This window comes from Gossypium hirsutum, chromosome A12, assembly GCF_007990345.1.
Source record: "Gossypium hirsutum isolate 1008001.06 chromosome A12, Gossypium_hirsutum_v2.1, whole genome shotgun sequence".
Taxonomy (NCBI): Eukaryota; Viridiplantae; Streptophyta; class Magnoliopsida; order Malvales; family Malvaceae; genus Gossypium; species Gossypium hirsutum.
In genome coordinates, this window is record NC_053435.1 from 2,899,425 (window position 1) to 2,971,513 (window position 72,089).

The 72,089-nt window shown below is 32.6% G+C and overlaps 4 protein-coding genes across 4 annotated transcripts in view; 2 read left to right on the top strand and 2 right to left on the bottom strand.

Moving 5' to 3' along the window:
• Positions 1-25,351: 25,351 nt before the first annotated feature.
• Positions 25,352-30,124, top strand: LOC107938299 (uncharacterized). Its single transcript, XM_016871400.2, has 2 exons — positions 25,352-26,721; positions 29,771-30,124. The coding sequence occupies exon 1, from the start codon at positions 25,352-25,354 to the stop codon at positions 25,988-25,990; it is 639 nt and encodes a 212-aa protein (XP_016726889.2). The 3' UTR covers positions 25,991-26,721; positions 29,771-30,124.
• A 5,921-nt stretch (positions 30,125-36,045) lies between these two features.
• Positions 36,046-39,989, bottom strand: LOC107938291 (methylthioribose kinase). The gene is made up of 6 exons (XM_016871387.2): positions 39,492-39,989; positions 39,094-39,403; positions 38,091-38,265; positions 37,806-38,007; positions 37,018-37,232; positions 36,046-36,492 (listed from the first exon to the last, which is right to left on the bottom strand). Exons 1-6 carry the CDS (start codon positions 39,675-39,677, stop codon positions 36,327-36,329), a joined length of 1,254 nt encoding a protein of 417 aa, XP_016726876.2. The 5' UTR covers positions 39,678-39,989; the 3' UTR covers positions 36,046-36,326.
• Positions 39,990-43,704: 3,715 nt separating this feature from the next.
• LOC107938279 (methylthioribose kinase 2-like) lies at positions 43,705-45,070 on the bottom strand. The gene is made up of 2 exons (XM_041082489.1): positions 44,685-45,070; positions 43,705-44,153 (listed from the first exon to the last, which is right to left on the bottom strand). The coding sequence occupies exons 1-2, from the start codon at positions 45,053-45,055 to the stop codon at positions 43,982-43,984; spliced, it is 543 nt and encodes a 180-aa protein (XP_040938423.1). The 5' UTR covers positions 45,056-45,070; the 3' UTR covers positions 43,705-43,981.
• A 25,227-nt stretch (positions 45,071-70,297) lies between these two features.
• The window catches only part of LOC107938270 (triacylglycerol lipase 1), a 3,996-nt gene continuing 2,204 nt past the window's right edge, over positions 70,298-72,089 (top strand). The window contains exons 1-3 of the mRNA XM_016871369.2: positions 70,298-70,700; positions 71,138-71,248; positions 71,652-71,792. Of these exons, the coding sequence (XP_016726858.1) occupies positions 70,527-70,700; positions 71,138-71,248; positions 71,652-71,792 (426 nt within the window). The 5' untranslated portion in view covers positions 70,298-70,526. The remainder of the gene's footprint in view (positions 70,701-71,137; positions 71,249-71,651; positions 71,793-72,089) is intronic.

Sequence of the window (72,089 nt, forward strand, 5' to 3'; positions counted from 1 at the left end):
TCAATAAGCAACTCATTAACAAATTTTTGTCAATGTTTACCACATAATCATAATTTCACTGCAAGCTGTCTTCCTGAGCAACAATCACTAAATCATTTATAACTGGAGCTACGAAACTCCAAATCAAGTGTCGTTAATTTTCCCTGAAAATAGACTCATATATCTTATATCCATAAAATTTTCAGAATTTTTGGTTTGGCCAATCAATACCAGATTTTTTCTTAAGGTTTCCCATGTTTCACTATTTGACTAATCTGACCACTCTTCATTATGAATCAAATTTCTCATTGTAAAGAATTCAAAATATGTTCTCGTTTATTTCATTTGAAACTAGACTCATTAATATTTAATTACATAATTTATTCACCTTCTAACTCATCTCACAATTTATGGTGATTTTCCAAAGTCACATTACTGCTGCTGTCCCAAGCAGATTTACCAAATCACTCTTTCACACATAACTTGCATGCATGTTATTTAAACATGTATATCACCAATCAATCATCACATATCTATGATTTTACTTAAGTATAATCTTCATTTCATCATTTTAAAGCACAACATGTTAGCTGATTTTTCCCTTTAACATCTAAGGCACATGCATGCTCATTTGTTTGGCTCAACTTCACCTATCTTCCATTTTTCATCAAAAGAACATGAAACAACAACCATTTCCTTCATTTTAATTCATGACTAAATGCTCACAACACAACTAAAAACCAAAATATGCTTTAAGAGTTAAGGTAGAATCAAGAAGAACTCATGAACATCAAGATAGAAGCAAACTACCATGAACTTACCTTCAATTTTCTTCCCCAAGTGACCGAACATTCAAGAGCTTTCTCCTCTCCTTTCTCTTCTCTAACTTTAGGCTATGATGAACAAAGATGGACAAAACTTTGTTCTTTTCACCCCTTTTTCTTTTAATAAAATTTCATATTTCATCCATTTAATTCTTTAATACAAAAGACATGAAATGCCCATCATGGAACATTTACCTAAACCATTATCATGGAACATTTACCTAACCCATTATCATGGAATATTTACCTAATCCATTATCATGGAACATTTACCTAACCCATTATCATGGAATATTTACCTAATCCATTATCATGGAACATTTACCTAACCCATTATGAATTTGTACCATGAATTATGGATATCAAGTGCTCATATTGTCTACAACAACATGATGGCTAGCCACTTCATGTAAAATGGGAGGTTTGTCATGCAAATCCTCCTATTTTGCACTCCTATTTATTTGGCCATTTCAATTTAGCCTATAGCATTTTCAAACATTTTCACATAGGTCCTATTTCATAATTTCACTCACAAATGACAAAATCAAAGCATGAAATTTTGCCAACATTCACAGAATTCCCGAAAATTGGGGCGTTACATACTCAGAATCACATATATTACATACAATGCCATATTCCAGATATGGTACCTTACATGTTATCACATATCAATGCCTCTATCCCAGAAAGGGTCTTACACATAATCTCATATCGATACCAATGTCCCAAACATGGTCTTACATGAAATCACACCTCGGAAGTCCTAATGTCATGACATTAATATCCTATACTATTCCTAAGGTTCATACGAGGCTTTCAACTTTGTAACTCAATCAATTCATGCTCGAAACAAGTCCTCCAATGCTCAATTCAATTCAGAAACATATACAAATATATATTTAAATTTAAAAACATTTATTTGCATATGAACTTACCTCGTACAGAAACGAACATATCAAAACAACTATTCAACAACTTTCGACTTCCCCGATCCAAATCCGATTTCTTTCTTTCTTGATCTAAATAAATTCAAATTTAACTTATTTAATCACATATTCATTCAATTTCACCCAAAAACATATAAATGGGCATTTTTCACTTTAGCCCCTAACATTTCACATTTTCACAATTTAGTCCCTATTTCAAAACAACACAAAATACAAAAAATTTCATCAAACCCAAGCATGGCTGAATCTTTCCTAGGTCTTTAGCAGCCCATTAATTCTATTTATTTCATATTTTAACCCCTCAACTTACAAATTTTACAATTTAATCCTTAATAAGCATTTTTATAAAAAAATCACTTAATAAACTATGAAAATCTAACAACAAATATTTATTCTTCATCATCAAACAACAAAAAGCTTGAATATTCATCAATGGAATTTGAAAAATTCATCATCAAATCCAAAAATTAAAGCATGGGCTAGCTAATATATAAATCAACGATCTCAAAAAAGTAAAAATTATCAAAAACCGAGCAAATAACATACCTAAATCAAGCTTCCTAGGCGCCGAACTTAAAAACTTCAACAATGGTTTCTTTTCTTCTCACATTCGGCCTTTAAAGATGAGCATGTGTGATATTTTATGTTTTGTTTTATTTATTACATATTAATATTCAATTTACCATTTTAACCTTTATAATTAAATAAGAAAACCATATAACATAAACCCATAACCGTCCACTCCATTTTTAAAAGGCCAAATAACCACATAAGGACTTCACCTTTAATTAATTAAAGCAATTAAGCACTTTAGCATATAACATGCTACTTTTATATTTTATGCGATTTAGTCCTTTTATCAAATTAAACAACCAATCGATAAAATTATTTCACGAAACTTTCAAACATATTAATTCACATGCTGTAAACACATAAAATAATATAAAATTAATTTTATAACCACAGATTTGTAGTTCCGAAACCACTGTTCTGATTTGGCTAAAACTGGGCTGTTACATAGATTTTGATGATCGCCGATCAACAACGGGCTATTGTCTGTATTTTGGACATAAACTCGTCTCCTGGTGTTTTAAGAAACAACAAGTCATTTCTCTCTCTACGGCTGAGGCTTAGTATCGGAGTCTAGCTGCAGCTATCGGTGATGTTACTTGGTTAGTGTCTCTACTAAAGGAATTACGAATTCCTTCTACAGATACACCTACTATTTGGTGTGAAAATTACAGTATTGTGGCGGTCGCTGCTAATCCTATCTTACATTCTAAGTTCAAGCATGTTGAGCTTGACCTGTTCTTTGTTCACAAAAAGGTCGCTAATGGATCTCTCGTTGTTGGCAAGGTGTCAGCTTGTGATTAGGTTGCTGACATCCTCACAAAACCACTATCAATATATACTTTTGCCTAATTTCGTAGTCTTCTTCAATTCTTACCTCTTGGGAAGATGGGTGAATGTTAGACTGTAGGAAAGACTCTGTTAGTCTGTTAATATGAGTTTGTTATACAGGCTGGTATGTTGTTAGTGAAGTTGTTAGCAACAGTTAATCATGCACAATTCTATAAATACTATTGATGTACTTATTCAACTCGAGATAATAATACTAGTTAATTCTCAGTGTGTTCATTTTATTTCTCTCTATTAAACAGTTTGTTACAAATATTAACAGTACATCATATCAAATCTTCAATCGTTCTTTATAGTCACCAAAGACGAAGATAATAATACAAGGAAGAAAGGATTGAAAATAATATCTTTAAAAAAGGGTCTCTCTTTTTTTCTAAACAAAGCATGTAAAGGCTAAAGGGCAGTTTTGGAATCTAATTACCATTGAGCTGAAGAGTTTCCGATGCAATGCCGCCCCACGCCATGGCACAAAGGCGACCATTTCCGATGAGAATTGCGTCGGTCCAGTGCTTGGCAGGCCTACTGAAACTAACTTTCAACGGCTTGTAAGTGTCGACAAGGTCTATGGAGGTAGGGTTCTAAAGTCCTTCTCAGCGGACTTCTGCACCAAAACCTTGAAGTGAATTGGGTTAGTGTAAAAAAAAGAAAAAAAAAACCAAAACACTTTCAAAATTTTTTTTAATTGAAAACGAAAAAGAGTGATGGAACCAAAATCGGTTCGACCAGACCGATTTCAGGTCTGTAATTTCAGATTAATTTTATAACATTATATAAATAAAAATCTAATCATTCAATCTTATATTATAAATTATTATATAAAAACATTGCATGCAATGTTTCAAAAATGCAAAATAATCAAACTTAGAATACATGTCAAATTATGCTATTAGACTGTGTACTTTATCTAAGTTATGAATTTAGTACATGTAATTTAATTTGGTCATTTTCAGTCCCCGTACTTTTAGAATTTGAAAACTTTAGTCCTAACCGAATGATAACTATTAAATTCATTAAGTTAAGTTATTTTCAAAATTTGATGTGTCAAACATATTATCGCATGTGTAATGCTATGTTTTTTTGTTATTTCCACATATTGCTAAAAAAAATAAGTTAATAGATTTAACGACTATTATTTCCATTAAGACTAAAATTTTAAAATTCAAAAAATATGGCCACTAAGAATGATCCAATTGGTGAACGTGACTAAATCTATAAGTTTACACATAATACATGACTAACAACATAATTTAACCAAACAAATTTAACTGCTATCCTTGGGTTAGGACTAAAATTTCAAAATTCAAAAAGTACATGATTAAAATTGATCAAATTAAAATATAAGTACTAAATTCAAAATTTACACAAATTACAAGGTCTAATAACAAAATTTAATAAAAAAATAATATTACAAAATGTACTAGTTTGGTCCTAGATCCTAAAATATGTATGAGATTGAGAATATTTTAATATACAATTCACAAATTTCTACTATAATTTTTTGTTAAGATTCCGTTTATAACCAATATGGGTCTAACATGGAGCTGGAGTTTTATTGTGTTATTACACCATCTTTTCGGAGACTATTTTGGTGTGTTGAGAAGTTTCACACTTATGTGCGATGCAATTTTATGCTTCCTTGAGTCTTTATGTCTAAGTTCATTTTACCAAGATTACACTATACGAAAAGCTTTAAATGAATAACAAATTGATTAACAAAAATGAATATGAATAGGTTGAAAACATTGCTATGATAAACACCAAGTAATGTGATTTAAATGATGGTAAATATATATGTTATGTAAGTTATATAATATGGATTATGACATTTGAAATTAATTATATTAAAATTTATTCTCTATTTAACTTCTTTTATTTAAGACCGTTTAATGGTCTTAATTACTTTAAATTCTTTTTAATGTTACTATTTCTCTTATTTATTAGTTACTTATATTTCACCATTTTATTTTATTATGAAGATTTGTGCATTTTATTTAAGATATTTATTAAATTTTATACTAATTTATTTTAAAAATGAATAAATAAAATTTAATCTCAAACTAAAGTTTTCTTGTTATTTTATATTTATATATTAATTATATTACTAATTTTTAATTATATTATTAATTTTAATTAATCATGCTTTAATTATGAATTGAATTGTTTGTATTTATATCAAATTAAATTTTTTTAATTTTTTTCGTTACTTTGGTGCTTTAAATTTGTTGGAAGGTTGCCATATATATATATACACATACACACACTTCTTATCTAACAAAAGAAAATTTTTTCCCAACTAAAAAAAATATGATTTTTTCCCAAGAAACCTAACATTTTGTAGAAAAAATAAAATTGAGGCTAGTCAATTTAAATATAATTTCTAAACGCTTTGTGTGGGTGGAATTTTCCCAAAACAGTCCACACTTTTCTGAAGCCGTCAATAATATCCATAAAAAACAAACGTCATTCTTGAGACTCGAAAAATGAAGCAACAGACATGAAAGGGAAAAATAGTATGCATCGTTCTACTTCCATGAAAAACAAACACCATTCTTGAAAATTGAAAAATGCAGAAATAGACATGAAAGGGAAAAACGGTATGCATCGTTCTACTTCACTTTGAATCAATTTTCTTGAGAATAATTTCTTACCTTGCACTTTGTTTTCCATGTTTGAAAATTGAATTGAGAGTAATACAAATTTCAATATGATCTTGATGACTATGATAATAATTCTAATACGAGAATTCTTTATATATTGGATGAAGGAAAACGTCATTTTTACTAACACCTTTGTAAATAGATATGTAATTGTTGATAAGTGAATTCACTTAACTTTGCACTCAATTACTTGACACACACAGCTTAAAATATATTGATGGTATATTTGACTATTATGAAGACTGTGCCCACAAAGCAGTTTTCCATGTTGTTGACCATCTTGGACCCTCCCCTTATGTTTCAGGCTACATATTGGTTCAGGCTACATATTGGTTCTAACTTCTGCAACAGTCATCAAGGTTCTCAATATCATAAATTTTGGAGAAAAGTCTTGGGTCGATTTCAGAGTTCCAATTAATATCATTGATATACAAATCTGGTGCATTACTTGGCAACTTGTTCTCGCAAGGAAAACCATGATAAATTTCTCAAAATCTTTGTTTGGCTTCTTGAAAAGTTGTTAAACCAGCCTAATCATCCCACTCAAACACTTTGTTATGTTTATACAAATTCTCCTTTGCTTCAACAAATCTTTCCCAAGGCATTGGACCCACTTTGATGCAGAATTTTTTCTCCCATGGAGGCAAATTTGGGATGAGTGATCCTTTGCCTATAGTAACCTGATTGACGATTATTCCCTCTTTGATGATATGACATTCCCTTTGACGATATGATATTTTTCTGTTAAAAAAATAAAATTAAAATAAAACAAATGAAAATAATGTTAGTAAAATATGATTACCTTTGAAACGTGTATAATACTTTCCTTAAAGCTTTAATATGCCTCCAAGTGGCCTTCAAGATGTAACAAATTTCAAGTAGAATTATGGAAATGACAATAGAAAAATCCTTTATATAAATAATAAATAGATGTATCTTTCTGTAAAATATAATGTAACTTTTTATGAGATACCCTTTCATAAGTTTGTGTTGTTTTATGAATTAACTTTCTTTGTATGATAATCTTACCTACAAAGTTACGTCTATATAATATTATTATTCATTAATTAATAATTATAATATATTTTATTTTTCTAGATAATAAAAAACATTTCAAATTATTTCACATTATAAATTTTTGAAAATTTCTTTTCTTTTCATCATATTTGCATTTTTAGATGTCATATTATATAATCATTTTGGTCCTCACCCTTAGTCATTATATTCAAATTTGAAGTTTAATTTTTCTTTAATTTAACATAATTAATTATTTTTTCATACGTATTAAAATTTAAGCACAGAGATACAATAATAATGCATTGGTTATAGATGCGGACAAAATATGTTTAACATGCATTAAAATAGGATTAGTTTTCCGAATTCAAAATTTAAAAATAACATCATTCAAATTTTAAAGACGTCATCATATTCTATTCGACTTTGCAATCAATAAATTTTATTAGTCATATATACCTTTTATTTTTCAAATAATTTTCCTCTAATTTTTTTCTCGAAATTTATCACTACTTACCCTAAAAGGTTTTATATTTTCTTTTTCATTAAACCATTTTTTACGTTGTACGTTTTCTTTTTCAATGATCAAATGTTGTACACAATTATTTTCTTATAATCTTAATTTACACGATGATTGCATTTCATTTTATAATAGTAATTTAATACACAAAGTAATTTATCTTACCTTCTTACTATTCATATCAAACTAGGGTCTATTTGTCTATTTGTAATATGAGTGCATGAGAAAATGGAACAAAAAACTGTTTAAAAGAATTGATAGCCAATATTTGTAATGAATACGGAGAAGATAATTGAAATATGTTTGGAAGCATGAGTTTGATTCAATGAGGAAATATTCAGTACATGAAAGACATAGTTTTGGTACTTGATCTCATTTTCTAATGGCTACCCCCAAGAATGGTGTAAAAAGCTGTTGGCAATTTACACCATGACCTCTCCCCAAATATCTTACCCAAATAATCTTATTTTTCTTTTAATTAGAACCTTGAATTCATTCTGAAGCCCTTCATTGTCGCCTTCCTGTTGAGGTCTTATCATGAAGAAATTTCATTATATGGTTTTAGTCCTTTTTCATTCGAAAATTGAGGCCAGTCAATCGAAACATAATTTTCAATCGCTTCATGAGTATGGAATTTTGCCAAAACCGTCCACACTTTTCCCAAACCATCAATAAGATCCATGAAAAAAAAAAGGCCCTTCTTGAAACTCAAAAAATTCACTAACATACATGAAAGAAAAGAAAAATACGCATCGTTCCACTTCACTTTGAATTAATTTCCTTGAGAATAATCTCCTACCTTGCATTTGGTTTTCCATGTCTGCAAATTGAATTGAGAGCAATACAATAATGATTCTAATACGAGTTTGTATGATTTTTGATGATTGTGATAATGATTCTAATACAAAAATTCTTTATATATAATTGATGAAGGAAGACATCATTTTCACTAACACCTTTATAAATAGGTATGTTATTATTCGTGAGTGAATTAACTTTACACTTAGTTAGTGAACACACATTGCTTTTCATGCGGTGAGCATGCTCATTATTATGAAGATACCCTCACAAAGCAGTTTTCCATGTTGTTGACCATCCTGGACTCTCCTCCCTTGTTTCGGACTACATAAAGCATAAGCATACTACTTAAAATATATTAACGGTATAGTTAAAAGCAATATAAATATTTATTCGATCACTGGTTTTAACTTCAGCAACAGCCATCAAGTTTCTCATTATATGAATATTACATTTTGCATAAACTAGTGGTTCTAGAATCCATTAATCCATGGTTATTGAATTTTGAAGAGAACGTACTTAACACAAACGTAATGTAGGAAACTAGATAACAAGCGCTTTTCATACCAATACATGAAGCAGATTTGTACCACTTATACGATCTAGCACATTACAATAGATAGGAAGAAATTGCAACAAGCAGAAAAAAGAAATTTAATGAAACTACTATAAGGGAAAGAAGCAAGAATTTATGTTTAAGAGAGGTGGTGAAAACATGCTCTCATGCTGGCTCAATATACCTTGCAGAATTGACACCTGACTTCCGGGTTGTGAAGAAGAAATAAGCAAATACCCTGCAGGAAGGATCTTCGTCTTTTTGAAAAGATTTCACTCGCTCAACAGTTGAAACTGCACCATTGTTGCTTTTACTGAAATGTTATTTTTTTTGTAGAAGATTTAACTTCCTTCATCTCCAAAGAGCCATCTCCTAAATTGCTCTTCGAACTTTTTGAAAGCTGTAAAGAGACACGATGGAAAAGATTCTGATAGTCATCCAAGTGGTCGGCATAAAGATCAGCCCAATCCGAACCTTCAACCTTCAACTTCTTGTCATCTATATTATGTATAACACATCCTTGACTAACTTGTCAATCCAGAACTGCAGGAAACTGAATTCTCTTCAGATTCTCATTTAAACTCACTTTTGGTTGGACTCTTTTACCAGGACAACTTCCCTGCATTATAATCTGATTTTGCCTGTGAATGGTGGTGTAACTTGTTGTCTAAAATTCAAAATGTCATCTAGATATATGGTTTCCAAATGGGAATAACATGTAAAAATCCAAACCCCTTTGTATTTGCAATTTTGCATACATGATTAAAAGAATAACTACGCAAGGGATGAAAGAGAAAACATACATCAGAGGGATGATCTGACAACTCGACCACTGCTTTTGTAGCCTCAGCATAATCACCATTGTCAACAAGTTTCCTAACCTCCGCTAGGGCGGCTGGAGCCTCCAGATTCGTGTAATCCCCTGGAACCCCAATCCATAATGTGTCCTCTACACAGCAATTCAAACAACTTTGGCTGATTCAATTTGCTTTTATATACATTACGAGACAGCATATGAAAAGTCATTTTCACTACATGCATTTGGATTGCAATGATAGACACCGTGTAATGTGATTTAAATGATGGTAAATATGGATTATGACATTTGACTTCTCTATTTAACTTATTTTATTTAAGACAGTATAATAAATTCTTTTTAACTTACTATTTCTCTTATTTATTAGTACAATTTTGTGTTATACAAATGGCCACTTATAATATTTCTCCATTTTATTTTATTGGATATTTTATTCTGAATCTTTGTACATTTTATTTAAGATATTTATTAAATTTTATACTAATTTATTTTAAAAATGAACTCAAACTAAAAAAAGCATTAAAGTTTTGTTGTTACTTTACACATATATATGACCTTGATATATATATTAATTTTAATTAATCATGCTTTAAATTTTTCTTTAATATCAAATTAAATGTTTTTATTTTTTTTTTCGTTTTGGTGCTTTAAATTTGTTGGAAGGTTGCCATATATATATATACACTCACACACTTCTTATCTAACAAAAGAAAATTTTGAAACTTCTTTGTAAAACCCAATTTTTGCCCGGTCCAAATACCTAATTATAGCCCATACACACATAAAAGCAAAAATAATTAAAACAAAAAAAAAACCAATCCCAAATTTAAACAAGCCCAAATTGTAGTGGCCCAACTCCCTAGCTGGCCCAAATGGCCTAAGCCAATAACATAAAATTCCAGCCACACTAAGAGTTTTGAAAGCAGTTGGTGCTGTAGCCCCCATGATCAGCTTCCCACGCACGTCGGCACGCCCACACACGATCTCTATCTCGCGCATCCATGCCCCACGATTGTGCACTCCTCCACGACATCACAACACCTACAATTATAGCAAAGAAATAGGAAGAAAATGTATGGTTTTTGGCTATAAAAGCCTTCAATTTTTCATTGTAAAGGGGGGGTTCCCTTTCTACGAATACAATAGTGGAAATATATATGAAATCAAATACAAGCAGAGACCAAAAGCAATAATAATTGTTAAAGGTGATTTTTTAGTTTCTTTCCCTTTCTGATTTTGTTATTATTCTTTCATTTTCTTCTTGCGTGAGAGAAACATTAGGAGAGAGAGGGAGACTCACCGGAGCCACGTTGTGCTCGCGTCGACGAAGGGAGACTCACCGGAGTCACGGCGGCGGTTGGGTGAACCATTGGTGGCCTCTTCGGCTAGAAGACAAAAGGGATAGTAAGGGAGAATAAGAAATTTCATAAAACATTTTTGGGTTTCTTTATTTAAAAAATAAAGGTTAAAACGTTTTTTGACAAAAAAAAGGGTTTTAATGGTTAATAAAAGGAAATGGCATTGGGGGAAGGAACAGACAGGTTTTTTGACTTGGTTCATGCACATGATTTCTCTAAATGGATAATTTGCGCGTTTAGTCCCCCTCCCTTGCACTACTGTCTAATTAAGCCATGTTTGGTTTTTTTATTTCTTTTAAATTATCCCTGGGACTTGCGCATATTTTTATTTTAATTCGCGCTGAAACGACACGTTTGGGGGTCTAGTTTATTTTCAGTTTTAGTCTCAAGCGTTTATACGCGTTTTGTTTTGGTTCACGATTCTATTTCAATGGTTTACTTTATTTATAAAATATCCATTTTATTTTAATTTTATTTTAATTGAGTTTTTCCATAATTCACTTTTTCTTAAAAAGGTTCATTTAATATTTTTTTTATTTTCTTTATTTATTTGTATATATGTATTTTAAATAATTTTGACAATTCCACTTCTTCTTTTGAAAACATTATTGTTTTATTTTTTATTTTTTTTTGTATGTTATTACATTGAAATGTTCTCATATCTATGTTATTAGGCATATAATTTATGATTAACTCTATTCTATGTACATTGTTGCTTTCATATTATTTTATGTAAATATTTTCTAAATTTATTGTATATATTTTCTTTAAATTATTCATATATAGCTTGGCTTTCTTTTGAGGATCTTGTTTTTTATTGCATATTTTATTTATGTTAATTACTTTGGTCTTTGTATATACGTTATTTTCATTTATTATTTTCATATAAATATATCATTCGTTTAGTCAATTTGTTTCATTTGAATTATGTTACATATTATTCGTTTCAATATATTTTTTTAAAATAATCACTAATATATTATCCGTTTTTTTATACATATAAACTATTTTGAATTCTAATATATGTTATTCCTTTGTATATTGTTCGTATGGTTTTTAAATTGTTTTGTGTTATATTGGTTTCATGTAGTTCTGTGTATCACGTGTTATTTCTTTCGTTTTCAATTCGAATCCACTTATTATCGTTTCATGCTTAGAATTATGATTTAGATTCTTATTATTGCATCATGTTTTTTACAAAATTCGCATTTTCGCTCAATATCGATTGTTTTATTACCCTTAAAGTAAACCAAGCAAATATTTTTTGAGCCGGTTTCATAATTACTTATTCGAAAACTCTTCAAAATAAGGCAATGTTTCGTGTTTGGAAATTCGAAAAATCGTGCCCTAACGTGTTGTTCCGTTTTTCCAAATAACGGAGTACTCTTTTAAGAGTTCGTTGCGTGTTTTGGAAATTATGAGGTGATCTTAGTCTTTGGAGGCTTAAAGTATCGTGTCCTAACGTACTGGATGTGGTATTTTATTTCTTTGGAGCAAGTGAACCTTAAAATCCAATTCGAATTGTTCATACATTTTTAAAGGAATCGTATTTTAAATTTTTTCTAAATTTTCAACGATAGGACATTCAATAATCAATTGGTACCAATTTTGGGCATTACGGGGGTCTAACCCTTCCTCGTGCGTAACCGACTCCCGAACCCTTTTTCTCAATTTTCGTAGACCTAAATTTATTATTTCAATAAATCAAATATTTTATTAAAATGATCAACATCAAGGTGATCCGATTACACCTCAAAAAAGTCGGTGGCGACTCCCAAATTTTCGTTTTCAAAAGTCGATCCCCATTTTCTAAAATAAACATGGTTTCGACAGCTTGACGACTCCACTGGGGACTAATAAGAGAGTCAAGCCGTAAAATTGATTATTTTTTGTTCGTTTGTTGAAAATTTAAAATTTAAATTTTAATATACGATCCTTTTATTGCATTTCATAGGTTTTATGGTTTTTGGTCATTTTATTCGTGTTTTACATTTTGAGTTTTATTTTATTTTATTTATGTATCCTTTCGCATCATCATGCATGACCGTTGTGGTCGCACCTTTTTAAGTGGGAGTGAGAAACTATGCCTCCGTGAGGTTTTCACCTCCGTATGGGCTAGTGGACTGCTTCCGGGATACATCTGTACCTATGTCTTCGTGAGGTTTTCACCTCCGTATGGCCATAGGGAAATGTATTCCCCTGAATCGAACTCAATCCACATGACCCTATAATGGGTGAGGGTTGAGGAATCTGCTGGTTCAGGTACCCTGTCTTTAGAACTCAACCTCATATAGCGAGCCTTAAGAGCCCACCCTAGGAAGAGCCACTCCAAGCCCTAGTGGTTACCCAAGTAGGTGCTCTATTTGCTACTTATTTCTTCTGTACTAACGTATTTTGTCTGTTTTGTTTATGACTGCATTGCATTACATCATCATAGAAAGGAGGTGTTGATTCATATTTGATTGCTAAATAGAATAGTTTGTCATAAGAAAACGAATTTCTTGATAAAGTGAATTATAATACGGTTGTCTGAATATGGTCCAAGTAAACACAATGGAAGAAGGCTGATAGTTCGCGGAGAAAACAAGACTTTACATGAGGATTCAAGTCAATAAAGATTATCCGAAAGACGTCACGTCTCAACTTTCTTAAAGGATCTAACGAACATTGCGGGGTTAAGTAAGAATTCAGTCACGGCCCGAATCAAGTGAAATGAGCTAGTGGGGGCAACTATTGGAAGTTTGCAAAATTTGGCTTTTACAAAGAAAAGAAATCGGTGTCTTCGCCTGGAACATGAGGGCAAGGCCGCATATGTAATCCGTTTTATGTAAAGAAATTTGTTTTCTAGAAAAGTTGTTCTAATGGAATTTAATTCATAATCAACGCCTCTCTTTCTTTTTGCATTCATCTCATGCATTTGCATTGCATTTCATCACATGCACTAGATTTTCATAAAAAAAGACCCTAATTAGGTAAAATTATTTCAATTAACTTGGGAACCGACAAAAGTCAAACGACTAGGCATCTTTACATTACACGACAATGAGCAAAGAGTTGCAATGCCTTGAACAAGTCAAAAGCCTGAAAGGAATATCGGAAAATCTGAATGATATATCCGAAGAGGAAACTGAGGAATAAAAGTCTCCAAACTTTTGCATACTTGGAAGCGTTTTGAACAATGGGACTATGGAAGAGATCCCCATATTTTTAGAGCTAATCTAGAGTAATATTCAAAACACGCTTATTGTTTTAAGCCTAGAAGCAATAAGAATCCTTTTGTGAAATAGGCTCGTGTTCAAAATCTTTATTTCAATCAAAATGCATCTTTTTTGAGTAAATGCTCTTTCATTCTTGATATATTCTTTTGTTCTTTGGACTGTCTTTTAAATATGCTTCATTCATGATTACAAATAATCATCCTTAGAATCATTTATTCTTTGGAAGTATGCCTTTGTACTTACAATAGGTCCTCAAATATCAACGACAGGAGCAACGCTGTAACTGACTCCCTTTTGGAGTGAGATTTGTGTTTAAGTGGATCTCAGGATTTTGAAAGATGACAGAGATTGTAGTCTATCTCCTGATTTGTTAAGGATGGTAGAACATGATAAAAACAGATTCTACTCTACAAGGGGTTAGTGGACATTATGAGCAAGAGGTAAAGATTAGTGCCTGCATTACCACGAAGACAAAGCGAATCGCCATTGGGTATACTCCATGAATTCAAAGATGTTTTCGCATAATCATGTCAAGATATACCTGGGATACTAAGACCTGAAGATGGAAAATGTCTATACGGTGCCAGATGGACACATGTTAATAGTTTCATGGTAGCCACGCTAATCATGAGGTTTGGGTACTGTTAATCCACCATGGAAGGGGATTGCATAAGCTATTTTAGTGAGACAAGATTCATGTGCCTTATTCATTTCTTCATAGATTTGCTATATGTGGGGCATGGATGTTATCAGGCCATTCTCGTCTAATATGCTTCGATTTATCTTGGTGGTCTTCGATGACTTCATGAAGAGGGTGAGGGTCGCTTCATATGCCAATATTACAAGATTGGTAGTCGTCAAATTTTAAAAAAAGTGCCGACAAGTAATGTCAGAAAAGATCATGTCTAATACAACTGTACAATGTCAAAAGTTTGCAGTTTGTTCAAAGATCAGATGCAATATCCTAATACAGCAAAGGCGGCCAAAAAGAAAAAACAAAAAAGGAAAGACAAAAAACAAAAAAAAATAACAAAAAGAGATTGTAGAAGGTGACTGAGACTTGTAAGGATTGGCATAAAGAAGTTACCATTTACCCTCTATGCTTATTGAATGTTAACCAGGATCTTCACTGGGGCAACATATTGCTCATTGGTTTATGGGATAAAAATGGTTTTGAAAACAAGATTCCTTTTCTCCGAGTCTTGTCAGAATTAAAATGAGATGAGGCAGAATGAATTCGATCTCGATATGTTCAGTCAAATTTAAAAGATGTCCACCATAGTTAGATGATACGGGCTTATGACAAAGAGGTTTATCCTAGAGAATTCCACGAGGGGAACTTGATATTGAAGAAGATCTTTCCTATACAGAAGGATTTCAAAGGAAGAAATATGCCAAATTGAGAGGGACCTTATGTAGTAAAGAAGGCCTGTTCTGGAGGAGTATTGATATTGACCGAAATGGATGGCAATGACCTGCCTAATCCGATGAACTCAGATTCAATCACAGTTAAAAGTTTCAAAAAAAAGATAAAAATAAAAAAAAAGAAAAGAAAAAGAAACTGGAGAGGCCAAGGCGAAAACCCGCAAAGGGCGCCTTGAGACCAAAAGGGATTTGAGCTGAAAACCCGAAAAGGGCGGCTCAAATTTGGATCGAAGTAGGGCATATAGTAGTCTTGCTATGCCTGAATTAACAATGAAGAAATATGCTACGTCCTGAGGCATTAACAAAGTACTCCAGATCCCTTAAGCACAAATTAAGCTCAAAATAGTCCTTAAGAAGTTGGTACAGAGAAGCTCAAGCTGCGATATCTGGGGCACCTAGTTTTTCATTTCATCCATTTTGAATTTGTTATCTTTGATTACCTTATTCTTCTTACGTCCCAATAAGTTTCCTTCTTAATTGCATTTGCTATCCTTGGTTAACTTATTTGCTTCGAGCTATGTTTCTAGTTCGTTGTTATGATTTTTTAAGCATTTTTACATTGAAATAATGTTTAGTGGACTAATAATACTTTCATAAAAGGTGTTTTCACATATTACTCTGGAAGTTTCTAAATAATACAGGAACCTGAAACGGGACTATTGTTTAAAACTTACCAAGCTTAAGGGTTGGAAGTATTTCAACCCAAATTAAAATTATCTCATTAGGTTTCCTATCAAAGACATTGGTTGACCAAAAAGAAAATTACATTGGTGTCGTAATCCCAGCAAAGAACGAGTAATGGGATTTTTCTCAAGAAAAAGAAAATGGTATTCTGTATTCATACAGGTATCAGGCATATACATCTGTTCATTACACCCAGGGAATGGTGTAGTTGATCAAATTGATTGAAGATGATGTGTCCTATACCTCTGAGTTGCAGCAGGATGGAGAAGAAATCAAATGATTATTCCCCTGGAGTTGCACTGGGAGGTACAAACCTTATGTCTCAGAAGGTATAGTGAAAGAGACTTTGAAACTATAGTGAGGCAAGCCAGTTGAGCAAAATGGGTTGTTTCTATGGGTTTTTGTTGGAAATGCTAGTCGAATAGGAAGGCAGCATAATACCACAGTGATAAAACTCTGATAGATAACGAGTGATGACACTTTAATATTTTAAAAAAAAATCATTCTCATGACATTTCTGCATTTATACAATAGCACATCTAGTTAGGAGCATTTGATTTTATTTCGATCATAGCATCCTAATTATTTGACATAAGCATCACATTTAGGTAGGAGCATTTGATTCATTTCAATCATTGCATCCTAATTATTTGGCATAGGCATAGATACATGAAACTGATTTTACAGATCATGTTCCTCAGAAGACAGTGCAGTGGAATCGGTGAATTCACAGATCTTATCTTCCTAAGCAATAGTGGAGCAGATCAAAGATACAAGCCTTAACCCCCTGAGCAGTAGGGTAACAGGCTAAAATTTACAGATCCTAGCTCTCCGAGTTGTGGTGGAGCAGGTCGAAGACCCGCCTTAACCCCCTAAGAAGTAGGGTAATAGGCTAAAATTACAGATCTTATTTCGCTGAGCAAGAGCGGAGCAGATCAAATTTTGGTAAATCTTATCTCCATGTATAGGCAATGGAGCATATTCCAATCATCAGCCTTATCTTTACTGAGCAGGAGTGGAGCAGGCTAAACATACCAGATCTTTTCTTCACTGAGCAGGAGTGAAGCAGATCAAATTTTGGCAAGTCTTATCTTCATGTATCGGCAATGGAGCAGATTTCAACCATCAGTCTTATCTTCACTGAGCAGGAGTGGAGCAGGCTAAATACCAGATCTTATCTTCACTGATCAGGAGTGAAGCAGATCAAACTTTGGAGAATCTTATCTCCACGTACCGGCAATGGAGCAGATTCCAATCATCAGCCTTATCTTCACTGAGCAGGAGTGGAGCAGGCTAAACATACCAGATCTTATCTTCACTGAGCAGGAGTGAAGCAGATCAAATTTTGGCAAGTCTTATCTTCATGTATCGGCAATGGAGCAGATTTCAGCCATCAGCCTTATCTTTACTGAGCACGAGTGGAGCAGGCTAAATACCAGATCTTATCTTCACTGAGCAGGAGTGAAGCAGATCGAACTTTGAAGAATCTTATCTTCACGTACCGACGATGGAGCAGATTCCAATCATCGGCCTTATCTTCACTGAGCAGGAGTGGAGTAGGCTAAATACCAGATCTTATCTCCATGTATCGGCTATGGAGCAGATCAGAAATGGCGAGTCTTATCTCCATGTATCGGCTATGGAGCAGATTTTAGCCACAAGTCTTATCTTCCTAAAGTTGCAGGAAGCAGACTGAAAATTACAGATCTTATCTCCATGTATCGACTATGGAGAAAATCAGAAATGGCGAGTCTTATCTCTATGTATCAGATATGGAGCAGATTTTAGCCACAAGTCTTATCTTCTTGAAGTTGTAGGAAGCAGACTGAAAATTACAGATCATATCTCCATGTATCGACTATGGAGCAGATCAGGAATGGTAGTCTTATCGGCTATGAAGCAGATTTTAGCCACCGACCTTATTTCTTTGAGGTAGCAAGAGAGCAGGTTGAAGATACGAGCCTTAACCCCCTAAGTAGTAGTAGAGCAGATTGAAGATAGCGAATTTTATTTCCCTGAAGTTGCAGTGGAACAGATTGAAGCTAAACGAACAGATCATAGCAAACTTTATCTCCCTGAAGTTGCAGTGGAGCAGGTCGAAGTGATAAGTCTTATCTCTCTGAAGATGCAGCGGAGCAGGCTCAAAATTAAAAATTTTATCTTTCTGAAGTCGCAATGGAGCAGACTAAGGATGTGGAGTGGATTAAAAGCACAATTTAGATACCCTTGAAGATGCAGTGGGTTGGAATGAGGCTACCTGAAGAAGATGGGCATAAAGAGATCGAGATGTGGTAAGACCGGGCAAAATTGGCCTTTTTATGGTCTTTGCTTCATTCTCGTTACATGACAACGAGCAAAGAGGGGCAGCTGTAAAACCCAATTTTTGCCCGGTCCAAATACCTAATTATAGCCCATACACACATAAAAGCAAAAATAATTAAAACAAAAAAGAAACCAATCCCAAATTTAAACAAGCCCAAATTGTAGTGGCCCAACTCCCTAGCTGGCCCAAATGGCCTAAGCCAATAACATAAAATTCCAGCAACACTAAGAGTTCTGAAAGCAGTTGGCGCTGTAGCCCCCATGATCAGTTTCCCACACACGTCGGCACGCCCACACACGACCTCTATCTCGAGCATCCATGCCCCACGATCGTGCACTCCTCCACGACATCACAACACCTGCAATTAGAGCAAAGAAATAGGAAGAAAATGTATGGTTTTTTGGCTATAAAAGCCTTCAATTTTTCATTGTAAAGGGGGGTTCCCTTTCTACGAATACAATAGTGGAAATATATATGAAATCAAATACAAGCAGAGACCAAAAGCAATAATAATTGTTAAAGGTGATTTTTTAGTTTCTTTCCCTTTCTGATTTTGTTATTATTCTTTCATTTTCTTCTTGCGTGAGAGAAACATTAAGAGAGAGAGAGAGACTCACCGGAGCCACGTCGTGCTCGCGTCGACGAAGGGAGACTTACCGGAGTCATGGCGGCGGTTGGGTGAACCATTGGTGGCCTTTTCGGCTGGAAGACAAAAGGGATAGTAATGGAGAATAAGGAATTTCATAAAACATTTTTGGGTTTCTTTTTTTTTAAAAATAAAGGTTAAAACGTTTTTTGACAAAGAAAAGGGGGTTTTAATGGTTAATAAAAGGAAATGGCATTGGGGGAAGGAACAGACAGTTTTTTTGACTTGGTTCATGTGCATGATTTCTCTAAATGGATAATTTGCACGTTTAGTCCCCCTCCCTTGCACTACTGTCTAATTAAGTCATGTTTAGTTTTTTTATTTCTTTTAAATTATCCTTGGGACTTGCGCATATTTTCATTTTAATCCGCGCTGAAACGACACGTTTGGGGGTCTAGTTTATTTTCAGTTTTAGTCTCAAGCGTTTATACGCGTTTTGTTTTGGTCCACGATTCTATTTCAATGGTTTACTTTATTTATAAAATATCCCTTTTATTTTAATTTTATTTTAATTGAGTTTTTCCATAATTCACTTTTTCTTAAAAAAGGTTCATTTAACATTTTTTTATTTTCTTTATTTATTTGTATATATGTATTTTAAATAATTTTGACAATTCCACTTCTTCTTTTGAAAAACATTATTGTTTTATTTTTTTTATTTTTTTGTATGTTATTACATTGAAATGTTCTCATATCTATGTTATTAGGCATATAATTTATGATTAACTCTATTCTATGTACATTGTTGCTTTCATATTATTTTATGTAAATATTTTCTAAATTTATTGTATATATTTTCTTTAAAATTATTCGTATATAGCTTGGCTTTCTTTTGAGGATCTTATTTTTTATTGCATATTTTATTTATGTTAATTACTTTGGTCTTTGTATATACGTTATTTTCATTTATTATTTTCATATAAATATATCATTCGTTTAGTCAATTTATTTCATTTGAAATTATGTTATATATTATTCGTTTCAATATTTTTTTTTAAAATAATCACTAATATATTATCCGTTTTTTTATACATATAAACTATTTTGAATTCTAATATATGTTATACCTTTGTATATTGTTCGTATGGTTTTTAAATTGTTTTGTGTTATATTGGTTTCACGTAGTTCTGTGTATCACGTGTTATTTCTTTCGTTTTCAATTCGAATCCACTTATTATCGTTTCATGCTTAGAATTATGATTTAGTTTCTTATTATTGCATCATGTTTTTTACAAAATCCGCATTTTCGCTCAACATCGATTGTTTTATTACCCTTAAAGTAAACCAAGCGAATATATTTTGAGCCGGTTTCATAATTACTTATTTGAAAACTCTTCAAAATAAGGCAATGTTTCGTGTTTGGAAATTCGAGAAATCGTGCCCTAACGTGTTGGGTTTCGTTTTTCCGTTTTCCAAATAACGGAGTACTCTTTTAAGAGTTCGTTGCGTGTTTTGGAAATTATGAGGTGATCTTAGTCTTTGGAGGCTTAAAGTATCGTGTCCTAACGTACTGGATGTGGTATTTTATTTCTTGGGAGCAAGTGAACCTTAAAATCCAATTCGAATTGTTCATACATTTTTAAAGGAATCGTATTTTAAATTTTTTCTAAATTTTCAACGATAGGACATTCAATAATCAATTGGTACCAATTTTGGGCGTTACGGGGGTCTAACACTTCCTCGTGCGTAACCGACTCCCGAACCCTTTTTCTCAATTTTCGTAGACCTAAATTTATTATTTTAATAAATCAAATATTTTATTAAAATGATCAACCTCAAGGTGATCCGATTACACCTCAAAAAAGTTGGTGGCGACTCCCAACTTTTCGTTTTAAAAAGTCAATCCCCAATTTTCAAAATAAACATGGTTTCGACATTCTTCATGAGCAAATTCCCAATTAAAAACAAATATGATTTTTTTCCTAAGAAACCTAGCATTTTGTAGAAAAAAAGTAAAATCTTATAGAATGGAGATGGGCATGGAGAAAGGTGCTGTGTCGTCTCCAGGTATTTATTTTTTCTATTTTAATTATAACGTCAAATAAATTTTATTATTCAACAATTCTATTTCTTTTATTTCTTTTTAAATCATGATAATTTGTTTTCTCTTTCATTTTTTTTAGCAAACATCACCAATTCAAAGCGAAGTTAATAGAGTAAAATAAATATTTTATTGTGGAATAAATAAATATTTTGACTTTTGTTTATATTTATAGATTATATATACAATTTTCATTTTCCCATTAAGTTTTATTTAACATTAAAATGTGCATTTAAATTTTCCTCTAAGTTAAACCTAAATTTCATATCCAATTATTTTCTTATAATCTTAATTTACATGTTGATTACATTTATTTTTATAACAATGATTTAAGATACAAAATAATTTATTTTAACTTTTTACTAATTACTAACATTTAATATAAAATTAGGGTACGTTCATAATATGAGTTAAAAAGTATTGGTAACCAATATTTGTAATGAATAAAAGAGAGAAGATAATTAATATATATTTAGAACCACGAGTTTTATTCAATATGAAGAAATATTCGGTACATAAAAGTCATAGTTTTGGTACCTACTTTTATTTTTTAATGGCTCCCCCCAACAATGCATAAAAAGCTTTTGACAATTTACATCATGACCTTTCCCCAAATGTTCTATCCGAATAATCTTATTTTCCTTTTAATCAGAACCTTAAATTCATTCTGAGCCTCTCTATTGTCGCCTTCCTGTTAAGGTCTTGCCCTAAAAGTGATTTCATCATTTGCTTTTAGTCCTTTCTCATTTGAAAATTGCAGCCAATTAATTGAAATATAATTTTCAAACACTTTGTTGGTGTGAAATTTTCCGTAAGCCGTCCGCAATTTCCCCAAGTTATCCATAACATCCATAAAAAACAAATACCCTTCTTGGCACTCGAAAAATGTAGTAATAGACATGAAAGGGAAAAATCGTATGCATTGTTTCACTTCACTTTGTATCAATCTCCTTGAGAATAATTTTCTTCCTTACATTTGATTTTTCATATTTGCAAATTGAATTATTGCATTTGTATTACCCTTAATTCAATTTGCAGACATGGACAACCAAGTGTAAGGTAGGAAACTATTCTCAGGGAGATTGATTTAAAGCAAAGTGGAATGATGCATACTATTTTTCCCTTTCATGTCTGTTGATGCATTTTTAGAGTGCCAAGAAGGGCGTTTGTTTTTCATCGATGTTATTGATGGCTTGGGGAAAGTGTGGACGATTTTGGGAAAATTTCACACAAATGAAGTGTTTGAAAATTATGTTTCAATTGATAGGCCTCAGTTTTCAAATGAGAACAGACTAAAATCATATGATGAAATCACTTTCATGGAAAGATCTTAACAAGAATGCGACAATAGAAAGGCTCAGAATGAATTCAAATTCTAATTAAAAGGAAAATAAGATTGTTCATACAGAATATTTGGGGAGAGGTCATGATGTAAATTGTCAAAAGTTTTTTATGCTACTGTTTGGGGGGGGAGCCATTAGAAAATAAGAATAGGTATTAAAGCTATGTCTTTCATGTATCGAATATTTCATCATATTGAATATAATTCTTTATTCCAAATATATATTAATTATCTTCTCCCTTTTACTCATTACAAATATTGGCTACAATATGATGAAATCACTCCCATGGTAAGACCTCAACAGGAAGGCAGCAATGGAGGGCCTCAAAATGAATTCAAGGTTTTCATTAAAAGGAAAATAAGATTGTTTGGGCAAGACATTGTGGAGAGAGGTCATTGTGTAAATTACCAAAAGCTTTTTACGTCATTGTTGAGGGGAGCCACTAGAAAGTAAGAACAGGTACTAAAGCTATGTCTTCTATATACCAAATGTTTTTTCATATTGAATAAAACTCGTGGTTCCAGATATATATTAATTATTTTCTCCTTTTTATTCATTACAAATATTGGCTACGATATGATGAAATCACTCTCATGACAAGACCTCAACAAGAAGGCGGCAATGAAGGGCCTCAGAAAGAATTCAAGGAAAATAATATTGTTTGGGCAAGACATTTGGGGAAAGGTCATGGTGTAAATTACAAAAAGAAACTTTTTACGCCATTATTGGTGGTAGGCGCTAGAAAATAAGAACAAATATTAAAGCTATGTCTTTCATGTACCAAATGTGAAATATAAAGGGCCTAATAGAAAATTTTCTATTTTAGGGGGTGCGGGACCCTGCCGCCCCCTAGTACCACCACTGGTAAGTAGTGTTAAGTTCCAAGAAAAAACTAGAGGAAAATTATGTGAAATATAAAAGGTATACATGATTGATAAAATTTGTTGGTTGGGAAGCCAACCCTCAAGAGATCGTTGAGCCTTGTTCTTTTCTCCAAATTCTCATTTCTCCCTCAGTTCAATTTTCAAATAATCAACAAATGCCTAGATATCTTAACTAAACAATCTGGTTTTTCCTTTGTACCTCAAATCTGAACGGAGTGAAGCCCTTTAGAATTAACTTCAAAATATATTATTATTTCGTAGCAAAACCATATGATATTCATCATCACTGATCATCTGTTGCTAAATGGAGCATGGGAATTTCCAAGCATTATTACCAATTACATTCATGTAAAACCAAAGCACTTCCATGATATTCTCGACGTCGCTTTTTGTTAGCATCTTTCACATCATTTTCGTGTTGCAACCCTATTGTAGGGTTAACTAGAGTCGAAGATACAATTGTTTTCTTATAATATTAATTTGCTCAATGATTACCTTTCTTTTTATAACAGTTCTTAAAATACAAAGTAATTTATAAGAATTTCTTACTATTGACAAACAACTCATATCAAACAAGGCATAGTATGAGTGCATGAAAAAATGGAAAAAAAACTATTTAAAAGAATTGATAGTCAATATTTGTAATGAATAAAAGGGAGGGAATACTTAATATATATTTGAAACTACATGTTTTATTCAATATGAGGAAACATTTGGTACATGAAAGGCATAGTATGAATACCTGTTCTTATTTTTTAGTGGCTCCTCTTAACAATGGAGGCAAAAGTTTTGTCATTTGACACCATGACCTCTCCCCAAATGTTTTGCCTAAAAAATCTTATTTTTCTTTTAGTTAGAATTTTGAATTCATTCTGAGGCCTTCCATTGCTGTCTTCCTTTTGAGGTATTGTCGTGAAAGTAATTTCATTATATGGTTTTAGGCTTTTCTTATTCGAAAATTGAGGTCAATCAATTTAAACATAATTTCCAAACGTTTTATGTGTGTGAAATTTTTCCAAAACCGCCCATACTTTTTCCTAGCCATTAATAACATTCATAAAAAAACAAACACCATTCTTGTAAGTGTATCATGTCGAGAGAGTTGTGAATTAAGCGAGATTTATCAAATTCAACATTGAATGATGGCGCTGGAAGTGGAACCGAAGGAACAGGCTGTGGATCATGAGGAACTGTGGCAGATTCTTCAGAATTGGCCATAGAAAGCAGCGGAGAATGGTGCCTAGGACTAAGGCGAATGATACAATGAAAAGATTTGAGGCGAATGATACCATGAAAAGATTTGAGGTAAGGAAACAAAAGATAAAGAAGATATTAAGCAAACTGAAATTCATTCTTGGTTTGAACTTTGTGGATGAACTTACATTTATACACTTGATTTCTTAACGGCTTAACTACAAAGTTGATACTATCAGAATTGCTAGAGTAGCTATACCATAACTGCTTAACTATTTGTAAACTCTAATACCCTGGAACCCCATGTGTCCTCTACACAGCAATTCAAACAACACTGGCTGATTAAATTTTCTTTTATATGCACTACGAGACATCAACTGATTCACAGTGTAGAAAGTATTATAAGCTGGTAGAATAGTTTGTTTTTCTATTTTGGATTAGTTAAGTATTGAGATACTATAAATATTTAATTGTATTCTTATGAAGTAAGATAGAAGCATTTTTTTAAAAAAAATATTTTAACATGGTATCATGTGAGCCAATTTTTCTCTGGGCAGTTGGGCCACATTTTTTTTTCTTCTTGGGCTCGTTCCTGTTCTCTTTGTTCTTAATTGTTTAGGGCACAAATTCTAAATTTTTTTCCTTTCTCTTTCGATTCATTATCGTTTCTTTGTCTTCGTGATTCTCTACTGTTTTTTTTACTCATGGCGGATATTAATTTTCATCATCCTTTGTTCCTTCATCCGTCGGATACACCGGGCACCATTCTTATTTCTCATCGTTTGACCGGTGTTGAGAACTATTCTGTTTGGAGTCATTCGCTTCGAATTGCCTTGCTCGCAAAGAACAAGCTCGGGTTCGTTGATGGTGATTGCCGCCGTTCGACGTATCCGGACTCTCTTCGTGCTCAATGGGATCGCTGCAATGCTTTTTTCCTTTCTTGGATTCTAAACACAGTGAGTCCAGATTTATCTGCGGGGCTTGTATTTGCTTTTGATTCTACTGTGGTTTGGATGGATCTCAAGGATCGCTTTAGCAAGGTGGACGGTTCCCGTATTTTCTTTCTTCATCAATCTATTGCACATCTCACTCAAGGTGATGCTACTGTTTCTTATTATTTCACGCAATTGAAATTGCTTTGGGATGAATATACTGCTCTCGTCCCTTTTTTCAATTGTGATTGCGAGGTCGCCCAACAAAATTCGAGCCATCTTCATCAACAACGATTGTTTCAGTTCTTGATGGGTCTCAATGAGACCTATGCTGCCGTTCGTAGTCAGATCCTCTTGATGCAACCTTTACCTTCGGTAAATAAAGCTTATTCCATGATCGTCCAAGAATAAGCTCAACGGAGTCTTTCCTCTGTTCTACCTCATGCTTCCGAACCTATCGCTTTGCTTTCTACCGCTTCTGGCAACCGTAAAAAATTCAATGGTACCTCTGATTTTTGTAAAGTGAAAGGGAATAAGAAGGAATCTTGTTACCATTTAATCGGGTTCCCACCTGACTTCAAGTTCAACCGTAAGAAGGCTTCTCCGGCTGCTTTTGCAGTCTCATCCGAAGATTCCCTGCTCAATTCTCAGAGTGCCCCTATCTTTACTCCTCAACAGTATTCTGAGCTCTTGGAGTTGTTGAATAAAAGCCGAACTGTGCCTGCACCTGCTGTCAATTGTGCAGGTATCCCTTCTCGTACTCCTTTTTCAGCTAATAATAATTTTTCTTGGATTTTGGACACTGGTGCAACTAATCATATATGTTTTGATTCTACGTTTCTGAATTTTCCTGTTGCTTACCCTCCTAATTCCCATTTTGTTCAGCTTCCGAATGGTAAACACTCTACTATAACTCATTCTGGTTCTTTGTCACTATCTCCTGATATCACCTTTACCAATGTTCTTTGTGTACCACACTTTAATCATAATTTGATTTTTGTTTCTAAATTGGCCCTTGATTTGCATTGTGCAGTCATTTTTTACCCTGAATTCTGCATCCTGCAGGATCTCTCCAATGGCAGGATGAAGGGATTGGTAGGCATCTGAATGGTCTTTATTTTTTTGAGCCTTTTTCTGCCCTGGTTAGATCCCCTACTTCTACTTCTTGTATGACTTCTATTGCTAATTCGATTTCCTTATGGCATGCTAGACTCGGGCATGTGCCTGTCAACAAATTACATCGTTTGTCTTTTTTTCATAATTTGCCAATTAATAAAGACTTTACTTGTTCTGTTTGTCCCATGGCTAGACAATCTAAATGGGCTTTTCCAACTAGTGTTTCTAGGGCAGCAACTCCTTTTAGCTTATTACATCTTGATGTTTGGGGGCCTTATAGGGTGTCTACCCATTGTGGCTATCGTTTCTTTTTAACCATTGTCGATGATCATACTCGCATGACTTGGGTGTACTTACTGAAGCTTAAATCTGATGTTGTGATAGCTCTCAAATAATTTTTTCTCATGGTCAAAACTCAATTTTCTGCTGTCATTCAAACTGTCAGGAGTGATAATGGTTCTGAATTTTTTAACTCCTTCTGTTCTTCTTTCTTTGAGTCTTTAGGCATTATTCATCAAATTTCTTGTATTGATGCACCTCAGCAAAATGGTATTGCTGAACGAAAGCATAGGCATCTGCTCAAAATTGCTCGTGCTTTACGTTTTCAATCCAATGTTCTTCTTAAATTTTGGGGTGACTGCATTTTAGCTGCTTGTTACATCATTAATCGGCTCCCTTCTTCTGTTTTAGCTTGGCGAACGCCATTTGAATTACTTTATAAAAAGCCCCCTGATTTTTCTCACTTTCGTGTTTTTGGGTGCCTTTGTTTTGCAGTTAACCCCCATAATTCTGATAAATTTTCTTCCAGATCCCTTCCCTCAGTTTTTCTGGGTTATTCTCCTTCCAAGAAAGGTTATATTTTGTTTTGTTTGGACTCTCGAAAATTTTTTGTTAGTCGCAATGTTCATTTTGTTGAAGATGTCTTTCCTTTTAAATCTTCTTCTGAATTTCCTGTTCTGTTTCCCCCTACTCCTGACATTTTGGATTTAGATTTCTTAATTATTCCCACTCCTACTCCTCCAACAAGCGCTTCACCACATCCTGTTCCAACTTCAGTAAGTACATCTCCACCTCTTGTCTCTCCTACTTTGCCTATTGTTAAACCTAGGCGGTCTGGTCGAACTCTTAAGCCTCTTTCTTGGCTAAAAGATTTTATTCATCCCTATCAATCTCCTTCATCCCCAGGTGCTTCTTCTTCTAATTCTGTTTTTTTATCCCATTTACCTCTCAAAACTCAGGCCTTTGTTTCTTCCTTTTCCCATATTATTGAACCTCTTTCTCATTTTGAGGCTCGCCACTCTCCCCACTGGGTTCAGGCCATGCAAGAGGAAATTCGGGCCTTAGAATCTAATCATACATGGAATGTTGTTCCTTTGCCTCCAGGGAAGGTTCCTATTGGTTGTAAATGGGTGTATAAGGTCAAACTTTGAGCCTCTGGTGAAATAGAGAGATATAAAGCTCGGTTGGTTGCCAAGGGCTACAACCAGAAAGAAGGGATCGATTACTTGGACACATTTTCTCCTGTTGCTAAAATGGACACTGTTCGAACCATTTTGGCTCTTGCGGCTTCTCTCAATTGGTCTCTTTGTCAAATGGACGTGTCTAATGCTTTTCTCCAAGGTGACCTTCATGAAGAGGTTTTTATGATCTTGCTTGAGGGTTTCCGCAGCCAGGGGGAGCATATGGTATGTCGGCTGCAGAAATCTTTGTATGGGTTGAAGGAGGCATCTAGGCAATGGAATGCTAAGCTTACTGAAGCTCTTATGTTGGCTGGTTTTGAGCAGAGTAAGTTTGACTATTCTCTTTTTGTTAAAAAGAAAGAAGGCAAGATGGTCATAATACTAGTCTATGTTGATGATCTTCTTATTACTGGAAATGATATGGATATGATCAATGACTTGAAAGGAGTCCTGAATCAAAATTTCAAGATGAAAGATTTAGGAGATTTACGGTACTTTCTTGGGCTTGAGATTTTAAGGTCTCAAGAGGGGATTTTGTTAAATCAGCTGAAATATGCACAAGACCTTATCAAGGATACTGGTTTAGTTAAAGCAAAAGTTGCTTTTACACCACTTGAACAAAATCAGAAACTAACAACAGCAGAGTTTGATGAAGTAGTTCAATAGCATCAAGACGGCAAGTTGTTAGAAGATAAAGCAGTTTATCAGAGATTGGAAGGCTAATCTACTTGACCCATACAAGGCCAGATATCACCTTCGCTGTTACTCATCTTAGTCAGTTCATGCAAAGTCCAAAACAATCACATATGGAAGCAGCGTTAAGAGTTGTAAGGTATATAAAGAAAGAGCCAGGGCTAGGAATTTTTTTTAAGGTTTTCAACAAACATCAGTTGGTAGCATATTGTGATTCATATTGGGCTTCTTGTCCAATGTCAAGAAGATCAGTTTCTGGTTTTTGTGTACACTTAGGAGACTCACTCATTTCCTAGAAATCGAAGAAACAATGCACAGTATCAAAATCCTCTGCAGAAACCGAGTACAGAAGTATGGCAGCAGTAACATCAGAACTGGTTTGGCTTTCAAGTTTATTCAAGGAACTGGAGATAAGTGTAGGTAAACCAATGAAACTGTTCTGTGACAATAAAGCAGCTCTTCAAATAACATCGAATCCTGTGTATCATAAAAGGACTAAGCACATAGAAATTGATTGTCATTTTATAAGAGAAAAAATACAATAAGGGCTTATAGCTACTGAACATGTGCCGACTGCAGATCAACTTGCAGATGTTATGACAAAAGCTTTGGGGTCACAACAGCACAGTCATCTAATTTCTAAGTTGGGGTTAAAAAATATTTTTATACCTCCAACTTGAGGGGGAGTGTAGAAAGTATTATAAGCTGGTAGAATAGTTTGATTTTCTGTTTTGGATTAGTTAAGTATTGAGATACTATAAATATTTAATTGTATTCTTATGAAATAAGATAGAAGCATTTTTTAAAAAAAATATTTTAACACACCGTACAGCATATCAAATTTTCAATCGTTCCGTATAGTCGCCAAAGACATAATAATATAAAGAAGAAACTAAGCCTCTGTTTTTTTTTCTGAATAAAGCATGTAGGGGCTAAGGGTGGTTTTGGAATCTAATTACCATTGAGCTGAAGAGTTTCCGATGCACTGCCGCCCACACCATGACGCCAAGGTGACCATTTTCGATGGGAATTGCTGTTCTCGACGTCACGTTTTGTTAGCAGCTTTCATAGCATTTTCTTGCTACAATCCTGTTGTATGGTCAACTAAAATAAAAAAAAGTTTCAATATAGAGATTTGACACACGAGAACGTACAAAAATCGACGTGTCTTGGTAAACTAAATTGTGCATATGCTCCCTAGAGTTTCATTTTTCTAATTTTTACTTCATGTCCCTAAGATTTTGTTTTTTTGGAATTTAACACATTGTGCGCTATACAAGGTTATGGGTTTTACTATTTTTTTTTCTTTTTCTAACTAGATCATTAATTAATTTAAGTTTCCATCATCTTTTATAATAAACCAACAAGTAGATTGTTTTAACTTTAACTCTCTTATGGATTAGTTTCAAGTCCCTTGTGACTTTACACACAAAAATAAAATCTGTAATAAATATAAACTAAAACTGAAATTTTAAAATGAAATTATAGATTTCTAAAAAAAGGATCCACACAATCTGGAAAAATCCAAAGATTTTTTTTTATTTTAACAATTTCGTCTCTATGTATATATAAAGAAAATAAAAATGAGAGAGAAATGAGAATCTGGACAAAAGAGCAAGGCTCAACGATCTCTTGATGAGAGTCGACTTCGTAATCAACAAATTTTATTAGTCATGTATACCTTTTATTTTGCAAATAATTTTTCTTTAATTTTTTCTAGAAACTTAACACTACTAACACTAGTAGATTCCAAATTTCTTTCTCATTAAACCATTTTTAATGCTCTATGTTTCTTTTTCAATGATGAAATGCTATACACAATTATTTTGTTATAATCTTAATTTACATGATGATTACATTTTGTTTTATAACAATAATTTAAGATACAAAGTAATGTATCTTACCTTCTTACTATTGACAAATAATTTATATCAAACTAGGGTACATTCATAATATGAGTGTATGAGAAAATGGAACAAAAAACTGTTTAAAAAAATTGATAGACAATATTTGTGATGAATAAAAGGGAGAAGATAGTTGATATATATTTGAAACCACGAGTTTTATTCAATGAGAAAATATTTGGTACATGGAAGGCATAGCTTTAGTACATGTTCTTATTTTGTAATGGCTCCCCCCAACGTAAAAAGTAACATATTTTAACATCATTCTTAGTGTATTTTTGGGTGATTATGTGATATTAATTATGAATTATATATTCCTAATACTTTATATTCATGTTTTGATGTTTAATAGGATGCTTGAGAGTAATAGGAGTGAAAAACGGTGAAAATCAAAACATTGGAGTATTTCAAAAGTCTTAAACCCTAAACATTGTGCGCTAAGGACTAAAAGTTACGATTTTTAGGGGTTTTAGCACTTTAAGAGGATATAAATAGGGAAATAAAAGAGAAAAAAGGAAACCACCAAAGGAAAGCACGAAAATTACCTTGAGAGCACCATTGAATCCAATTTCCAATAAATTTTCCACCAAGATTCTAGAGTCCAAGTTTATTTTCAAGGGAGTTATCATGGATTTGTTTTATTCTAGTAGTTATATTGTATTTTTGGTGTTTAGTCTTATCATTATGAACTAAGTCTCTTAATACCTAGGGGAGATAAACCCTAGGATGGATTCTATTGTTTGATTTCGATTTTATGCCATAAAATCTTAGTCTCTTTGTTTTCAATTATGAATGATTTATTATTCTTGGGTTAAAAATTCTAGAGTGTTAATTCATGTTTGATGTGCATAAGTCTAAGGTTGAATAGATCCTTCTTGTGATTAAATCTTGCATAATTGAATGGAGTTGCATGCAATTCTAGAAATAGGATGACATAAATCGACCAGATTAGAGTCAAATCTAGTAAGGTGATTCATAAAGCGAATTAATGAAATAATAGGGATTTTAATTAAAAATAAATTTCAATTAATCAACCTAGAGTTAGTTGCTCTTATGTTCAAAAGAGATATCCGTATAAATTAAGGATTTCTACTGATTAAAAAGCTAAGAAAATAAATTGCATAAATTAAATTGAGAATTATAGATGAAATCTAAGTGGATTCTTACCTAGTTATTGTTTTGTCACTTAGTTGATACTCAATTTTTTTTGTGTTTCATTCTTTGGTGCATTCATTAGTTAATTTAGATAGTTTGATTTAATTTTCATCAATCATTTGAATTATTAAGTTAAATAATAGAAAGGTGATAATTACTAATAATTTTAGTTCTTGAGGGAACGATATATGTGCGCACCAAAGCTATATTATTAATTGATAGGTGCACTTGCCTTGGTCAATTTATTAGTTAGTTTAGTGGAGAAATATAAGGGACTAAATCACAATTTTACTAAATAAAGTGGTGATTCATGGGAGAAATTGTAGAAAATATTGAGGGTTAAAATAGCCATTTCTCAAATAGGATAATTATCATTAAATATCATGATAATTATGGGTTAGGTGGTAAATTTTGATTAGGTTAAATTATTTAGTATTATTTTAATATATTTTATTTAATTTTAATTAATATAAAATAAAGGAAAAATGAATAACTTTGTTTTTGACGTGAATGAGAAAGGGGAGAGGAGAGAAAATTTGCTTTCTTTACAAATTAGTCATTTTCCACCAATTTCTCAATTATTACTCGAAGTTCATGAGAATTTCCATAGCCACCAAAAAGGAAAAGTGAAGTAGAGATCCTAGAGAGTTAGATTATTATCTTGGAAGAAAGAAATTGGATGAGCAAGTTGAGAAGAAAGTAAAAATATTAAAGAGACAAGGAAGAATTCAAGTATTTTTATAGAATTCATGTTTAATTGAAGTAGAGACATAAGAAAATGATTTGTAGTATGAGTTTTGATAATGTATTGATGTATTCATGAAATAGAAAAAGAGAAGGAAAGTGTAAGAAACAAAGTGAAGGTGGTGACAAATGTGAGGAAAGAAGAGAATTAAAGCAAAATTAGTGAAATTCTACTATAGAGAGATAAGTATATCGAGAAACTTACCGTAATTAAATGTATGTGTGATTTTTATTTAAATTGTTAGATTAAAGTTTTTAAGATTTAATTATATATAGGAAAAGTTTAATATGTATTGTGAAAATAATTAGAAAGAAGTGAACATATGAATTTAAACTTAGCAACAAAGTGAAAAGATTAAATGAAGTGAAATTAAAGTAGAAAAGACTAGATTGAAAAGTGTACAAAAGTTTGTGTGAAATGAAGTAATATGATAAAGAGTTTAAATGAAGTGCTAAGTGTTAGTAAGTTAAATACAAAGTAATATTGAAAAGATATTATAGTGATTATTGAATTATATATTGCTAAAGACTAAATTGTAAATATTCAAAAGTGATTAAGTGTACTAAAATTTTGAAATAACATATCTAAGTGTAATTATTTATGGAAGTAAAGTGAATTTTAAAGTGAGACTAATGAAAAGGGACTAAATTGGAAAATATGCAAAATAGAGAAGTAAGATAAATTACTGTTTTGATGTTGGAAATGAAACATTATGAGAAAGTGTGTTATATTTCATGTGTTAGGTAAATATTATTATAGTTCTTATTGAATTTTTATAACAATGATTCAAAAGTATGTAAGTTCTATTCTACAATGTAAAAGTGAAGTTGATCCTGTTATATTTTCCCATGTAGACAAGATAAGAACTAGTAAGAAGATATAGATGACATGTCGTTAGGAAGCATTTAGCGCGCTCTCTATTCTATTAATGCACTTTGGTGCCACTTTGTTTTAATAAAGCACGTTGATTGAATTATGTTATGTTATTGCACTTTGATGCCAGTCTATTATGTTTATGCACTTCAGTGCATCTCTGCATTAATTTTCATATATCCTGCATGTTCTACTAAGTCCACACTGGGCATCTGTTGAATATTAAAGGACAAAACAAAGCAATGATAATATGACAAGGTTATGTGTACTTTAAAGGAAATGATTGTGAATTTATTTATATTAAATAAGATATAATAAGCAGTTCTAATGTTATGAAGTCCTAAACTTATGTAATATAATAGTATTATACATTGTTTATATTTATTCAATATAAAGGTGAGGTTAATTCTTGTACTTACTAAAAGATTGATTTGAAGTGTTACATCAAAGATTGGGCTCCAACACATTTCATTGCATATAAAGATTGGAAGTAAGTCAATATATATATTATGGTATTAGCTATGGCATGTACGTAAGTAATTTAAGGTCTATCTATAAGGACTTTAAAGAAAAATGTTTATAGAAGATGAAAAAAAAATGGCATAATGAATTTCGTCTGAGATGTCTTGCACGTATGATGAATAATATGATATTATACGGTTTATGAGTTTTAGTTAATGTTTGAATTGATTATGGACTATTGAGTATGGTTTAGAAGTGTTAAAAGCATAGTTTTCAAGTTTCCTGTCTCAAGTATCAAGATATGGAAAATGTGTCTCGAGACATAAAAACTTCAAAGCTAAATTTCTACAATAACTAAGGCATGTCTCGAGACAAAAGCTCTTATGTCTTGAGACCTATACTCATATGTCTCGAGACAGGGTACCTTCGAAGCCAAATTTCTACAGTGTCAAAACAATGTCTCTAGAGATCCAAGTCTCGGCCTCGAGACATACAAGCCTACAATTGAAAAAAATTTTAGTTGGGCTAAAAGGGACCCGAAACGAATTTGCAATTAAACTCTAATATTAGTCTAATTATGCCCTTAAACATGTAAATTAGAAGTATTTTATGTTGTAAAAAAATGTTCAATATTAAATGTAACATTCGTTGCTCGAGTTTTCTCAAGTAAGGGGTGGTACAGAAAATCATTGGTTGGAAGGCAATTATTGCAAATTTCCAAAGGAAAATGATAATTTTGTAAGGAAGTTTTGAGTTTCCAAAGATTGGTCCATGCTTAGTGCAGAGCTGATGCCACAGGGGCAATAGTGCTACACTGATACAGTAGGGTATAAGCATTCTTCATAAAGACACGACCATTAAAATTAAATTTCCATACAATTCTGTCTTCAACCCCTTGGATTGAGAGGGTCCTGCTGAGGAGGACAGAGGCTCAACCATGATCGAGTAGATAATTGATTTCTTTTGGTCCCAATTGTTGATGTGTGGGAAGAGGCTTGATTCAACTTCAACGGCAGAGGCAAGTAATTTGACAGTGTCTACGAGAGGGAAGTTTAAATTTGCACATATCCAACAGTTCTTACCTTCCCAAAGTTGAACATCCTTTCCTAGCACGTAGATGTCTCTACCTTTGAGAATGCCTTTCCAGGCCCAATAGTCAGTTGGCTTAGGTTTGACAGATTCAAACGGGTAATGATTGCAATACTTAGTTCTTAAAACCATTGTGGGAAGATAGTTTTGACTTGTCATTATGCGCCACGCGATTTTTTAGTGTTAGCTCTTAAAACCTTATTAGAAATATAGTTTTCACCAGTCATAATGCGCCATGCGATTTTTGGGAGGAAAGCTTCATTGAAAATGCTAATCTTCCAAATTCTCAATCCTCCTTCTAACAGAGGAGAGTCTCAATGACAAGAGTGAAGCTTTTATCATCGGAGTTGTGTCCCCACCAAAAAGCACCAATGGTCGTATCAATTTCATTGCAAATGTAATTTGGGGCCTTGAAGATAGAAAGGGAGTACAACAGAAGTGATGTCAAGGTAGATTTGATAAGGGTGAGTCTTCCACCCGATGATAGACACTTTGATTTCCATGAGGCTAGTTTATTTTACCTTGTAAATTAAGGTTTGGAAAATTTCTTTTTTCCTGTGAAGTTTCCCCAGTTCCAAACCTAAATACTTCCACGGTTGGTCAACTCTTTTTGCATTAAGAATACTGCTATACCATCTTTTGGCCAGTAAATTGGTAAAGAGATCAAGATAAGAGTTCAGATTTATCACAATTGATTTGGAGCCCCAACAGGTAACAAAAATTTTTAAAAAGATAGAAGAGTTAAAAAGATAAAAGAGAGAATAGTCATGCAGAGAACAAAAGGCTAGGATGAAAAAGGATCAACTTAACGCAGGCCTCTAACCGGAGTAAAGCTTTTAAAAAGTGAGCCATTGACAAGGATAAAAAAATTCATTTGACATAAACTATAGGTCTCGGTAGAATATATTTTACCCAAATATTCAATATTTAAATCTTCTTTTTTTTCTGAAAATTCATTTGAAAGCTTCATTGATTTAACTTCCGATGCAATCTGTATTGCCCAAAGTCAAGTGTAACATTCAGAATAATCAAGACAATCAAAACATAATCGTGTTTTGCAACAACACCAGTCCAGTCCAGCACTATGTTAGATAGACAGGAACCTTTGCTCATTAACACACAATCAAAGGCTTATGCCTAAAGGACCATGAAAACTTTATTAAATTATGGATCCTGTAAAACCTTCCATCTATTTAAGCGCAAAAGTTTTATGGATACGTGCACAGCAGTTTCCATCATTTCCATCATGATTAGACGTGCTTCATGGCTGAAATAACTTCACTAATAGACACAAACTCTCGCCTCCTCTTTAGAAGTGTCTTGCCTAATTCAAGAGCCCGTCGCTCGCAATCTGCTCTTATGTTAGCTTCTTTAATTGATTCAAAATCCTCAACATGAGCAACACCTACAATTCTCCTGCAAGTTATTAGAAGATAAAAACAGCATTAGAACTTACAAAATTCTTGGAGTTCATTAGATAAATTTAACAAAATAGGATCCTGCATGTCATTGTAGGTAGAAGAGACTGGTTCTATGATTGCTATTCAACCTGTAGAGGAAGACTCCTCTATCTGATTGCCAGAATTTTCTAACGAAAAAGGCATTCTACAAAATTTTCAAGCTCAGGGTTCTGATCATAGAGGTTTCAAAAGTTACATCTCGTCAATATTTCCTAGTCAACTGAAGAATCTATTCCTTTTTACTGTCAACAAAAAATTTACATGTCAAGGTTAACTGTTTATGAGTCAATTAAGATAAAGTACAAAGTCGACAATATAGGGTAAAAAGTCTAGAAGGCAGTGTTAATTTGAAGACATAAATATAACAGCAATGGACTGAAATGCAAGATTACAGACTGCCATAAGGCAGATAAACACAGGGAATTATGAGGGCCAGGAACATAGAAAAAGTAGAGAACCTGGTAGAAAACCATTTCCTCACCTTATCATCTTAGCAGCACCAAAACCAAGAGTATCGTGGAACAATTCCTTCATATACTTTTCCTGTATAAGTTTCTGAAGCTCAGGATTGTTATAAATTGCAGGAAGATAAGCCTCCCCAGAGCCATTTTTGTGTTCGTCCCATAGTGCGGTAAACTTTTGGTGGAAAAGATTCCAAGTATCCTCAATTGTCTTCAATATCCACTCTTTGTATGACTGTATGACAATATGAAATTCAGCAATGTCTATATAATACTTCGATATTTTTATAAAACAAAATAAACATTGCAAGTCTTCCAAAAAAAAAAACTATATAAATGATGCTTCCTTAGCTTGTAAAGCAATATGTATGATGTATGAATATGTACATACATGCTAACAAATATCTGGCAACTCCACCAAGAGTAGCTTGAGGTAAAATAATAGTGGCGATACAACTTTATCTTGACCTACAACTTATGATACCATAGAGACCATATTTATCCATAAAATTGCAAGATATATGACAAGAATTTTCCATAATAAATTGAATGGCTAAACAAGATACGAAAGCAGAAGCAACTTGGCTTCTAGCACCTATTAAAACAGTATAGACTAGGATGGAACTATATCTAAAGATGACATAAATTGAAAGGCTAAACAAGATTCAAAAGCAGAAGCAACTTAGCTTCTAGCACATACTAAAACAGTATAGACTAAGATGGAATTATAAGTAAAGATGACAAACTAAAAAGACAAATATACTGGAAAGTTCTCATAAAGCAATAAGAGAGGCAATGAAAGGCATACTTTTCTGTCATTCCCTTGACCAGCATGTCCATCTTGTGCAAAGAAAGCCAGAATCAAGTTTCCAACAAAAGCACCAATATCAAATCCCATTGGTCCATAAAACGCAAACTCTGGATCTATGACCTGAGTTGAATCAGGGGTAACCATTACAGAACCAGTATGGAGATCTCCATGTATAAGAGCCTGAGCTCTTTCACAGAACCTACATAAAGGGATGTTTAATAACTTGATAAAGCATAAAATGGCAGTTACAGAAGGTAGCATTAAAAGGAAAAGCAACCATACTTAGATTTCAATTCAGCTACTTCAATTTTCAATAGATTATCCTCCCGGACAGTCTCGGCATCACGGTCAAGATAAGGTGAAGTCCAACGGTTATATTCAGATACTTTATAGGGGTCAGAAAAAACAACCTGCTCAGTGAGCCTGCATAGTTCCACATTCCCACAAAATTCAGCAACTGCACAAAACATTGAATGTAAATGAATCAGAATCGTATCTCCAAGCTTCGAAAAGCCATCAATACTAGAAAATAGCATTTCTTTAATCTAAAACAACACACATATACTTGCTCCAAACAGATTAGTAGAGGCAAAATGACAAAGCTTATCAGCAGAAATGATCATTCTTCATATCCACAGGCATATAAAGAAGCATTTTTTTTTCTTAATTCCATGAGTTCGCATGACATTTGGAATGACTACTGGTATTAAAATCATATTCATGTCACTGCTAAAATTGCACTAAGAATTGACAAGATCCGTGTTCAAGAAGATCTAAACATTGAATGGCTACTGAAGGAAGAAGCTACATGGAGATAGTTAGAAATAGATTAATATAATACCAGGCTTAAACATACACTTGCCATTTACTCAATAATAAGAAAATATACTTCTCCCCTTCTAATCTTTGGTATATAGACATTATGGAGCAATCATTTGTCAGATATAACAGATAATAATAGCACTAGCAGCAAACTTTCTAAAGCTGTAATACAATTACAAATATTGGATAGTAGATTATAAAACACTCCCTAAACTACCGACAGTTTGATATGTTTCATCAAACTTGCTGCATTCGGGCCCAAAATATAACAATAACTTTGTTATGAATCAATGTTGCAACCAAAAATTCCATAATCTGTAGTTTAATTAGTTCACGATCTATATCTATATAAATCCTAACTTATGATCCCCAAATGTACTTGCAGTGACAGCATTCAAACTACAACAAAACCAAACTCAAAACATAAAAACACTGAGAAAGAAAATGCATATGAGTCCGTTACCTGCACGTTTGTGCTCTGTGGTTGACTGATATAGGAGAGATGTGCAGAAAAGAGTCTTGGCCATGTATTCTGACATATGTTCCGCCAACAAAGGATATTCTATCCCAGCAATTAACCCTTTTCTCAGGATTATATGGGGCGGCTCTAAATATCGCATTCCAATCAAGGACATGGTACGGTCAAAGTGATAAACTTCAGGAACATGTTCAGGGCATAACCCACCATGTTGTTTTAACGCCACCGCTTCGAAATATGCTCGTTCCTTAGTCATGGGCCAAGATTCCCCAATACATCGTATGTAGGGAAGTGCCTGTATTCAACATTTTACGCATAAACTGGAAAATCCCATTTCATAATTTCGAGTATTTAAAGATAAAAAGGAAAAAAAAAAGCGAAACCTGCTTGATTACTAAAGAACCAGAAGGGCCAACGATGATGTGGACGAAATTAAGATTGCCATCTCCAACTTCCTTAATCTTTAAACCATCATAGTTGTGGCCGATCTTCGATGACAAAGACGGCCTGGCTTTAATGTATTCGATGAGGGAGTTCTCGTCTAGTGGCCTGAACTCAGAAAACGACATTGACTTCCTTGTTTGAGGCAGTCCTTTTGAGGGGTTCTAAGAAGAAGTGAAGAGCGATGTACAGAGATTTAAGGAAGAGAGATGCGTGACTTAACTTCAAACGTTGGGACTGTAGACTGTAGAGTAAAAAGAATAAAAAGATTCGATAATAGCGTCGAAGATTTTTACAATGGGTAAGCCAATGGAGGATCAGTGAAGTAGGGCCGGGCAATCTGGTCGTGAAATGAAAGATGATTTGAATGAAACGCTTGCTTATCGTTGTAGTGGAAACTACAGAGAAAATAGAAACTAACCCAGCTAGGTGTGTAATGAAGAAAACAATAACATGTTAATTGTGAAATGAACTTGGATGCGTTTACGGTCACGTTCACTTCCACTTAGGGATATTAAAACTTTTCTTTCTTAGGGTAGATTTGGGTTTATTTTTTTATGTTATATTATTGTATTTAATTTTACTATTACAATTGTTTTTGCACTAACTATAGGTAAATACACCACCTATTCAAACACATCTTTAGATGTGGATGTTAAAACTAGATTATTATTGAATTTCGCATTTTTTACTTTGTTGAGCCGTATTTTTTTCTCCCCTCAGTTGAGAGCAGTTCTTCCTTATTTATAAGTTAAGTCTTCTTTGATGTGACATGCTAGGGGGTAATTAAGTGTCATGTATATAACTAAGGACGACACATCTCCTCTTTAGGTTCGACACATATCATAGACATGTCTTTAAGATAGGATTCACACCCAGGAGTAATCATACGTGTTCGTGTAATTGAATGCATGATTCGTGTAATTGAATGCTTACCATATAAGTTTTAAGCTTTAATTGAAAACTTATTGAGTAAGTTTTATTGTGTGATAGTGAGGTATAGAAGTAAAAAAGTTATTGGGGAATTAATTTTGAGAAAATAACTTTTAATTGTTCATTTCCTTAAAAGTTTTATAAATTCAAATTTTAAAAAATTTGTCTAATCCATGGATTGTAGTTTATCATTATCTTCCTAACAATTTAATTCCTTGTTTCATCTTCTTAGTTTGACTTTATTTTCTTACAAACTTGCTTATTCATTTTGGCTTCCTTGGTTTTCTTCTACAGTTTCAAGTAGATCTGGTTTGAGAATAGCGATTCACAAAAAGAGAGGATAACTTATGAATATGTAAATCACTCAATTTCTCTTTTTCTTATATTGGTTTGTTTATCTAATATGGCTAGAGTTAGGATGGTTGGGGTGGTAAAGGTGGTGGCCATAGTGGGTGTGATAATCGAGGCCGCGGGTTTGGTTTAGAAAATGAGGGTGGTGGTCGCAAGAAGCATCATGAAGCATGTGTACTTGTAGAGAGTACGGTATACAATTGTACGACAAAAGAGGCAGAAATGGTTCGGCATCTTTTCGTTCGAGGAATCAAATTGCCAAACTTTGCTTTTGACTTTGAGATTGTTGAAGGGGAAAAGAGGTTGAACGATACCAAAGAGGGTGTATTGTTTACATCAGTTAGAGGCGAGTTTTCATCTTCCTCTTCCTCTTCATCATTTCTTCTACATAGTTCTTTAGGAGTATGGAATCACACCAAGACAACTTGTTGGTTTCTCTTGGTGGATATTGGTTGTGTATTTCACCGATTGTTGTCTATGGGATGAACTTCCCCTACTGCGTGTTTTTCAGAAGATTTATCAGTTGAAGATTTCTAATCGGGAAAATTCATTGGAAATGTTGTATAATAAGCAGTTTTAATGTTATCAAGTCCCAAACTTATGTAATATAATATTATTATACATTGTTTATATTTATTCAATATAAATGTAAGGTTAATTCTTGGACTTACTAAAAGATTGATTTGAAGTGTTACATCAAGGATTCGGCTCCAACACATCTCATCGCATATAAAGATTGGAAGTAAGTAAGTATATATATTATGGTATTAGCTATAGCATGTATGTAAGTATTTTAAGGTCTATCTATAAGGCCTTTAAAGAAAAATATTTATAGACGAAGAAAAAAATAATGGCATAATGAATTTCATCTGAGATATGTCTTGCACGTATGATGAATAATATGATAATTATAAGGTATTATATTACTTATGAGTTTTAGTTAATGTTTGAATTGATTATGGACTTTTGAGTATGGTTAGAAGTGCTTAAAAGTATAGTTTTCAGGTCTCCTGTCTCAAGTATCAAGATATGGAAAATGTGTCTCAAGACATAAAAACTTCAAAGCTAAATTTCTACAATAACTGAGGCATGTCTCGAGACAAAAGCTCTTATGTCTCGAGACTTATACTCATATGTCTCGAGACAGAGCACCTTCGAAGCCAAATTTCTACAGTTAAAACAATGTCTCTAGACATTCAAGTCTTGGCCTCGAGACATACAAGCCTACAATTGAAAAAAAATTTTAGTTGGGCTAAAAGGGACCCAAAATGAATATGCAATTAAACTCTAATATTAACTAATTATATCCTTAAACGTGTAAATTAAAAGTATTTTATGTTGTAAAAGAATGTTCAATATTAACTGTAACATTCGTTGCTCAAGTTTTTTCAAGTAAGGGGTGGAACAGAAAATCATTGGTTGGAAGGCAATTATTGCAAATTTCCAAAGGAAAATGATAATTTTGTAAGGAAGTTTTGAGTTTCCAAAGATTGGTCCACGCTTAGTGCAGAGCTGATGCCACAGGGGTAATAGTGCTAGACAGATACAGTAGCGTATAAGCATTTGTCATAAAGACACGACCATTAAAATTAAATTTCCATACAATTCTGTATTCAACCCCTTGGATTGAGAGGGTCCTGCTGAGGAGGACAGAGGCTCAACTATGATCGAGTAGATAATTGATTTCTTTTGGTCCCAATTGTTGATGTGTGGGAAGAGGCATGATTCAACTTCAATGGCAGAGGCAAGTAATTTGACAGTGTCTACGAGAGGGAAGTTTAAATTTGCACTTATCCAACAGTTTTTACCTTCCCAAAGTTGAACATCCTTTCCTAGCACGTAGATGTCTCTACCTTTGAGAATGCCTTCCCAGGCCCAATAGTCAGTTGGCTTAGGTTTGACAGATTCAAACGGGTAATGATTACAATACTTAGTTCTTAAAACCATTGTGGGAAGATAGTTTTGACTTGTCATTATGCGCCACGCGATTTTTTAGTGTTAGCTCTTAAAACCTTATTAGAAATATAGTTTTCACTAGTCATTATGCGCCATGCGATTTGTGGGAGGAAAGCTTCATTGAAAATGCTAATCTTCCAAATTCTCAATCCTCCTTCTAACAAAGGAGAGTCTCAATGGCAAGAGTGAAGCTTTTATCATCGGAGTTGTGTCCCCACCAAAAAGCACCAATGGTCTTATCAATTTCATTGCAAATGTAATTTGGGGCCTTGAAGATAGAAAGGGAGTACAACAGAAGTGATGTCAAGGTAGATTTGATAAGGGTGAGTCTTCCACCCGATGATAGACACTTTGATTTCCATGAGGCTAGTTTATTTTACCTTGTAAATTAAGGTTTGGAAAATTTCTTTTTTCCTGTGAAGTTTCCCCAGTTCCAAACCTAAATACTTCCACGGTTGGTCAACTCTTTTTGCATTAAGAATACTGCTATACCATCTTTTGGCCAGTAGCTTGGTAAAGGGATCAAGAAAGAGTTCAGATTTATCACAATTGATTTGGAGCCCCAACAGGTAACAAAATTTTTTAAAAATTTAGGATCTGCGAATCTAAATAGAAGAGTTAAAAAGATAAAAAAGAGGATATTCATGCAGAGAACAAAAGGCTAGGATGAAAGGGGATCAACTTAACGCAGGCCTCTAACCGGAGTAAAGCTTTTAAAAAGTGAGCCATTGACTAAAACATGATAGAAGTCTGTAGATTAAATTTGTCTATCTAATTTGGTCAAAACCCATTCTTTACAGGACAAGGATAAAAAAATTCATTTGACATAAACTATAGGACTCGGTAGAATATATTTTACCCAAATATTCAATATTTAAATCTTCTTTTTTTCTGAAAATTCATTTGAAAGCTTCATTGATTTAACTTCCGATGCAATCTGTATTGCCCAAAGTCAAGTGTAACATTCAGAATAATCAAGACAATCAAAACATAATCGTGCTTTGCAACAGCACCAGTCCAGTCCAGCACTAATGTTAGATAGACAGGAACCTTTGCTCATTAACACACAATCAAAGGCCTATGCCTAAAGGACCATGAAAACTTTATTAAATTATGGACCCTGTAAAACCTTCCATCTATTTAAGCACAAAAGCTTTTATGGATACGTGCACAGCAGTTTCCATCATTTCCATCATGATTGGATGTGCTTCATCGCTGAAATAACTTCACTAATCGACACAAACTCTCGCCTCCTCTTCAGAAGTGTCTTGCCTAATTCAAGAGCCCGTCGCTCGCAATCTGCTCTTATGTTAGCTTCTTTAATTGATTCAAAATCCTCAACATGAGCAACACCTACAATTCTCCTGCAAGTTATTAGAAGATAAAAACAACATTAGAACTTACAAAATTCTTGGAGTTCATTAGATAAATTTAACAAAATAGGATCCTGCATGTCATTGTAGGTAGAAGAGAAGAGACTGGTTCTATGATTGCTATTCAACCTGTAGAGGAAGACTCCTCTTATCTGATTGCCAGAATTTTCTAACGACAAAGCCATTCTACAAAATTTTCAAGCTCAGGGTTCTGATCATGGAGGTTTCAAAAGTTACATCTCGTCAATATTTCCTAGTCAACTCAAGAATCTATTTCCTTTTACTGTCAACAAAAAATTTACATGTCAAGGTTAACTGTTTAAGAGTCAATTAAGATAAAGTACAAGGTCGAGAATATAGGGTAAAAGGTCTAGAAGGCGGTGTTAATTCGATGACATAAATATAACAGCAATGGACTGAAATGCAAGATTCCAGACTGCCATAAGACAGATAAACACAGGGGATTATGAAGGCCAGGAACATAGAAAAAGTAGAGAACCTGGTAGAAAACCATTTCCTCACCTTATCATCTTAGCAGCACCAAACCCAAGAGTATCGTGTAACAATTCCTTCATATACTTTTCCTGTATAAGTTTCTGAAGCTCAGGATTGTTATAAATTGCAGGAAGATAAGCCTCCCCAGAGCCATTTTTGTGTTCGTCCCATAGTGCGGTAAACTTTTGGTGGAAAAGATTCCAAGTATCCTCAATTGTCTTCAATATCCACTCTTTGTATGACTGTATGATAATATGAAATTCAGCAATGTCTATATAATACTTCGATATTTTTATAAAACAAAATAAACATTGCAAGCCTTCCAAAAAAAGACTATATAAATGATGCTTCCTTAGCTTGTAAAGCAATATGTATGATGTATGAATATGTACATACATACTAACAAATATCTGGCAACTACACCAAGAGTAGCTTGAGGTAAAATAATAGTGGTGATACAACTTTATCTTGACCTACAACTTATGATACCATAGAGACCATATTTATCCATAAAATGGCAAGATATATGACAAGAATTTTCCATAATAAATTGAATGGCTAAACAAGATTCGAAAGCAGAAGCAACTTGGCTTCTAGCACCTATTAAAACAGTATAGACTAGGATGGAACTATATCTAAAGATGACATAAATTGAATGGCCAAGCAAGATTCAAAAGCAGAAGCAACTTAGCTTCTAGCACATACTAAATAGTATAGACTAAGTGATAACCATAAAAGTAACATGTTTTAATTTCATACTTGGCATGTTTTTGGATGATTTATTATGAGAATTAGTGAATTTGATGCTACTAATCCTTTAAATTTATGTTTCTATACTTAGGTGAGCATAAGGAAGTGAAAGGATCGAAAAACGGGCCAAAATCAAACAAAAAGAGCTATTTTCAAAAATCACACTGCCTAGGCACTTCTACACGGGCTGGGCACACGCCCGTGTGAGCCACACGGGTTGGCCACATGCCCATGTGCCAGCCCGTGTCGATTTCAAACCCTACTTCTCTTTTACACGAAAAAACCTAATTTTTAAGGTTTCTGAGCATTCTAAAGTTTATAAATACATATGAGAAGAGGACTAAAGGGAGCACATAGAGTAGAACAAGGAAATTACTCGAAAAACGCTATCGGAATCAACTCAGAAGCAGATCTCCTTTAAGATTGAAGATCTCTATTCAAATTTCCTTCGAAGTTTTATTGAGTTTCTTATGTCTTGTTGTTATTCTAATTTTGAGATGTTTTCTTCTCAGATTATGAACTAAATTCCTTAGATACCTAGGGAAGATGAAACCTATGACGGATCTTATTATTTGATTTTCTGAATTATATGATAAATACTTAATTCTTGTTCTCAATTATGTATGCTTATTTCTTGCTTTAATATTTTCAAAATATTAATTCAAGTGTGATGTACTTATTTCAGTGGAGCAAAAGTCCCTATTTAAGAGTAGATCTGACATAATTGAGTGAAGTTGCATACAATCCTAGAAATAAGACGGCATAAATCTATCAGATTAAAGTCAAATCTAATAGGGAATCCATATATCGAGTTAATGCGATAATATGAGTTTTAATTAGAAGAAGATTTTAATTAATCAACCTAGATTCAGTTGTTATTACTCTCGAAAGAGATATTAACATAATTTAAGGATTTCTACGGATCAAGGCACAAATGAATAAATCGTTTAATTCAGATTCAAAATAATAAGTAAAGTCTAGGTGGATTCTTTTCTGGGTATTGTCTATTTCATTGGCTTACTTCGAATATTTTCCTAATTCGCTCTCTGTTGCGTTCTTAGTAATTAGTTTAGTTAATTTTAAATTAAAAACAGTTCCTTCAATTTATCGGCTAGATAATGAAAAGATAGTAATTACTAATACTTTTAGTTCTCGTGAATACGATATTCCCAACTCACTATAGCTATACTATTATTCGATAGGTGCGCTTACCTTTGTCGTGATTTTAATTAGTTTAGTGACTCATCAAGTTATTGCCGCCGTTGCCGGAGACTAGGGTATTAGGAACATTCTATTTTTATTAATTTAGCCATTTTTTATTTTATTTTTTGTTTATTTTTTGTTTTCTAATTCTTCTTTTATTTGCTTCTAGCAAGTTCCTTTAGTTTATAACTAGAAGAAACCTATCAAGATCTTTAGTATTTGATAGTGAGATTGAAAGCACAGCCGTAGAAACTTTAGAGAAGCCAGACAGAGTCGAAAAAGTACAATGGAAGAGCAAGAGGACATTATAATTATTACTGAGGAGATGGCTGAAAATCAGAATAATCAACTACCTCCTATGGTTGCCATAAATCCTATTAATCGAAATCCTACTCATTGTACTATGTACGGTTATGCCAAACCCACTCTAACTGGGGTTGAATCGAGTATTGTGAGACCTGCTATTGCTGCAAATAACTTCGAACTGAAGCTGAACACCATTTAGATGATTCAGAAATTTGTTCAGTTTGATAGTTTGCAAGATGAAGATCCAAATACTCATTTGGCTAACTTTCTGGAATTCTGCGACACTTTCAAGATTAATGGCGTTTCTGACAACGCCATTCGCCTACGGTTGTTTCTCTTCTCATTGAGAAATAAAGCTAAATAGTGGTTGAACTCCATACCACGAGGTTCTATCACTACATGGGATCAAATGACCGAAAATTTCTTATTGAAGTATCTTCCACCGACTAAGACAGCTAAGTTGAGGAATGATATCTCTTCCTTTATGCAAATGGATTTAGAGACCCTATGATCGCGTGATTTCGTGCTAGGTTTTAAATATTTATAATTACTTGTTCTTGAACTAACTATTATCGCGATGTAGAAAGTGTACCTATCGAACAGTAGTATAATTTTAGCAAGACCGGATTGTCGAACCCAAAGGAACTAAAATTACTAGTAATGATTGTCTTTTTATTATCTAGCCTAAGAATAAAGAGGTTTTTGTTTTAACTAACTAATTATCTAAACTAAGAACGCACAGAGAAATAAATTGAGGAATTACTTTTGGGAAAAATCGATTGACTTAAGACAATACCTAAGGAAAAATCCACCTAGACTTTACTTGTTATTCTGGCTCCGAATCGGGCGATTTATTCATTCAACTTGTTCCGTACAGATCCCTAAGTTATGTTATTATCCCTATTCAAGACTAATAACGTCTAATCCCTAGATTGAATAATCGAGACTTTTCTCTAATTAACACTCTAGGGTTGTATTAACTCGATCTATGGATCCCCTTATTAGGTTTCACCCTAATCCGACAAAATCTTGTCACCCTATGTCTAGGCGCGCAATCAACTCTGTTTAATTATGATAAAAGTACTCTTAGACAAGGTCTATTCTCCTCTGAATAAGAGCATGTCTTAAATCAGTATCATGGGATATAAAAACAAGAATTAAGAACACATAATTAAAAACAAGTTAAATATTTATCATACAATTCAGAAAATAATAACAAGATTCGTCTTAGGTTTCATTCCTCTTAGGTATTTAGGAGTTTTAGTTCATAACTAAATAAGAAAATATCTCAGAATAATAAAGAATACAAAACATAAAAAACCCAAAACTCCTGAAGGGAAATTGAGGAGAAATTTTCAGTCTTGATGATGAATTCGGCTTCCAAGATGGATCAATCGGCTTCCTTGGAGTAATTCCTTACTCCCCCTTCTCCGTCTTCCATTTTCTTCCTCCTCTAGGGTGTATTTATAGGCTTTGGAATGCCTATGAGCCCTCAAAAGTGGCCTTTTTCCGAATTGGACTCAACTTGGGCTCAGCAGGGACACTCCCGTGTGACACACCCGTGTGCGATTGCTTTAGGCCGTGTTCAAGCCTGTTAGAATGGCACGGGCGTGTGCTATACCCGTGTGAGTCGTGCTTCGATTCTGCCAGATTGACACGGCCGTATGGTCTGCCCGTGTGAGAAGGTACAAGTCGTGTTGATTTCGTACTTTGGCCCATTTTCCCTGTTTTTGGCCCGTTTCTCATTCCTTTCGCTCTCTTGTGCTCTCCTAAGTATAAAACATGAAATTAAAGCATTAGGAGCATCGAATTCACCAATTCTAATGAGAATTCATCTATAAAATGCATTAAACGTGGGGTAAAAATATGTATAATTTATGGTTTATCACCCTATATGATACATGAGAGAGGTATAAATATTTATTAAGAAGGTGCCATCACCATGGGTTACTTCTATGGCTATAGGTTCAAACCTTCTACAACGGTTTGAATCCCTCAACTAAGCAATTGATCGATGTAGCCGCCAGTGGAAAGTTATGAGGACGAAGCCTAATAGAGCAGCCAGTGTTTTCAATCTAGATGTAGTCACCATATTATCAAACCAGATAGAATAATTAAATAAGAAAATTGATTGTTTATGTGTTTCTATGTAGGTACATCCGGTGATGCAGTGTGATACAAATGGAGGAGGAATGAACAATTCAGAATATTTACCCTACGGTCCTAGCACAGAGAACAAACAAGTCAACTATATGGGTAATAATTATCAGAGGATAAAGCCTAACAGACCAACCAATGTTTTCAATCTAGATGTAGTCACCATATTATCAAACCAGATAGAATAATTAAATAAGAAAATTGATTGTTTATGTGTTTCTACGCAAGTACATCCGGTGATGCAGTGTGATACAAACGGAGGAGGAATGAACAATTCAGAATATTTACACCACGGTCCTAACACAGAGAATGAACAAGTCAACTATATGGGTAATAATTCTACGTCTCAGAATAATCCTTACAGTAACACGTATAATGCAGGTTAGAGGAACCATCCCAATTTCTCTTGGGGTGGTCAAAGAAATCAGATACCACAACCGCCTTCAGGCTTTCAACAACCTTATCAGTAAAAGAAAAAGTCGAACCTTGAGGAGATGCTAATAAAATTTATTTCGGTGTCAGAAACCCGTTTCCAGAATACCGAAACAGAACTTAAAAATCAACAAGCATCAATTCAAGGGCTCGAGAATCAAAGAAGTCAACTTGCTAAGCTGGTTTCAGAAAAGCCACAAGGTAGTTTCCCTAGAAACACCGAAACTAACCCACGGGAGCAGCTTCATGCAATTACTGTTCGAGATGAAGAAGGGTTAGTAGAATCTGAACTAGAATCGATGTAAGAAAGTGTCGTAAGTAAAGGTAAGGTTGAGGTAAGCCAAAACAAGAAACAACTAGTTGGTGATGAGTATAAACCTCGTGTGCCATATCCCAACGCGACGAAGAAAGACCACACTAATGAACAATTTGATAAATTCCTTAAACTTCTAAAAAAAATACATTAACTTACCGTTTATTGAAGCTATTTTGCAGATGCCCAATTCAATTAAATTTTTAAGGGAGCTTTTGACAGATAAATAGAAGTCAGATGATTCGTCGCACGTGGGGCTAAATGCAGTATGCTCAGCCATTTTGCAAAATAAACTACCGAACAAATTGAAAGATCTAGGGAGTTTTACTATTCCTTGTTTAATTGGTAGTTTAAATGTTAATAATGCTTTGGCTGATTTAGGGATGAGTATTAATGTCATGTCCTATAAAATATTTAAGCAACTAGGTCTTAGGAAACCCAAACAAACTAATATGAGTATTCAACTAGCACATAGAATCATTAGATTTCCTAGGGGTATTGCTGAAGACATACTTATTAAAATTGATAAATACATATTCCCAGTTGATTTTGTTGTTTTAGACATGGATGAGGATAGTGATGTACCTTTAATTTTAGGACGACCCTTTTTAGCAACTGCCAGAGCTATTATTGATGTTGGTACATGTAAACTCATACTTCGTGTAGGTGATGACACGATTAAACTTCATACTTATGATTTTGCTAAGATATCTAGTGATCGAGTTGATTATACGAATTCTGTTAATATGAGTAACCTTATGGCTCAACATTCTTTACAAAAAACTCCGCAGAAAAGTGTGATGGAGCCACGTTCTAGTTTATGTGACAAAAACAGAATGACTCATGAAGAATGAATGTTGCAAATTGATGAACTAGATGAATGGCGGACACATGTCAAGGAGAAACCGAGAATACACGATGCAAAACCAAAGCGACTCCATGACGAGCTTAAGGATGGAACGAACCACTTTAAGGTTGGGGACCAGGCACTGTTGGACAAAACAGGCCCTCAAATTGCCACTGCAGAGCTTAATGGAAATAGATAAACTCCTTTTAAGGTGCTCAATGTCTTCCCATACGATACAGTCAAGGTAAATCATTTTGAATTTGGCACTATTAAGGTAAATATTACTCGACTCAAACCTTATCTTGATAATAGAATTGACAGCGAGTAAGAAGAGTTTCGACTCTACAAACTACCGTGACCTTACGAAAGCGAGGTAAGTCAAGCTTAGATTTTAAATAAGCGCTTCTCGAAAGGTAACCCGAGCATTAACGTTACTAATTTTTTAATTTTATCTAATGATATTTTTAAAATTAATAAATTAAAAAAACGATGCATTCAGGGGTTTGGGACAATTGCGTTTTTAATCCCCATTGGTTTGCGCGCGTTGTATTTTGGTCCTCAATTCTGTTTCAATGATTTGTTTATTTAGGAATTACCCCTTTTAGTTTGTATTTGTTTCAATTGAGTTTTTCTTATTTTAGTTTATGTAATTCTTTTATTCTTTTTAATTTATTTATTACTCATTTTTAAAAAAAAATTATTTTCATTGATTTTACATTAGTTTAGTTCGTTATTTTTATACTTTCATTTGTATATTTTTAATTGATTTATTATATAGTTTATTTATTTTAAAATTCTCTTTTATATTTCTTGGTTTTAAAGATTTATATGTTATTTATACTCTTATACATTATTATTTTCACATATATTGTTTATATTAAACTATTTTTTTCAATTTAATTTATGTATATTATTTATTTAGATATATATATTGTTTTGTATATTACTTACTTTAATTCTTTGCTTGTGTAATGCTTATTTTAAAAATTAATTTATATATTATTAATTTACACATGATTTATTGTTATTGTTATTCTTATGATTTATTTCAAATTTTTATATGTATTAATTACTTTAAAATTTTTCTACATATAATTTATCTTTAAATGTTTTATATATTGTCAATTTCAAATTCATTTTCTTCTACGTTTTTTGACATTATTCATATTTATTTGAAAGCTTGATATTATTTGCTTTATTTTTAAATCATCTTTCATTAATCTTAAATTATAAATGTTGGTATTTGAATTGAGCATGTTGTGAGATTATTGACATTGAGTGAATTTCGATTTATAGATTTGTATCTCTTATATTATTGCCATTCATTTGTATATTATTTTATCCATGTATATTGTCCATGTTTGTAACTTCACCTTTTATTTCCGGGTATTGCATTGTAATTGAGATTTCCAACTTATTTGTCCAAAATTGGACATTTTTTGTACCTCAAACAAACCAAATAAATGTATTTCAAGTCGGTTGATAATCGCACTTATTTGAAATTTTCTCAAAACAAGGCAATATTTCGTGTTTGGAAATTCAAGAAAACGTACCCTTAACGTGCTGAGTTTCAATTTTTCGTTTAACCAAATAGCCAAATATCCTTTTAAAATTTTAATGCATGGGTTTTAGAAATCATGAGACGATCGTGGTTTCGAGAGTTTAAAATGTTGTATCCTAACGTATTGGATGTGATATTTTATTCCTTCGGAACAAAAGAATCTCAATATCCAGTTCGGGCAATCCAAACATTTTTTAAGGGATTGTATTTTAAATCTTTTCAAATTTTCGACATTAGGACATTAATTAATCAATAAGGTACCAATTTTGGGCGCTGCGAGGGTGCTAATCCTTCAATAACGTAACTGACTCCCAAACCCATTTTCTTGAATTTCGTAGGCCAAAACCAATATTTTAATAAAATAAAATGTTTTATAGGTGATCTGATCACACCTAAACAAAAAGGATTGGTGGCGACTCCATATTTCTTTTTAAAGTCGATCCCCGTTTTTCAAAATGAAAAAATAGTTTCGACAGACTTTATTGCGGGATTGCCTAAATCTAATGGATTTGCAAGTATTTTTGTTATGGTGGACAGGTTTTCGAAGTATGCAACTTTTATCCCCGCAACCAAAGAGTGTCCTGCTGAGGAGGTAGCTCGTTTGTTCCTTAGACATGTGGTGAAATATTGGGGAGTACCACAGTCTATCATCAGTGATCGAGATGGGCAATTCACGAGTCGTTTTTGGACTGAGTTGTTCAAGTTAATGGGCTCAGACTTGAATTTTTCCACTAGCATGCATCCACAAACCGATGGACAAACCGAACGAGTGAATGCATTGTTGGAGACGTATCTTTGGCACTATGTGAGTGCGACACAAAAGGATTGGCCAAAGCTGTTGAATGTGGCTCAATTTTTGTACAACTTACAATGAAGTTGGGCAACGAACTAGAGTCCGTTCAAGATAGTGACGGGGCAACAGCCACTTACACCCAATGCTGTCACAACTCGTTATGCAGGACTAAATCCAGCAGCTTATCGATTTGCGAGAGATTGGCAAGAGCAAAATGATCTAGCTAGAGCTTGTCTGCATAAGTCAAGTAAGCGCAACAAGAAGTGGGCGGATCATAATCGAAGGGATGTGCAATTTCATGTTGGTGACCCAGTCCTTGCTAAACTTCACCTGATTTTGTCACATGATGGTTTGCATAAAGGACTTGTGCGATGATATGAGGGGCAATTTCGAGTTATGAAGAAGGTAGGCAAGGTGGCCTACAAGCTTGAGTTGCCTGAAAAGCTCAAAGTCCATCCAGCATTCAATATAAGCATGCTTAAGCCTTTCCGTGAAGATGGAGAAGACCCAAATCGAAGCAAGTCCGAATGAGCATCAATGGGGGTAAAAGTCGCCTATGATTGAGAGGTCGAAAACATCGAGGCGGATCGTGTGGTCAGACGGAAGCACTATCGACCGTGGCATGAATACCTAGTCAGATGAAAGGGATTTCCCGATAGTGAGTCAAGTTGAGAACCCGCTGAAGCCTTATGGCAATTCCAAGACAAGATAGATCGGTACCATGCGAAGGACGCGATGAGGGTGTTTCTAGATTCGGTGGGGGAGAATGTCATGGGTTGCGCATAGGATCCCGCAACCATGACACATTTGTGCAATCCATCAAGTGGGAAGGAGGTCATTTGGCCTGATTGGACCAGCCTGTTGCTTAAAGAGATTGAAGGTCTATCTACAAGCTTGACACATATGGAAACATAATCTTCGAGGATATGCAATCTTAGATATGATATGTAATCTTAGAACATATGATTTTGTAATATTAGAGATTTGATTTGTAGATATATTTTAATCTTAGTCGTTGATGTACTGATTTGTACCGTTGGATTTGGGGTGGCTCAACTATAAATAGAGGCCTCTCCCCTCATTGTAAATCACTTGAGGTTTTTTTTTTAGCAACAAGAATTCTTAAGAGCATTCACTTAAATTTCTTTCTCTCTTGTGTTCTTATTTTTCTGTGGCTTGTTCTTATTTCGTTCTTTGTTCATCGTCGTTTAGCTTTGAGTTGTTTTCGTTTGAGTTGGTTTTCGTAGAGGAATTCTGTTGAATCCTCATATTGTGGGAGTTAGGCTGACTTATACATTTGTGGAGCAAAAAACTGCTTAAGGCTGCACGAATTATGAGGCGAAAATCCTAAGTCCATGACACTATGGAGAGCTTTCCGAAACCTCTCACCTTCAACAATGGTGACATTCGACTAGAGAAAAAGAACATAAAGCAGAAATTTTGTTTTTATTTTGTTTAATATTCTTAACTTACTTTTACTTTATTATTTTATTAAATTATAACATATTAATTAATTAAAATAGGTCTAACTGTGTATACTCTTTCCTATTATGGTATTATTGCCATATAAACCCTTATAACTATCCTTACTTAACTATTTAACACCTTTAACTAATAAACATCAACTTTTGCTTCTTTTACAATTCAGTCATTTTCAATTAATTTACTATTTAAACGTTTAATTTTCTTAATCAAATTTTAATATAACTCTAATAACACTCCATAAATATTTAATAAAATATTTACAGGTTCGATTTATAGGAACGAGGTCTCAATACCTCATTTTCTAAAATCACTTGACTTTAGGGACATACCACTTGAACCTAATTATTCTTTCAATTAAAAAATCATTAGATCAAATTTTGAATTAATTTTATATTTGATTTTTAAATATATAATAATATTCAAGGACTCACTCATCGAATTTGTGGCCTCAAAACTACCATTTTCGACACTACTGAAAAGTAGGTTATTACAAGCGTGATAGTATGAAAGGATAGGATTCAAATGGCATGCTAATAGAGTTAATTGCGCACTGATACGGGATATATGTAAAAGATGATACGAAGTAAAAGATTGTACAAAGATATCATTGATTACACAGGAATCCAACATTTGTTGTGGATTACTGAGATGTATGTCTCTATGGAGGCCTTAGTGTTGTAGAGTGATGAAATGTTATATGATACATGAGCTTACGGCCTTGCACTTTGGTCCTTTGGTTTGGTGTAGTTATTGCTTTGATAAGCAAACTGGTATGGTGTAGTTATTCGCATATTCGCATCGATTCATTATAGTTCATCGAGCTAAATGACTAATGAAAAAGGGAAATTACAGAATGATGATACGTGTTTTGATTAGAAATGTTTACATGTGATTGGAATTGTGTAAATGGTATATAGTTGATGCTTCTGATTAAGTGGTACTAAATTGAATTGCATGTAAAGATTGAATTGTTATAAGACTCGGTATTTGATGAACTTACTTTATTATTGCAAAATGTTATAACAAGAAAATTGTGTAGTTAACTAGTTCGATATGTTAATTGTGAATTAATGTGAGTTTTTTGTTTTTAAAACCTATGAACTTACTAAGCATTCGAAATGCTTACTCTATTTCATTTTTTGTGTTCGCAGTGTTCATTTTATGGAACGTGTTGATCGGATCGTCTCAGAGCTCATCTTATCTAACCTTCGATTCGGTAGTGTAATAACCCAAATTTTACAGTTATCGGGAAAGTGAATTTTCGGGTCTCCATTTCTAAAAAAATAGATTCGTAAATATTTATTAAAAATATTTACGAAGTCAATTGAGTGGTTAATTAGACTTTAATTAAATTTAGCTTAATTAAGAGTAATTAGTGGAAAGGATTAAATTGAATTAAGTGTAAAAGTTTAATTATAGAATAAAGAAAAGTGAAGGGACTAAATAGGAAATAAGCCAAAAAAGGGTGACAAATGTATGGTTAAAATAAGTTAAATGTGTACAAATATAAATGGTACACATGTATTATACATGTGTATTTACTTATTCTATAAGTAAAATAATAATAATTAAAGTATATTATATTAATATTATTTTATATTAATTAATTAATTAATTAAAAGTTATGACAAGTGTAAGGTGATAAATTAATACATGTGTATTAATAAATATACACATGTATAAATAATAAATATTATAATAGTTTAATAATAAAATAAAGAAATGGAATAAAGAAATAAATGAAATAAATGAAATGAAAAAGAAAAAGAAAGTAAACGAAACAGAGAAGAACAGGGGAGAAAGAAAGGAAAGAAAGAAAGAAAGGGAGAAAAGGGAAAATCAAGGTTTTGAAGCTTTAAACTTTAATAGTCAATGTGGTACCAAAAATCTCGGCTAAGAAAGGACAAGACAAAGTCAACGGGAGTTAGCTCGAAAATTACGGTTTGTATTTCTATAACCCGAACTTAATATTTAATTATTGAATTTATTATTTATTATGTATGGTAGGTGCATTGATTAAATTATTTGAAATAAAATAAATTATGAATATGTGTAAATATGTGAATTGTGTATTGATTGAAAAGTGGTTGGAATTGAACCGAAATATGATTATATGTGAATATCTGAAATATATATAGGTATTGAATTGTATACTGATCAGAAAGTGGAAAAGTGAATTTGAATTGACTTGAATTGAATGGAATGGAATGGAATTATGATTAATTGAAATGTGTATTGGTTGGATATTGAAATATGAGAAATTGTGATTGAATTGAAAGCGAATTTGAAATAGAAAAATGATTTGAATACTCTATTAACTAGTCGGACTGAGTCGGATATAGTTGGCATGCCATATGATTTGGAAGTGTTCAGGCACTGAGTGCCATACTGGTGTGTTTGGTTGGAATCCGTATATCCGCCAAAGTCCGAGTCTTGTTAATAGGGGTAAATATGAATATTAAATAAAATTGGAATAAGAATTAAATTTCCTATTAACTTGTCGGGCTAGTCGGATATAATTGGCATGCCATAGGATTGGAAGAGTATGGGATTTATCGACTTTACCGATCGGGCACTTTATGTGCCGTATCTTAGGCACTTATGTGCTGTATGTTAGGCACTTATGTGCTAGTTACTGTTACCGCTACTGCTACTGTTTACCGATTCAGCACTTTGTGTGTCGAATATTGTTACTGCTACTGTTACCGATTCGGCACTTTGTGTGTCGAATATTGTTACTGTTACCGTTACCGATTCGGCACTGTGTATGTCGAATATTGTTACTGTTATCATTACCGATTCGGCACTTTGTGTGTGGAATATTGTTACTGTTACCGTTACCGATTCAGCACTTTGTGTGTTGAATACTGTTACTGTTACTATTCCAGATTTGTTTCGATGAGGTACTCTGTATACCGTACTGCTACTGTTACTGTTACTATTCCGGCTTCGGCCGATGAGGCACTATGTGCCGTACTGGTGTGTTGGTTGGATCCGTGTATCCGTCTGAGTCCGAGTCATGTTAATAGGGGTAAATAAAGGTATAAAATAACTGATTATTACTGAATAATTGACTGTTACCGGATAATTGACTGTTACTGGATATTAGACTGTTACTGAATAACTGAATATTACTGAATAATTGATCATTATTGAATAACTGATTGTCACTGAATGAATGACTGCTACTGAATAACTTAATAGTTACTAAATATCTGATTTTACTGAATAATTGACTGTTACTGAATAATCGATCAATTGATCGATACTGAATAACTGATTATTATTGAATAATTGATTGTTATCGAATAACTGATTGTTACTGAATAAATAATTATTCTGGGTGTTAATGAATATTACTGATTGATTTATTGCTATTGAAAAATAATAAATGATTTGAAATTTAAAGTAGACCAAAACATTGGCTGGAAAGTGAATGTTTGAATTCTCATTGAGTTTGAATAGTTCTATATATATATATATATATATATATTAATATGTTTTATAATTGTTTAAGTGTTCAGATTATAGAAATACCACTGAGTGTATACTCAACGTACGGTTTGTTTCCGTGTGCAGGTTAAGTTAAGGCTAGACTGTTGAATCAGCATTCCAGGCCGATCCCGAATTCAATGAGGTAAAGTATGTTGAGTATTGATAATGGCATATACCTAGGATGTTTAATGAGAGTCATTTAAGTTGTAAAAGTATTGATGAAATAAGTAAATTATGGTTGGCAATGATATATAGTATGAATTTTGAAATATAAAAAAAAATTCGTATTGATTCTAAATTAGTTCCAAATTGAATTTACTATTCATATTGGACCGCGAGGGCCCATTAAAGGGACGACATCTTAAAACTAGGATGAGTGTGAATATTTATTTTAATTAATGACTGAAATTGGACTGTACTGACTGGTAATGTCTCGTAACCCTGTTCCGGCGACGGTATAGGGTTAAGGGACGTTACATTTAGTGGTATCAGAGCTAACCGAGTTTAACCGATTCTAGGATTAAGACAAGTACTGAAAAGATTCTAGAGGTACATGCCATGATTGAGTCGAAATTGAGTCGGGATTGGATGCTGATATATTTGTTTGGTACTGTTTTATAGTTTAAATGTTAGATGAACATATCGATGGCATTGATTATGAATTATATACTGGAGATGAATAGTTTGGTGAATTAAATGAAAACTGAATCGGTAATATTGAGTATTAACTCAATAAGTAATTAATTATTAAATGTTGACTGATGAAATAATAGAGAAATAGATAATATATAACTGTTTAGAATTATAACTAATGTTGCACAGTGAATAGAAGAAATTGTATCTGCTACGACATCTACCCCTCCTGTTTTTCAATCAGTTTCGGAAGTGCTTCAAGGTACGGAGTTTGTCTAAACGGGTAAGTTATCTGTTGCTAATACTTCGTAAATATAGTGTGGATGAATTGAGAATTAAAGCTGAAAATGATTTTGAAAGAACTGAAATCTAGTTAGAGAATATTATCGGGATTGTAAATGAATTATTCTGTTCAACGATTAAATGTTAGAAACGTATGATATTTCTATTAAAAAGATTCAGCTTGCCAGCGGTGGAAAATATTGATTTCTGTTGTGATTCAGAAAGGGTTATTTGGAAATTTTCTGAGATGAGTTCTGAAAGATATATACATCAGTTGGAGATTTCTTGATCAGAAATGTATAGAATTCTTGAAGCTTAAACATGATCATATGATTGTAACTGTGTATGAAGGGAATTTGTTTGATTGAATAAGTATAGCAGAGGGTGTATTCCGATAGAAACCGTATGATACAAATGGTTTGAAGATGGTTTAAATGAATACAGAAGCTGAATAATATAGAATAAGGAATGGAATATGTGTTAGACATGATTCTTCTTCTTATTATTTTAGTGATTGCTCGAGGAAAGTTGAAAAGATATTATTCAGAATTCAAGACCGAGTAACACAGCTATCAGAGGCAGATTACTCTGTAACTCCAGAAATATGGGTGATAGTCGAAGTGTGATAAAGGACTTCACTGAAAAATCTGGAGCATGAACATCAGCCACGGCATATGTTAATCGTATAAAAGAAGATATTTCTCTGTCGGATGTCATTACAGCATCCATTAAAGATTTGCTGTTAAGTTCGCTGAATTTTTGGTTGAAGTATCAAATTTCCAGGTCAGTATTTATTAATTGATAGAATCAGTATAAACTATCTGATAATGATACTAAAGTACTGTTTTCTGACCGATTTGATATTATTATTGTTCGATGTGATTCTAAGAATGGAATGGTTAATTTTGCATGATGTTTGTGATAAATTATAAGCATAAGTATAATATGTTGCAAGATCAAGATGATGAAATATTTTGTTGAATCAGAGAAGATTGAACTAAATGTCTATTGTGATATTGAACATGCCGTCACAGATATATGCCAGAAAGGGGTCATGGTATTTACCTTGCTTATGTATTGAATATTAAAGTATTCAAGTTAAGGTTTAAATCAGTGACAATAGTGTAAGTGAATTCTGATGTGTTTCCAGAACAGTTGTCCGAACTACTGTTCATTGAAGAAGTTGAATGTGCTATAGATTTTGTGGCTGAAATGATAGTGAAAAATATATTTGAAATCAGAGGTTTTCTAAAACTAGTCGGTTATTACAGAAAGATGTGGAATTGGAATGATCTGATAGACGTTAGCAAGGTTCTGATTAGTTGAAAGCTCAGTTAACTGAAGCATTTGTTCTGGTTTAGTCTGAAATCTAGTCAAGAAACTTGTGATTTACAGGGATAGCAGTGTTTTGATGCAAGAAAGAAAACTAGTAAATTATATTTTAGAAAGTTAGAATTACATGAGAAGAATTATTTGATACTTGATTTAGAAATGATAGTTATTGTTCTTGCATTAAAAGATCAAGAAATGATAATTGATTATCATCCGGAAAAAGGTAAATGAAGGTATGTATATTTAGAATTGAAAGTTCTGCTTTGTGTTATAAGCTATAGACATCCGACTGTTATTACTTGATGATAGCTCAAGTGTAGTTGAGATAAAAGTTAAACTGATTTCTTTACAACAGGTCTGCAAAGCTCAAAAATGTGATAACGAGTTATCGGTTAAATGTGTATAGTATACAAATGACCTTTGATTAAATATTTCAGATTGAATCTAATGATTGCCTGTTATGCAGAGATAGAAGCTGTACCAAAGAATTCGGAAACTTATACAGAAGATTTTTGTATGAAAATTATAGTAGTAATATGTCTATGCATTTTGGAAGAAATAAGTTGCACTGTGACTCGAAGCAGATGTGGTGATGACTTGGAATAAAAAACGGTAGTTTGAACTTGTATATAAATGTTTATATCAGATACAAATACCTTCAGAACTGTTACAACTAATGATGATAATAGAATGGAAATGGAATAGAATTTATATGGGTTTGGATTGAAATCATCTCTATCTGCGAAAAGAAAGATGATATTTGAATGATCATCAAAGGTATGGTGAAGTCTGCATATTTTGTTCTGGTATGAATAAATTTCTTACTTAATAACTGTCTGAAATATAGGTTTCTGAGATCGTCAGATTCATGGTATGGTAATTTTTATTATTTCTGATTGAAATACATGATTTATATTGACTCTAGAACAAATATAAGAAGTTTGAGGTACGTAATAATAGTTTACCGCACTGCATGAAGCTCTATATGATTGAAATGTAAAACTTCACAGTATCTGATTGAATATGGTGAGAAAATAAAAATACAAGGCTATTTGATTTTTGAAATTGAAGAAGAGTGGAAGAGATTGAAAAAGAGAGGTCGGATTCTCATTCTACTTGGGTACCTGAAATTATAGAAAGAGTTAGTCGGTAATGAATTGATTGGTTTCACCACCGAAGCTACAGAAAATTTGTGATGCTCAGAAAATGTAGGTCAAATCTCTTATATGTTAGCTTGACAAGGGATATTGAAATTTAAATTGATTCATTGTATGAAGAAGAAGAACCGATTGAGATACTAGATTGCAATGTGAAGTTACAATACTGATGAAGCAATATGGGAACCGAAAGAAACAGTGAGACTTTTATACCCCTACCTCTTTTCAGGCAAATTTTGAGGACGAAATTTATTAAAGGGGGGAGAATTGTAATAACCCAAATTTTACTGTTATCGGGAAAGTGAATTTTCGGGTCTCCATTTCTAAAAAAATAGATTCGTAAATATTTATTAAAAATATTTACGAAGTCATTTGAGTGGTTAATTAGACTTTAATTAAGTAAATTTAGCTTAATTAAGAGTAATTAGTGGAAAGGATTAAATTGAATTAAGTGTGAAAGTTTAATTATAGAATAAAGAAAAGTGAAGGGACTAAATAGGAAATAAGCCAAAAAGGGGTGACAAATGTATGGTTAAAATAAGTTAAATGTGTACAAATATAAATGGTACACATGTATTATACATGTGTATTTACTTATTATATAAGTAAAATAATAATAATTAAAGTATATTATATTAATATTATTTTATATTAATTAATTAATTAAATAAAAGTTATAACAAGTGTAAGGTGATAAATTAATTCATGTGTATTAATAAATATACACATGTATAAATAATAAATATTATAATAGTTTAATAATAAAATAAAGAAATGAAATAAAGAAATAAATGAAATAAATGAAATGAAAAAGAAAAAGAAAGCAAACGAAACAGAGAAGAACAGGGGAGAAAGAAAGGAAAGAAAGAAAGAAAGGGAGAAAAGGGAAAATCAAGGTTTTGAAGCTTTAAACTTTAATAGTCAATGTGGTACCAAAAATCTCGGCTAAGAAAAAACAAGACAAAGTCAATTGGAGTTAGCTCGAAAATTACGATTTGTATTTCTATAACCCAAACTTAATATTTAATTATTGAATTTATTATTTATTATGTATGGTAGGTGTATTGATTAAATTATTTAAAATAAAATAAATTACGAATATGTGTAAATATGTGAATTGTGTATTGATTGAAAAGTGGTTGGAATTGAACCGAAGTATGATTATATGTGAATATCTGAAATATATATTGGTATTGAATTGTATACTGATCAGAAAGTGGAAAAGTGAATTTGAATTGAATTGAATGGAATGGAATGGAATGGAATGGAATGGAATGGAATTATGATTAATTGAAATGTGTATTGGTTGGATATTGAAATATGAGAAATTGTGATTGAATTGAAAGCGAATTTGAAATAGAAAAATGATTTGAATACCCTATTAACTAGTCGGACTGAGTCGGATATAGTTGGCATGCCATAAGATTTGGAAGTGTTCAGGCACTGAGTGTCATACTGGTGTGTTTGGTTGGAATCCGTATATCCGCCAAAGTCCGAGTCTTGTTAATAGGGGTAAATATGAATATTAAGTAAAATTGGAATAAGAATTAAATTTCCTATTAACTTGTCGGGCTAGTCGGATATAATTAGCATGCCATAGGATTGGAAGAGTACGAGATTTATCGACTTTACCGATCGGGCACTTTATATGCCGTATTTTAGGCACTTATGTGCTAGTTACTGTTACCGCTACTGCTACTGTTACCGATTTGGCACTTTGTGTGTCGAATATTGTTACTGCTATCGTTACTGATTCGGCACTTTGTGTGTCGGATATTGTTACTGTTACCGTTACCGATTCGGCACTGTGTGTGTCGAATATTGTTACTGTTACCGTTACCGATTCGGTACTTTGTGTGTGGAATATTGTTACTGTTACCGTTACCGATTCAGCACTTTGTGTGTTGAATACTGTTACTGTTACTGTTACTATTCCGGATTTGTTCCAATGAGGTACTCTGTGTACCGTACTGCTACTGTTACTGTTACTGTTCCGGCTTCGGCCGATGAGGCACTATGTGCCGTACTGGTGTGTTGGTTGGATCCGTGTATCCGTCTGAGTCTGAGTCATGTTAATAGGGGTAAATAAAGGTATAAAATAACTGATTATTACTGAATAATTGACTGTTACCGGATAATTGACTGTTACTGGATATTAGACTGTTACTGAATAACTGAATATTACTGAATAATTGATCATTACTGAATAACTGATTGTTACTGAATGAATGACTGCTACTGAATAACTTAATAGTTACTGAATATCTGATTTTACTGAATAATTGACTATTACTGGATAACCGATCAATTGATCGATACTGAATAACTGGTTATTATTGAATAATTGATTGTTACCGAATAACTGACTGTTACTAAATAAATAATTATTCTGAGTGTTAATGAATATTACTGATTGATTAATTGCTATTGAAAAATAATAAATGATTTGAAATTTAAAGTAGACCAAAACATTGGTTGGAAAGTGAATGTTTGAATTCTCATTGAGTTTGAATAGTTCTATATATATATATTAATATGTTTTATAATTGTTTAAGTGTTCAGATTATAGAAATACCACTGAGTGTATACTCAGCGTACGATTTGTTTCCGTACGCAGGTTAAGTTAAGGCTAGACTGTTGAATCAGCATTCCAGGCCGATCCCGAATTCAATGAGGTAAAGTATGTTGAGTATTGATAATGGCATGTACCTAGGATGTTTAATGAGAGTCATTTAAGTTGTAAAAGTATTGATGAAATAAGTAAATTATGGTTGGCAACGATATATAGTATGAATTTTGAAATATAAAAAAAAATTCGTATTGATTCTAAATTAGTTCCAAATTGAATTTACTGTCCATATTGGACCGGAGGGCCCATTAAAGGGACGACATCTTAAAACTAGGATGAGTGTGAATATTTATTTTAATTAATGACTGAAATTGGACTGTACTGACTGGTAATGTCTTGTAACCCTGTTCCGGCGACGGTATAGGGCTAGGGGACGTTACAGGTAATCTTTTAATCGTTCTGGACTCAGTTATATGGCATATATATAGGCAATGTTATATATATGTGTGTAACTTGAATGATGGTGCTTTGGATATCAAATGTGGTTTGACTTGGAATGGTCATATGTTATGTATACAAGTGTGAATGTTGGCAATGTGTTAGGATATGGTTGATGCATATGATTTTTAAAGTTGGTAATGAAAAGCTTGGGTATTTGAGGAATGTGAATGGAATCTAATGTTTGAGCAATTGTGTCACATAAGTTTGTATAATTTGGGAAAGTACCTAATGGATGTCTAATGGCTTGATTTGTAATGACCCAAAATCCACGGGCACCGGAAAAGTGAGTTATAGGGCCTCCGTCTTAATGAAATAAGTTCGAAAATAATTATTAAAAATATTTATGAGCCTAGTGGTGTGTCTAATTAGGATTTAATTAGGTGAAATTAGCTTAATTTAGAATAATTAGCAAAAAGAACTAAATTGAAAAAGGGGTAAAAGTTTAATTCTAAAGTAATAGAAAATAAAAAGGATCAAAATGGCAATTAAGCCATTTACATAAATTGAGGCGGCAAATGGAAGAAAAATCAAGATTTTTCTTGAATGTATATATTATATATATTAAAATCATTATTATGGTTTTATAATTATTATGATTATTTAATGAATATTATATTTTAAATAAATTAAATAGTTGATAAATATATGGTAATAAAATATACATGTGTAAAAATTATATTGGTACATTTGTAATTTAAATACTAAATTACTTATAATTTAAGTAAAAAGATATTTGTTAATTAAATAATTAAAATTTTAAATTATGAGATTTTTGTTTGAGAAACATATTAAATAATGACAAATGTAATAAAATTATTAGTACAAATGTAGAATTAAATATGTGTACAATTGTAAAATATGTAAATGATGTTAAAATAAATATTTAAAATAAATATATTATAATATATGCTAATTAAATAAGTAAAGCAAATAAATATAAAAGAGAAATAAAGAAACAAAAGGGAATAGAAACAGAATTGAAAACGGGAAGCAGGGGAGAAAAAGAGAAAGAAAAAGGGAAAGAAAAATAAAAGAGAAAACTAAGGATTTGAAGCTTGGAGTTAATTTGGTAAGTTAATTAAGTCCTTTTTAGTTAATCTTGATGTTTTAGAAGCTTTGAAACAAGATTTTGATGAAATTAAGTTGATAGTTCAAGAGTTTATATGTTTCCAAATATGGTTCATGTTGGACAAATTATGGAATTAGGGATTTAATTGAATGAATTATAAGTTAGAATTGATTAAGGGATTAAATTGTAAACTAGGCTATAAGTTTTATGTTGTAGGGACTAAATTGAAGAAAATTTGAAATTAGGGAAATATGCAGGAAATTTTATAGTTAAATATAAGTTTAGACAAAATTTGAATAGAAAAAGAGAGTGAATTGGATTAAGAAAATAATTAAGTTTAGTTAGGATTAAATTGGGAATAAGGTAGGAATTGTTTAGAAATTTAATTGTTTATTATAATTAATGCTGTAAATAATAATGTAAATTACTATTATTTTTGTAGCCAACAAAGAACCTGAAGCATCAGCATCAAAAGGAAAGGAGAAAGTCATCGAGGACTAAAACGGGAGAATTACGATGTGTATTACTATAATTCGAATTTTAATTATTATTGATTGCTGAATTTTTAATTGTTATGTATGGTAAGTAAGACTTGAGGTAAGTATGTGAAATTGATATGAATATTGAGTGAAAATGAAAGTGATGCAAATTGAATTAAATTGAATAGAATAAGTGAATTATGGAATATGTGATTATTTGAAAAGTGTATTGATTGAAAAATGAATGGTGATTTGAATTGTGAATTGAAAGTGATATAGAATTGAGAAAGTGAATTGAATACCCTATTAACTAGTCGGGCTGAGTCGGATATAGTTGGCATGTCATAGGATTAGAAGTGTTCAGGGATGCTTCGACCTCGAGTAGATGAAACACTGGGTGTCACTAAATTTCTTCGGATAGATTCGATGAGGTACTGGGTACCAACTTTACTTCGGCTAGGCCGATGAGACACTGGGTGTCAACTATTACTTCGAACTATCCGATGAGGCATGGGGTGCCATATTGGTGTGTTTGGTTGGATCCGTGTATCCGCCAAAGTCCGAGTTACGTTAATAGGGTGAAAAATTGAAATGTGAATTTAAGGCATTGAAATAAAAAAAAAAGAGAAATTTAATTATGAATAGAAATTGGAATTGTGATAGAAAGACAAAAGTATGAGCTAAATGTTCATAAGTGGTTTAAATTCAAGTTTGTGAAAAATACATTGATTGACGAATAATTAAATTGAATTGTTATTATGAAATGATGAAAATAAAAATAAAAATAAAGTATGAATTAGTATTTAAGAAATTAATTGTTATGTATTTTAATATTTTTATTTTTATTATTGATGATATATTTTGAATTATGGTAATATCACTGAGTATATCCATACTCAGCGTACGGTTGTTTCCGTGAGCAGGTTAGTAGAAGTCAAGCGTCCCGGCTTAGCATCAAGAACAATCCCGACTCCAACACAAATTTGGTGATGTATATTTTTCTTTTGGGTAAAGGTGGCATGTACATAGGTGTTGTTTAGTCACTTGAATATGTATATTACTTTGGGTAGTGAAGGATGAATTATAAGATTTAGATGGTTAAATAAATGAAGTTTTTAATCAATTTAGAATGATGCTATGATAGTTATTAAGTAAAAAATTATGTTAATGATATAAATATTAGTTATATGAATGTGAAACATTGGTGTTGATTGTTTTGGTTTGAATTTGCAGGGGGTTTAGGTAAAAATAAGCAGAAATGCTGCCGAAATTTTTTATAAAAAAAAAATTCCTGGAATACTCGAACAAGTCCCGTTCTACTTTTAATACGTGTTTGAACTTCGAGAGTCCAATATAGGGACTTAATTATTATATTATACTATGAAAGTTATATTAATTGTAGATTATTCGTAAGTTGTCTAATATGTCCGGTAATGCCTCATAACCTCGTTCCGGCGACGGTTTGGGGTTAGGGGGTGTTACATGATTGAACTTGGAAATGGTTATTTGTATGTTTGATTAATAGATTAAATTGGTATGTATTGAATTGTGGTCCAATTGGCATGAGTTGCATAGATAGAAATTGCAATTTTGATTGCCATTTGAGGCATATTAGTGTAGTTGATTGGATTTGGCTGAGTTGTAGTATTTAGTATGTTTTCAATTGGATATATGCAGATTTGAGGTATGCCTATAAGTACCATTTGATTTTTAACTTGGCTTGAGCATGTAAAAGTACCAAAATGTGAGATTTTTTACCATTTGGTAAAAAGTATCAATACTATGGATTAAGGTATTGGTACTTTATCAAATTACCATGATTAAAAATCGAAAGAATGTCAATTTGGTATTAATACCAATATAAAGTATCAATACTTATTCTCAAGGATTGATACTCTATAAAGGTATCGATACAAATTGACTTGTGTTCAAATTTTGAAAAATGGTAGAATGTTAAAATAGTATCTATAATGAATTTGGTATCGATGCTTCTTATAGGGGTATTTGGTACCTTATTCAAAGTATCGATACTTGTAAATTTTACTTTGATTTTTGAGACATCGAAGTTGAAAATAGTATCGGTACCTGTTGTGGGTATCGGTACATATTGTTAAATTTTGAAAAGCTTTCAAAATGGTACTTATTCATGTTCGGGTCAACTTGGGAGCTTTCGTAAGCTCGATTAAATCTCGGTTTTGTTTGTAAATCATGTTATACATGGAAGTATGATACAAATTGATGTTTTATTGAACTAATGACTATGAATTGTATGTGATTGTTCTAGTAACAGTAGTAGCATCCTGTAGTTCAGGCTCGACGACTGGGTTGGGCGAAGGGTGTTACAATTTATAAGTATTTTTTATACATATATTAAATATTTTTAATATTTATAAGTATTTTTTACATATATTAAATATTTAAAAAAAAGCAATTAGTCTGAAATGATGCACCAAAGTAGACCGATACCGATACATATTAGTTCCTGTAAAAAATTATATGTCCATCGATACTGTACTTGCTCATGATATAGCCAGCTACTTGCTATAATAACATTCCATTATAACAATCAAGTTTCTAGTAGAACCGATTTTTTTATGTTTTATTTTAACTCTCTATAATAACTTTTCACTTATAACATCTATAATTATGAAATACATTATTTATTAAATTAGTTGTCTATAACAACATATTGTCTAATTTTTTAAGTAAAACTATAATTATTTCATATAGGCAAGCCTATTAATAATCATTTATTAAATAAAACTGATCTTAATTAAAATATTATTTTGATAAAATGATTAAATTTCACGTGAAAATCTATTAATTATATTTTATTAAATGAAAATAATATTCAATGAGTGTAATTAAATATATCAATTAAATAAACTATTAAGTTCTCTAATTAAATATTCTAGTATGAATTTAAAACACCATAAACTTATAAATTGATTACTTGAATTTAGTAACTTATGATAAATTAATTAATTTAATTTGATAACTGATATTGATTAATTGAACTTGTTAGATTTAAAAATTTTATAATTAATCAGGTGAAAGAATATAAAATCAAATATGCATAAAGGCTATATTTCATGAATGTTATGAATCTTTTAAAATTGTCGATTTGATCATATTCTTTTTTTAACATAATTTTCATTTTTTTTATTTGATGAAAATTCAATATATAAATCCTATGATAAGTTTACAACGATTATTTCTCTATAACAATATGCTATTATATATGTCTAGCAATCACCTTTCTATAACTGATAAAAATTAAACAGACAAATAAATATGTTACAAAGAGGGATAAGTGTACTTTTACATTTTGAGTGGACAAGAGAAAATTATTTAGGAGTATAACAGTTCAACCTTTCCTCTTTGCCATAGCAAAGTTAATTACCCTTAGAAAACTGACAAAGCCCCCAATTCTTGCAGCCACAGGAGCAGCCATTGGTAGCACCTCTGGATTAAAATGTGGTATAGGTAAGACAGAGAAAACATTACCTGGGATTTTGATGGGTTCTTCGCTTGCACTTCACATCTGAATTAAATGTGGTATAGGTATGACAGAAAACAACATTTCACAGCGCAGCAAATGCTAAGCCCAAAATGTTGTTCTTGTATGTAAATTATGTTTTGAAAGGTGGGTAAGGGAGGATAATGGGAAGTAATTTAGTACTGGTGAGATGGGTTGCCACTTTTTGGGGTTTGGGATTGCAACGATTAGCACCAGAATTTTGGGGGTGTAGATCAGTTAAAGATTAGAGATACAACAAAATTTTGTTTTAATATTTGTTTTTGTTTAAAAAGTAACTTTATCTTGATATTTCGGGATTTAAGTGAGATAGTACGGTATTTTCTACTTCAATTAATAGTTGAGAGTTTGATTTTCACAACTATGAAATAATTTTAAAATTCGTGGCCAATATTTACTATTTATGTTTGTATCGCGTACAATATACAAATATTTTAAAAATATTATATATTTTATCAAAAAATGAATTTTTAAATAATTTTCCCTTTTCAAAATTATTGAATTTCTATGTATTTTTTAAACTTTTTAAAATTAAGATTAATTTTTAAATATTTAATATTTTTTAAATATAGATCAAATTAATAGTACTAAATTTATTATTATGAAAATAAAAAACATATTAATTGCTAGTAACTATTGATGCAACGTCCTATTTTGAAAAAAGAACACAAAAGTTAAAAGGTTAAAAACTGAAGTAAATTATTAGAAAAGGACATGATCTAATGGTTCCGACGACAGGATCACGGGCCACAAAATTACAAAAGAGAATAAAAAATGGAGCTGCTACGGAAAGATCTGAGGGTGAGTTAAATTTTGTGAAGTCTATTAAGTTAAAGAGAATAAAATTGGAAAGGAGTAGAAAACTTTTATATTTATTTAATGGTTAAAATTCATGAAAGCTATGATAAGGTGAACAGAGTGTGTGGCACTCTAGTCCCGATCATTCAACTACTCCCCATTCAGAGAGATGGACAAGTTTCCGGCGTTTCTTCTTCTTCCATTTCTTTGTTTTTTCCACTCTTTATTTCTTTCCGACGCCGATGTTACCGGAAATTCGTCCGATCCCGGCCTAACTCTCTCCGCCGACTCTCTCTGCGCCCAGCTTATCGAGCCCAATGGTTATTTCTGCACTGAACACACTGTACTCTCTCTCCCTCCCTTTCTATTATTATTCTTGTCAAGGTTCTTTTGGCCGCTAAGAAACCGGGAAAAAATGATAATGAGGGAAAAATAGTAAAGGACTATTATGTTTTGAGCCATAAAAGAAGCAATCAAAGCAAAATATGCATTTTTTGTTTGTTTTTGGAAGGGACTGCAGAGACGGAGTTTACCTTTCCTTTTCCCTCATTTCCGTTGTACCGATAGTGTCCTTAATTTATAGAATTTCTTCTGCTGTTTCTTTCATCCCCTTTTCATAAATTTTTAAAGTTTCTTTTTTAATGATTTGTAGAAAGTTTTCTGAAATCTGCTTACTTCAGTACTTTAGGGTTCTCTAGTTAAATTTTGTTGCTTTCTTGTTTGGTAACTGAAATTGAAGTTTCCTTTTAATTTTGTGGTTTATTACTAATTTTCTTTCAGATTCAAACTAAGGATGGCTATTTATTAGCTCTCCAACGCGTCTCATCTCGTTCTGGGGATCTTAAAGTTCAGCAAGGTCATCCTGTTCTGCTTCAGCATGGATTATTCATGGTAAATTCCCCATTTAATTGAAACAACTTTTTCAAATAACAGAGTTATTTAGCTGTTATTATGTATCTTATTCATGTAAGGTCTTCTAATGTGTCTTGATCCTACCAGCTACTAGTTATTGATTTACTTGTATGAAATTTCTCTTGTTCCTTTTTCCCCCTTTGTTTTTCCAGTGAAAATGCATGCTGAAAGATGCCTTTTTTTTTTTTTCTAAAACAAAATCCTTGATCTAGTGGTTGTTGCAATAAATAACAAAGCAAATGAGATTGTGTGCTTTCTGTTTGGAAGATTATATGTTATCTCTGTTTATATTCTCCAGGACTGTAATTTTGTATATGCATGTATTTGTTTTACGTTGATAGGATTTTATACTGATTTGATACTACTTTGATATACTAAACAGGCAGGTGATGCATGGTTTTTGGATTCCACTGAACAGTCGTTGGGCTTCATCCTTGCAGACCAGGGTTTTGATGTGTGGGTTGGAAATGTTCGTGGAACACGTTGGAGCCATGGACACATATCTTTATTAGATACAGACAAGGTAGGCGAACTCCATACAGAATGCCTCTTTCTCTTAGCTAGAATTCATCTTGCAATATTTATGGATTAGTTATTCTGTTTTTAATGTGGATAACTTAAACTACCTTAGACGTTGGTTGCATGAGTATCAGTTTTTTTTTTTTGTTATGCAATTTGTGTGTCCAACTTAGTTGGCTGTGTGTGTTTTATGTCCACATGGCTTATTTTCAATGTTTGTGCATCTTTGTTTAGTGTACCACAAAATCCAGTTTCATAGCTTAGTATGCAATATGCTAGTTGTAACACCCTCTTCTCCATT

What these genes read in the sequence shown, in the direction of transcription:
- LOC107938299 (XM_016871400.2), top strand. Translation starts at nt 25,352, where the DNA reads ATGGCGGATATTAATTTTCATCATCCTTTGTTCCTTCATCCGTCGGAT.
- LOC107938291 (XM_016871387.2), bottom strand. Translation starts at nt 39,677, where the DNA reads ATGTCGTTTTCTGAGTTCAGGCCACTAGACGAGAACTCCCTCATCGAA. An exon ending in GTCAAGGGAATGACAGAAAA is followed by an intron (nt 37,233 to 37,805) that starts GTATGCCTTTCA and finishes ATTGTCATACAG; the next exon opens with TCATACAAAGAGTGGATATT. An exon ending in GGTGCTGCTAAGATGATAAG is followed by an intron (nt 36,493 to 37,017) that starts GTGAGGAAATGG and finishes AATAACTTGCAG; the next exon opens with GAGAATTGTAGGTGTTGCTC.
- LOC107938279 (XM_041082489.1), bottom strand. Translation starts at nt 45,055, where the DNA reads ATGTATGTACATATTCATACATCATACATATTGCTTTACAAGCTAAGG. An exon ending in GGTGCTGCTAAGATGATAAG is followed by an intron (nt 44,154 to 44,684) that starts GTGAGGAAATGG and finishes AATAACTTGCAG; the next exon opens with GAGAATTGTAGGTGTTGCTC.